At 32.1% G+C, this 72,089-nt stretch overlaps 2 protein-coding genes and 1 long non-coding RNA gene across 3 annotated transcripts; 1 reads left to right on the top strand and 2 right to left on the bottom strand.

Moving 5' to 3' along the window:
• Positions 1-40,225: 40,225 nt before the first annotated feature.
• Positions 40,226-41,713, bottom strand: LOC119601438. The gene is made up of 2 exons (XM_037952375.1): positions 41,405-41,713; positions 40,226-40,405 (listed from the first exon to the last, which is right to left on the bottom strand). Exons 1-2 carry the CDS (start codon positions 41,711-41,713, stop codon positions 40,226-40,228), a joined length of 489 nt encoding a protein of 162 aa, XP_037808303.1.
• A 3,191-nt stretch (positions 41,714-44,904) lies between these two features.
• On the top strand, positions 44,905-47,148 carry LOC119601440. Its single transcript, XR_005231228.1, has 2 exons — positions 44,905-45,228; positions 46,888-47,148. It is a non-coding gene; the product is annotated as an uncharacterized LOC119601440 (long non-coding RNA).
• Positions 47,149-49,373: 2,225 nt separating this feature from the next.
• On the bottom strand, positions 49,374-50,799 carry LOC119601439 (protein catecholamines up). Its single transcript, XM_037952376.1, has 2 exons — positions 50,411-50,799; positions 49,374-50,349 (listed from the first exon to the last, which is right to left on the bottom strand). Exons 1-2 carry the CDS (start codon positions 50,697-50,699, stop codon positions 49,418-49,420), a joined length of 1,221 nt encoding a protein of 406 aa, XP_037808304.1. The 5' UTR covers positions 50,700-50,799; the 3' UTR covers positions 49,374-49,417.
• Positions 50,800-72,089: the final 21,290 nt, after the last annotated feature.

Below are 72,089 nucleotides of genomic sequence, written 5' to 3'. Positions count from 1 at the left end.
TTATAGTTTTCTAAAAGGTATCTTTACGCAGAACGCTTTGGCGTAAAAAACTTGTCCTATTTTTTGAAAATGTTGCCACTGCGTCCTTCCGAATATGACCTATTTTTTATCAAAACTTCAACTTTGGGCGACATGTTCTAAAATCCCAAAGCTGGGATCAGAAAACTGAAAGCAGTTTTGGAAACCTCAATATGTTTTCTATTTCCTCCAAAAGTATTTTCCCAGCCCTGAAAGAAATGTGGACCCAATGGGCAAAAATGTAAAAAATCCCATTTTTGGGATTTTCATTCCTATTTTTGGGAATTGCGGGATGCCCTTTGACCTTTTCAATTTTTTTTGCATTTTCTTATTTGAAATGACAAATTTAACAAGCGTTGAAAATTTCATTGAGTTTTGTTCATAAATAAAGATTTTGTCTTATATTACATATTTGTTAAATTTCTAAAACTATGATTTATATCAAAATTTTAATAGGGTCGCAGATAGCTACAACAATTTAGTGCATATTTATTCCTTAATATCATTTTTTAGTTAGATATGGAAATTCTCGACCCTTTACAGAAAATTTCAAGCCACTATCTCAATTACATTAAAAAATATGTTCATTTAAACCTGTGTCCTTTAATTTCACCTTTTTCATATTTAGTATTAAGTATGACAGAACATACATTTGGTGTTGAATAAAATATTTGGACAATTTTTAAAAATTATTTAGTTAATTATCCAGAAGGTTAACATATCCAGAAGGTAATATAAGTCCTTTAAATCTTCCTTGTTTTGTGATGATAGAGTTTCATAACAAATCCATCTTTTTCGCATAGTTGAAAGAACAGGATCAGAAGATAGAAGTAAACTATTAAAAATATCTTCATTCTGTGATTGCCTGGAGCATTTTCTTGAGCTGAATAGTTGAACATGCTTAAAATCTCGATTCCTCGCTTCCTGGGCTTCTTCTGTTAACTCTCCAAGTGGAAGAATATTCGATTCAATTATTATTTGACCATGACACAATACTTTGTGTACTGTTGGTGTTAGTTCCCTCCATGGATACAGAGATACAAGTAATTTAGAAATTTCAGATGTATATTCCACAAATCGATTTCCATTAATTTTATGTTTACTATTCAGTGCCATTAAAATAGTGTTAACTCTTCGAAGCAACTCCTTGTCGATTCCAGTTATTTTTGAAGTAATTTCAAAATCACGAAAAAACCTTCTCGCCGTATTACCGTCATTTGTACTACCGCAACTTGGAAGTGGTTTGTCGATGTTTCATCCCATCTGAACTTTAAATTCTTCTTGGATTCTGCTTTTTTCCGCAGCTCTCAGTTCTTTCAATTCTTCATTATTTTTTGTTGATTTAGTAAGATTCTCTGGCACACTTCTATATTTGAGGTCGTATGCTATGTGTAAAAAGTAATCCAAAAATCGTATTCTGGCATGAAGTGGTGAAATTCCGAAAGACAGGACTTCTTCATTAATACTTCTGCTTTTGTTTATATTTGAGAATTGCGACTTTTTCTCATTACATATTGAGCATCTCCAGAAGGAAGAAGTTTCTGTTATGGCATTGCTGACCTTTCCATCAATCATTGTTAAGCTTAGCTGATATGATACGTTAATAGAAAATTCCTTTATTTTTATGCAAATGGGCTCCAGTGCATTTATTTCATCTTTTAAATATTCCACTAAATCTTTTGTTGTTTTCTTTGACTCCTTTATATATTCAAATCCAATGGGTCTACAAAAATTTTTTGAACCCGGAGTTGTATTGATCCATATATCTTCAAATGAATTTCCGATGCTTGACGATGATGGATTAAGGGAATATGAAAGAATTCGTAATGACACTAAGGATGACATAAATACACTTTTGTAGTCTGCTAATGTCCGACTTCCACAAGCTTGTTTGTATTCTGGAAGTGCTGATAAACCGTCACATCCCCACTTACACATTAAGACAACATCACAGTTATGAATTTTCCTTAGTTGGTCTTCTGAAAAGTCTGACACAATTCTTGATGCTGTGTTTTCGAGCAAAGATGATATATCAATACAAGCTTCCACATCATTAACAGCAATAGGTGATGGTAGGATAGTTTGTTTTTTTTTTCCTGGATCGCCTTGTATGATGGTAATATATTGTGTCCTTTTTCATGCAGAGCTTTCCTTAATATTTGGTACTTATTTCGACTGAGACCCAGTTCCAACATAAGCGCTATTGCTTCCTCTTCAGAAAAATTTGATTGTGATGTTGGAGTTGGTATACTTTCCACAATTCGCTTAAGTCGTTTTGGTGATGCATTAGGAAGAATAGTTGCAATATGTACGGCATCCATAGGTTGGTTTTCCTTTTTCAGCATTTCGTTAAATGTATCAGCAATTTCCTCATTTGAGATTGAAAAAAGTTTTTGTGTGACCCTCTTTTTTTTGACCTTGAACATAAGTCTTCTTATGACTTGCAAGGCGCTCCTGTTGATGTGTTGTAAGTTGAGATTTCCGTAGTAGTTTCCATCCAACTACAAAATTTTAATCGAAATTTCTTTTGATTTCCATCCACAGACTTACTTTTTACATCAAAAAGTTTTAAAAAGTTTTCAATTTTTGATATGCCTGTTTTGTCTACTTTTCTATACAGAAAAAACTGAAAAACGATTTCAATTACCAAAACCTCGTTTTCAATTATTTTATTTTTTGAAGTTCAACCTATAACAAAAATTGTATATTCAATTACTACTTATAATTGATTTCGTACATAAAATTTTTATTTTTTCTATTTTTGTTGTTGTTAAATACGTATTTGATTATACATTTTTATGAATCAAATACAAAATGAATTGAACCCTTTTAAAATTTTTGATTAATCGTTTAATTGAAAATTTTTTTAAATTAATTTTTTCTGTGTTCTATATGTAGTTTTTATATAATTTGAAATGTCTTCAATTCTTTCTGGCCCTTTTGAAGATACACTCCATAAAACGGAACACAACTCTTCGTACTTTAATGTAATCTTCATTGTAGATTTCTTAAATATGGTACTTAAAATCTGAGAAGTTTACTTATATAAATACAATAAACATTTAGGACTATATTACTATAACCTGTAATTCAGTCATTGATATTTTTTATTAGTGAATGAATCGAAATTATCATTACCTGTATATTTTTACCTACATGATCATAAACGAAACTGAACGAAATGATCTGTCGAAAAAATGTAGGTAAAAAATAGTTATAAATTTCTGAAAATTTAAGCATAATAGGACCTTTCAATTATAAGGATAAGCAAACAAATAGAAAATAGGTAAATATAAGATTTAAATATGTTCTGTCATATTTAATACTAAAATATGAAAAATATGAAATTAAAGGATACAGGTTTAAATGAACATATTTTTGAATGTAATTGAGATATTGGCTTGAAAATTTTTGTAAAGAATCGAGAATTTCCATATCTAACTAAAAAAAGATATTAAGGGATAAATATGGACTAAATTGTTGTAGCTATCTGCGACCCTATTAAAATTTCGATATAAATCATAGTTTTAGAAATTAAACAAATATGTAATATATGACAAAATATTTATTTAAAACTCAATGAAATTTTCAACGCTTGTTAAATTTGTCATTTCAAATAAGAAAATGCAAAAAAAAATTGAAAAGGTCAAAGGGCATCCCGCAATTCCCAAAAATAGGAATGAAAATCCCAAAAATGGGATTTTTTACTTTTTTGCCCATAGGGTCCACATTTCTTTCTGGGAAAATACTTTTGGAGTAAATAGAAAACATATGTGTATGACATAATGGCAAATTTAGCCATGGAAAGAGAACAATTCAAAAAAGCTGAAAAATTATTTGCTGAAGTAATGCGACGACTATTAGGTGACGGTCTATCTGATGAGGATACAAAGGTATATTATATAGATTATATTACCGATATACATTTGAATGTAATTCAACGATTTGTGGTATACCTATATGTATGTATGTATGTCTTTTAGACGACAAGTTTTTCGTTTCGAAGATATAAAGCTTTAAAGCTCAACCGAGCCGTTATTTTAATAAATCTAAGAAATAACGGTACAAAAAATATTACAGTTTGGGGCTTTAATTTAGTGCACACAGAAAAAAGTTTCAACATAAATATTATGAACTGCTTTCATTAACAAAAGTTAATAATATGTAAGAATAAGTTCCTAAATGGTATCAATTTTTTAATTTTTATTTTTTCAAACATAATCTAAAAGCCAAAAAGTAATCCGACTCTTTGACAGCAGTACCTAACTCTAAGCATGTGTTAGTGAAAAAGTACCCTGTAGGAAATGTCAATATTAAAAATGTGCTTAATCGCTATTGACTTTGTCAGTAGTACTAGTGTCGAATTATACCCTATACAAGGCTTAGTGCTATTGACATTTAACATGTGCGTGTCATTGAAAATCCTCTAGTAACATTATGACTATTGACTCGGTATTGACTAGGTACTTCTCATGGATCCATATGGTGACATTAGAACCAGGAATTTACTAGTACATTTCTATATCGCGAGTCCATTCAGTTTTAATACTGCAGGGTACCCTGCAGTCAGACTGGGTCCATATATCTTTTTGTCAACAGTACTAGTTCAAATGTCTCCAATCTTTCATTTCTGTGTCAATATAAAAAATACAGAGACCAAAGATGTGGTGTATATCTAGTGGCATTGTCAACAAACATGTCAATATTCCTTAAGAAAATGTCTGTATTAAAACTGAATGGACTAAAATAATTAACTAAATAATTTTTAAATATTGTCCAAATATTTTATTCAACACCAAATGTATGTTCTGTCATACTTAATACTAAAATATGAAAAAGATAAAATTAAAGGACACAGGTTTAAATGAACATATTTTTGAATGTTATTGAGATATTGGCTTGAATTTTTTTGTAAAGGTGAGAGAATTTCCATATCTAACTAAAAAATGATATTAAGGGATAGGTTAGGTTAGGTTTTGATATAAATCATAGTTTTAGAAATTAAACAAATATGTAATATATGACAAAATCTTTATTTATGAACAAAACTCAATGAAATTTTCAACGCTTGTTAAATTTGTAATTTCAAATAAGAAAATGCAAAAAAAAAAATTGAAAATGTCAAAGGGCATCCCGCAATTCCCAAAAATAGGAATGAAAATCCCAAAAATGGGATTTTTTACTTTTTTGCCCATAGGGTCCACATTTCTTTTAGGGCTGGGAAAATACTTTTGGAGTAAATAGAAAACATATTGAGGTTTCCAAAACTGCTTTCAGTTTTCTGATCCCAGCTTTGGGATTTTAGAACATGTCGCCCAAAATTGAAGTTTTGATAAAAAATAGGTCATATTCGGAAGGACGCAGTGGCAACATTTTCAAAAAATAGGACAAGTTTTTTACGCCAAAGCGTTCTGCGTAAAGATACCTTTTAGAAAACTATAAAATTGTTATATGTTCTTAAAGAAAATTTTATTTTATTAATAAAAGAGTTAAGACACATTTTTGGCAAAAAAACGGCAAAAATCTAAAATTTTTTGAATTTTTAAATTAAAAAACGTATATTTTTGGATCTGTATTGATCTGAAATTTTTTGTATATTATTGTTGTCTAACTAACAAGAAAAAATTGAGTCCATTTGGTCCAAAATTACGCCCGGTATTCAAAAAAAGGCGGACCAAGGTATGGTAAATTTTGTATCACTAAATTTTTAAATGCCTATAACTCGGATATAATAAGAGATAAGTAGTATGTCCAAGCGTGTTTTTTTAAGATCTCGTCGAGCGCTTTCAGAAAATATAAAAATCTTTGTATTTGGAAGAAAAACAAAAAAATGGCACGAGTTAAAAATTTTACATGTCGTAGGTACCCTACTTTGAGCCGCCACAGCGCCGTCCCTGGGGCATCATCTTCAAAACTTAAACTCGAATACTCCTTGGCTACGCTCACGCCAAATTTTATCCCGATCGGATCAGCCGTTTAGAAATGCCAGATTTATTTCCAAAAAATTTCGATTCTGCCCCACTGTGATAGTCGCACACGATCTTCACGCTGTGAGAGCAGAATAGAAATAAAGCAACTAGCAAAATCACGAACATGAAGGAAAAGCAATGTCGAAAAAAACTCTCCAGTTACGATTCGTGCGTGTCTTGCTACATCCCTTTCTTCTTTCCTCCCTTTGCCAACAAACTCGACATGCTTGCGTGCTCACCCCTGAGAAAAAGTCTCAATGTAAAAGTGGAATATGTTTATGAAATTTTTATTAGTTTATTGATGTGTTAGTGTTTCGTAAAGTCAAAATGTGGAACTTATTTGATTTTAATAATTATGAATGGAAAATGTAATATAATTATTACATTAGCACAAAAATTGTAAGGTGACCATATAAAATTTTTTATATTAAGGAAAATGTACGTTAAGCATTTAAGATTATTCAAAAGAAATTTAAGAAGTTTTAATTATTCAAAACAAAATTATTTAAGAATGCAATTAAGAAGTTTAAAGATGAAAATTTAAATAGTAATAACATTTAAATATAGAATAAAATGAGTAAAGTTTAAGAAAGATAGACGAAAAGTTAGATTAAGATGAAAAGTTAATAAACAAATTTAAAATAATGTATAAAATCATGAACAATTATTATAATGCAAATTGTTTCCTTCTGTAAATTATGGAAATGTTCTAGTTGCGATAAGCCCAGGTATAAGAAAGATATTTTAGAACGAAAGTAACCACACTTTATGTTTAAAACTGGTAACGAAATTTAAAATTATGACCAAAATCGTTGGTTAGTTGGATTTCGCTCAATAAAAGTTTCTTAAAAATTGAAATGGCCAATATAAATATAATGTTCGTTGGTCACCAAAAAAAAAAATAACAAAGAATATCATTATCGTGGAACTGGTGTTACCACGATATGTGTTCCCAAATACCAATACAAATTCCCAAAAGTTGATTGATGAGAGATTGATCTTCTTCCATACACAAATATGGATGGATTCGATAAAAAATAACAAAAATGGAGTGTTTTGCAACCAAATCTATATAAATGAATATTCCAAACAAGAGTAACATACAGTGAATCAATTAAGTAATTTGCCTATGTAAAATTTTATAAATTTTAAGAAAAAACTTTACCTGATCAATTATTTTAAGCAAAATTAAGTAATTAGTTTGTTTTATTTTTTAAAGAATATCTTATATTTTAATTTTCTACCATAGGTAAATTCGTGATAATAATTAATTTTTTGTTAATTTTTTTAATATTGCTGTATTATTTTATAAAATTTAACATTTTTATTACTCACTAGCTGGCCCGACAGACGTTGTCCTGTCCAAATTAGAAAAAATGCTTATGTTCGATTTGTGATTTTAGATAAATCGAAAAAAGTGAGCGTAAAAGTGGGCGTGGTCAATTATTCTTTCAGTAAAACTTTAAATTTGATTACTACGAACATGTTTTAAAAAATTTAGCCAAATCGGTGCAGCCGTTTTCCGATTTTAGATAAATCGAAAAAAGTAGGCGTGGTAAATTTTTCTTTCAGTAAAAACTTAAATTAGATTACTACGACCATTTAAATAAAAAATTTAGCCAAATCGGTGCAGCCGTTTTCCGATTTTAGATAAATCGAAAAAAGTGTGCGTTGTCAATTTTTCTTTCCGTAAAAACCTAAGTTGGACTATGACGAACATTTCAGTAAAAAAATTGTCCAAATCGGTCTAGCCGTTCTCAACTGATGCAATTACCAACGAACGACAATTGATTTTTATTTATATAGAAGATAGAAGATAAGAATAAGAAGAATAAATTATATACCAAAACAAATGGCAACTATAATGCAATAAAAAGATATATAAACGACATGAAAACTATAAAAGATATTTGCAACCATATCGGAGCCTTAAACTACCGCATTTCTAACCTGTACCAATAAATATACCGATCTATCCAATTTTTGTAAAAATTCATTTTGCCACAAATTATACACCAAAACAAAGTGCAACTGTAATGCTTTGAAATGATGCATAAACGATTGTCCTGGCATGAAAACTGTCAAAGTTATTTGCAACCATATCGGAACCTCAAATCACAGCGTTTTTAAACATAGAACAACAATTCTACCGATCCATGAAATTTACAATTTTTTAGAAGAACACATTTTACCACAAATGATATACCAAGTTAAAGTACAATCGTAATGCATTAAAATGATGCATAAATGATTGTCATAGCATGAAAACTGTCAAAGTTATTCGCAACCATATCGGAACCTCAAATTACCGCCTTTTTAAACCTGGGAAAATAATTCTACCATTTTCTAAAAATACATTATGCAATAAATTATGTACCAAAACAAATAGCAATTTTAATGCTTTAAAATGGTGCATAAATGACTGTCCTAGCACGAAAACTGCCAAAGTTAACTGCAACCATATCGGAACCTCAGATTACAGCGTTTATTAAACATAGAACAATAATTCTACCGATCTATCAAATTGACCAATTTGTAAAAACACACATTATGCAACAAATTATATACCATATTAAAGTGCAATCATAATGCTTTAAAATGATGCATAAATTACTGTCATAGCATGAAAACTGTCAATGTTATTTGCAACCATATCGGAACCTCAAACTACCGCGTTTTTAAACCTGTGAAAATAATTCTATCGATCTATCCAATTGGCCATTTTCTAAAAATATATTATGGAATAAATTATATACCAAAGCAAGTGGCAACTATAATGCAATAAAAAGATATATAAACGACTGTTATAACATGAAAACTATAAAAGTTATTTGCAACCATATCGGAGCCTTAAATTACCGCATTTTTGAACCTGTACCAATAAATATACCGATCTATCCAATTTTTGTAAAAATTCATTATGCCACAAATTATACACCAAAATAAAGTGCAACTGTAATGCTTTAAAAAAAGTGGGCGTGGTCAATTATTCTTTCAGTAAAACTTTAAATTTGATTACTACGAACATGTTTTAAAAAATTTAGCCAAATCGGTGCAGCCGTTTTCCGATTTTAGATAAATCGAAAAAAGTGTGCGTAAAAGTGGGCGTTGTCAATTTTTCTTTCCGTAAAAACCTAAGTTGGACTATGACGAACATTTCAGTAAAAAAATTGTCCAAATCGGTCTAGCCGTTCTCAACTGATGCAATTACCAACGAACGACAATTGATTTTTATTTATATAGATTGCATAATATTGATTCTTATTCAAAAAAGCTAACATTAAGTACCACCCTAGCCACTCTAAGTATGGGGACATTGACGTATACCATTATGCAACTATTACATTCTAAAATCTTGATTTTCTACCTCATATTTTGAATGCTTTATTTTATGAATAAAATACAGTAGGCGTATTTGGATCTAGATAGTTATTCCTGATTTGAGTTCTAAATATATATAAGTGTATGTATTATCTGAAAAATATTACTTTTGTGGACCTTAGGTGATGATAGTCACCTCTATTTGTAAATATCTAAATTAGGTATTTTTCTTGTACCACACGATAGTTCACTTTATATTGTTTCCAAGCAATCTAAGATCTATTTGGAGGTCTAAATTTAAACATAGTGTCCTTCATAGTTCGTATATGGACTTTGGAGAAGATAAATGAAGAGTTCAATGGGTTTCCTTGGATACTAGCTGCTCCCCTTTGTTAGTTAAAGATTTTGAAAGACCACTCAGTGCTTCTTTTCTAATAATTCATTTGGTCATTTCATCAATTACTCTATTTTATATTTTTTAATGATATTGATTAAACATCTCATATTGTATTTCATTGATTTACACTTGTTCTAAAAACCTAAAAAAATTGTTATATTGGAATTGCCTCATTATTTTCCTTTAAACATTTTTAACGCAAATAACTTCTCAGTTTCACACAATAAGGATATGATTTTTGCAAATTACATTTGAAAAATACTTAACACGTGTCCTTTTAACAATAAAACAATAAATTCCAAAAAGTAATTAAAAAATAATTTGAAAAACCCAACAAAATTAACTGGAATTCTAAAAATGCAAAATACTTTATTGACGTGCAAATTCTGATGATAAATAATAAAATGCAACAACAAATGCACCAAAATTTGTTGTTTAATATTTTTTCACGGTTTTTCCATTTTACGCAATCTCTACTTTTAATTGGAAAACATAAATTTGATTTTTACCTGTGTTTTCGATTTTTATTTATGAACAAAAAACAAAATTCTCTTAAAAAAAGGTAGGCAAAAAACTTAGCTGATTCACCGTACATATAGTAGCATATAGGCGAAAGGGATTGTCAAAGACCTAAGTCCCCTGTCAAAAACCTAACTGCCGGTCCACACTAGGAAACTTTTTTGGGGAAACTTTTGATTTTGCGTGAGAGAGAAAGAATATCATTCATCTCTCTCGCGGTACGGAGTTTCTCGTATTCGGAAACTTGTTTTGTTTTGTTATTCTTCTCATTCGTACAACAACAAATCAATGCAATTAATACGTATTTTCTGAAACAAAAGTTTCTATGTGTGGACATTAAGGAAACTTCAAAAGAGAATTAAGAAAAAGTTTCTCAACAAAAGCTTCCTAGTGTGGACCAGGTCTAACTGGTGAGAATGTATTTGTAGAAGCACAAAAATAAACACAGTTGTTCAAAAGGTACTAAATAATAAATGTATTTTTGATACGTTATTTTTTGTATGTTATTACTAGGATTTCATACACTAGTGAATGAAAATATTAGTTAATTAATTTTTTTCAGAAGATATTTCATCTTAAAACATATTATAAACCCGTCTTTTTGTTATTTTTTTCTGCACTAATTGAAAAAGAAAAAAGGTATGTGACATACTTTTTTCACTTTCAATACGAAAATTTATAACTTTTCTTTTTCAGTTTTATTTAAAATGAAATGTCAAAGAATAAAAAATATTTTTTTTCGTTTGTAAAATATAAATTATTTTCGGGGTTTTAAATACAATAAAAGTGTGGCAAAAAATAATAAATATTAAGTTTAGGTGATAAGAAAAACTATTAAGTGCTAAATATTACTTTTGTGGACCTTAGGTGATGATAGTCACCTCTATTTGTAAATATCTAAATTAGGTATTTTTCTTGTACCACACGATAGTTCACTTTATATTGTTTCCAAGCAATCTAAGATCTATTTGGAGGTCTAAATTTAAACATAGTGTCCTTCATAGTTCGTATATGGACTTTGGAGAAGATAAATGAAGAGTTCAATGGGTTTCCTTGGATACTAGCTGCTCCCCTTTGTTAGTTAAAGATTTTGAAAGACCACTCAGTGCTTCTTTTCTAATAATTCATTTGGTCATTTCATCAATTACTCTATTTTATATTTTTTAATGATATTGATTAAACATCTCATATTGTATTTCATTGATTTACACTTGTTCTAAAAACCTAAAAAAATTGTTATATTGGAATTGCCTCATTATTTTCCTTTAAACATTTTTAACGCAAATAACTTCTCAGTTTCACACAATAAGGATATGATTTTTGCAAATTACATTTGAAAAATACTTAACACGTGTCCTTTTAACAATAAAACAATAAATTCCAAAAAGTAATTAAAAAATAATTTGAAAAACCCAACAAAATTAACTGGAATTCTAAAAATGCAAAATACTTTATTGACGTGCAAATTCTGATGATAAATAATAAAATGCAACAACAAATGCACCAAAATTTGTTGTTTAATATTTTTTCACGGTTTTTCCATTTTACGCAATCTCTACTTTTAATTGGAAAACATAAATTTGATTTTTACCTGTGTTTTCGATTTTTATTTATGAACAAAAAACAAAATTCTCTTAAAAAAAGGTAGGCAAAAAACTTAGCTGATTCACCGTACATATAGTAGCATATAGGCGAAAGGGATTGTCAAAGACCTAAGTCCCCTGTCAAAAACCTAACTGCCGGTCCACACTAGGAAACTTTTTTGGGGAAACTTTTGATTTTGCGTGAGAGAGAAAGAATATCATTCATCTCTCTCGCGGTACGGAGTTTCTCGTATTCGGAAACTTGTTTTGTTTTGTTATTCTTCTCATTCGTACAACAACAAATCAATGCAATTAATACGTATTTTCTGAAACAAAAGTTTCTATGTGTGGACATTAAGGAAACTTCAAAAGAGAATTAAGAAAAAGTTTCTCAACAAAAGCTTCCTAGTGTGGACCAGGTCTAACTGGTGAGAATGTATTTGTAGAAGCACAAAAATAAACACAGTTGTTCAAAAGGTACTAAATAATAAATGTATTTTTGATACGTTATTTTTTGTATGTTATTACTAGGATTTCATACACTAGTGAATGAAAATATTAGTTAATTAATTTTTTTCAGAAGATATTTCATCTTAAAACATATTATAAACCCGTCTTTTTGTTATTTTTTTCTGCACTAATTGAAAAAGAAAAAAGGTATGTGACATACTTTTTTCACTTTCAATACGAAAATTTATAACTTTTCTTTTTCAGTTTTATTTAAAATGAAATGTCAAAGAATAAAAAATATTTTTTTTCGTTTGTAAAATATAAATTATTTTCGGGGTTTTAAATACAATAAAAGTGTGGCAAAAAATAATAAATATTAAGTTTAGGTGATAAGAAAAACTATTAAGTGCTAATATCCTCGCAATTTCGCGAAGAAAATTTGAAGTTTTGTGAATGCGTTTAGTTCTCTCAAGTGTGTTTTATTCTCTCAGAACTCGTCTGTGTGAAGAGAATAACAAATTTAGTTTGACAACCCCTTCAGTTTCGCCTATATCCCTTCTATATGGTAACATACAAAGAATATAAAGAAATTGGGGCTTGTCAGTTGGTACGTAAAGGAGTTGTCATTCGGTACCTAACTCTAAGTATGTATTGGTAGAATTTTTGTATTAGTATTGGAGCTCCAACCACTTTCACCACACTTTCCAAACATACATACTTGCATAAAATCGTACATAAAAATTTTAGGAAAAATAAATAACATTTAAATTTCTACATTCGCAGATTTTTTAATTTATTTTGCCCACATCTAATCATTAAACGTTCAATAAATATATTTTTCGGACTTAAAATCTCTTTTTTTGCAAAAAAAATAAGTTTATTTTAAATATTTTTTTCATTTTCAATACCAAAATATACAACTTTGTTTTGTCAATTTTAATTTCAACACACAAAAATTAATTGTCAAAAAAATTAAAAAAATATTTTTTTAGTTTGTGAAAAATAAAAATATTTCAGATTATTAAATGCGATAAAATTGTGTAAAAAATTAAAAAATAGTTATGTGTTTGTGAAAAAACGTCGTTCAAGTCCTATTATCCCGGTATTTTCGCGAAAAAGTTTTGAAGTATTGTGAGAGAATTGAGTTCTCACAAGTGTGTTGAATTTACACAGAACTCGTCTGTGAAGAGAAGGAAATGTTATTGTTGTAAAACAATGTCATAGTCCAACTTCTTATTATTCTTTGGTAACATATCTTTTCTTACCAATATAAATATATCCTTACCAGTTTATATAACTTGTTTTCCCCCAATATGCAAAAATATCCTCTTCCTTTAGTTTACAAACAGAAATAATATATTGTTACATAACAAATGTTTAAACGAACTTCTCATAAAAGGATGGGGCAGTAAACTGGCTAATGAACGTATACTGGAAATTCTTGGAATAATGAAACAGTGGGTAGAACCACAAAGATCCTATGGGGTGACCCTGATGAGAACCAGACGAGAAATCTCCTCAAAATGAACAAGTCTGAAGTTAGTATGATGGTACGTATGTATTCTGAGTGGACACACAGGATTACGAGCACATCTATACAAAATTGGCCGTGCGGAATCAGACGAATGTAGAGCATGTGGAGAGGACAGTGAAACACTGGAACACTTTCTTTGCCACTGTCAATCATTCGTCGAAGTTAGATCCAAGTATCTTTGAAGTGATGTTATTCCGGAAATAACATTCCTGACTAACTCTGATTGGAAAATTGGAGCGCACAACAGGCCCGATAGTGGCCTAGGTGTATTTCTTCGGATTTGATGTACTATACATCCTCCTATCAGCCTAACCTAAGTTTAAAAAATTTACGATGTAATTATTCTATTATATATTATATAATTTAAAGCACTTTAAAACAACTTTTAATTCACTTTTTAACTTTTCAAAAATTTTAACAAATTGCAAAACACAATTTAAAAATGGCGACATAAACAATGTTTACTATTTTCAAAATAAACTTTGACAACTTAGTATTAATATCTAATTTCAAAAAAATAATCCGCTGCTCTAGCGGTGCAACTTTATTAATACACATTACCTGTATCTAACAAATCTCGGTGTATAAGCTTTAAGAGAATAAAGCCTCCTTAATGTCAGACATATTTTTTTTTTGAAAGCCAATAATTTGAAAATTAAAATTTAGGCTGGAGTTAATCATGTCTGTTCTGTGAATCGATTCGTTTTGAAACCCGATAAGCTTTTATAACCGAATTTGGTGTTTTGCAAATTGAATTTTTATTTGAACGTAAAATTCAGAAAAATATTTACATGAAAAAGAGTTTAAAATGCCCATAGCATTTATATTAAGTTACAATTCGTCACCTAAAACGCAAACGACCCTATCTAACATTTTTAAAATTTTACAGGAAGAGTAAAAAACTATTTAAATTGAAAAGTTGGTTTCTATCAACGCGATTTATTTGTAGTAAATAAACAAATTGTTTAACAGTGAAACCTATCAGTTGTTATGATAATTCACAATGGCGTATATAAACATGGATAAATTGGACTTTTTACCTTTAATATTTAAATATTTTGTAGATAGGGCCTTTTGTTTTTTGTCAATAAAATCGCCAATTTTGATCGGAGTAGTCCAAGTCTGTGGACATTTGTTTTGATGCAATACATTAGAATCAACAAAAAAACCCGATTTTGAATTTTTGGTTAGTTAGTTAGGGCCATTTGCGTTTCAGGAGACGAATTGTATTAAAAACGCAAAAAATAATTATTTAATTTATTTGAATAAAATTAAAATCGATTTACTTTCGACTAGATTTGTGTACTCAGTTTTAAAACGTGAAAAATTATGAGAATTCGTTTTTAAATGAGAAAATATATATCATCAGCAAAACCAAATGATTGACATATGTATATTATTGTCCATTATTTAAATACATTCAAAATAGAATGGGACCCAAAACAGAGCCTTGAGGAACCCCAAAAGTAACAGTTCCAACGCTTGAATTGAAACCATTAACTGAAACAAATTTACTACAAATTAACTATGATCAACTACGCAACATGGCGAGCCGTAGTTTCTCTGGGAACAGGCCACTTACCAATAATCGTTTGTCTTGATCGACCTAACGATTTTATCGTCCCTGAACGCTGTCAATACGTAAACCAAACGAAAGCAGACTGGCACAGCTTCAGAGAATTCACCGAACGCATCTTCAGTGATCTAAATTTTCCCTCCAACGCACTGTGAAATATACAATTTAGTGGCGCGAAATAAAAAAAAAACTTTCAGATTTTTAAAAAATTATAATGCGGTTTAAGTCTCAGGTTGTCAATGAGCTCAAATATATACAACATATTTAAATAGCATCACCCATAATGGGTTGACACTAAGTTGAATGTGGACATTTTGGTATGTTTAAAATTTCAATATTTCGGAGTAGTTTTTATATAATTGAATAATTATGAATAATTATTAGTATATAGTGGATAGTTTATTGTTTTCATATAACTCGTGAACTATTCGAGGCCAATTAGGTAATTTTAGGTTGTACTTGCTGTTCTTAGCAGTGAAATGCAGTTTAGATATGGTGAAAAATTTAGCTGCGAAAAAGTGCGAACTGATTTTTTATTATTTTTTTTTAGAAAATATGTCGACTATGGAATATGAATTATTTCTGGGTTTCAGCCAAATAAATGAAGTTTTTGCAAAATATTGGATCCTTTAGATATATGTAATATTTTATCGTGAAGCTTCATTTTGTTATGAAGTATAATAAATTAAAAAAATTGGACAATGCATCACAGTGGGGCAAAAATATAAATATGGCCGAAATAAATGAAATATCACAAAAATCATAACAAATGCATAGCAAAATAAAAAAAGGTTGTCTTTTCTCAAAACAATAAACATTTATATACCCACTCTGGACAAATCGTTCTCTACAGGACATTATATTAGTCCAATCTTGGCATATGTATTTTATTTTATTTAAACTGTCTACAATTAATTTTTAATTTTATAGAACCTAGGATTATAACAATTTGTTGACTTTTACCCTACAGTCAGTTTATCATAAAGATAGTATTATATTATATATTCGCCAGTTCGCCAGTTTCTATCTATCACCAATTTCTATCTATCTATTAAAAATTTTAATAATATAAGAGTATCCAAGATAAACGAAATTATGTATTTAATTCATATATGTTATGCCAAGCCACCCATTGAAAGTCCGCCCGTTATGCTCTAAATGTTCACATGAATGTGAAAGTTCTTCATATAAAATTTGAAGATATACGATATAAGAATTTTCCTATTTGATTCATGTGGGGACTTCAAGCTCCCCAGATGAAAGTCGGCACTTGTTCAGATGAATATTAAAGTAATTTAATATTATACTATAAATGTTCAGGTGAATGTCAAGATTCTTCGAGTAAAATTTAAGATTATAGATAGTTCTAATATTTTTCAGATATACGAATTTTTCTACTTAATACATATGGGGGCTTTAAGCCCCCACAAATGAAAGTTCGCTTTTTTTTCCTCCAAAATGTTCAGATGGATATTTAAGTTCTTCGTGCAAAATTTGAAGAATTTAGTTTCATTAGTTTCCCAGATAAACGAATTTTTGTATTTAATTAATATGGGAGGTGCGCTCCCCTCATGGGAAGTCCGCCAATTTATTACCAAAAATGTTTAAATGGATGATACAGTTATTCGTGCAAAATTTGAAGATTCTAACTGTAATAATTTCCAAGATAAACGAATTTTTGTATTTAATTTAAATGGGAGGTGCCACGCACTATAATGCTATTCCGCCTACTTTTTGTCCTAAATAATCATATTGACACTAAAGTTGCTCCGACAAAACCTGAGGACTCTAACTGTTATATGATCTCAAATATAGATAGATAGATATATATATAGATAGATAGATAGATAGATAGATAGATAGATAGATAGATAGATAGATAGATAGATAGATAGATAGATAGATAGATAGATAGATAGATAGATAGATAGATAGATAGATAGATAGATAGATAGATAGATAGATAGATAGATAGATAGATAGATAGATAGATAGATAGATAGATAGATAGATAGATAGATAGATAGATAGATAGATAGATAGATAGATAGATAGATAGATAGATAGATAGATAGATAGATAGATAGATAGATAGATAGATAGATAGATAGATAGATAGATAGATAGATAGATAGATAGATAGATAGATAGATAGATAGATAGATAGATAGATAGATAGATAGATAGATAGATAGATAAGTCTTTTGAGGAACTAGGTAGATTAATAACTAAACTAATGGAGTACGTCAGAAATAAGAATAATGTCCACCACGCTATTAAACACCAAATTCGGGTAATTAAAAGAAGGTATAACGATGCCAAAGAGGACATGATACTAGAGGAAAATAAACAAATTAAGGAGAGCAATCACCAGTCGGCGCAGAAAAGCCCAAAGATAGTAGCAGCACCGAGTGATCTTAAAAGGAGCAGAGAGCAGGCTGATAGTCCAACAAAGTGTCAAACGCCCAAGAGAAGAAGGCAGGGCAACCAAAGCCCAAAAAGTAGAGAAAGCACCAAGCAGTCAACGCAGACAAGCCCAAATCTAACGGCAAAACAGACTACCCTGACAAGGAGCGAAGATCACCTCGATAGTTCTGCAAAGACCCAAAGGACCAAGAGAAGTGGAAGAGTCAACCAAACCCCAAAAAAGGCGAGAGAAAGTAGGAAAGAGGCGATTGTAAAATCGGCCAACAACGAAGAAGAAAATGACAATTGGAAAAGGGTAAAACGTAAAAAACGCGGAAAAAACCAATCAAATCGGATGCGATGTTTATTTCTGCAAAAGGTGAAACCACATACGCTGATATTTTAAGAAGGATAAAGTCAGACCCTACACTGCAAGATTTTAGAGAAAACGTATCACGAATCCGAAGGACACAAAAAGGAGATTTACTGCTCGAGATTAAAGCAACAAGTAAAGAAGCTGTTGGAAATTTTCAGGAACAGGTTAAGCGGAGCATTGGATCTCAAGCGGAAATTCGAACCCATGAACGAAAAATCTGTGTTGAATGTAGAGACATCGACGAAGTGACTACATAGGAAGAGATATGTACTGCATTAATAAACCAGTTTGGAGCAGAAGATATAAACGAAGCAGATATTAAGAGCCTAAGAAAAGGCTTTGGAGATACCCAAACTGCTATCATCAATCTACCAATAGATGTAGCTAAAAAAGTGTTAAAGGCGGGCAAGGTACGAATCGGATGGGTTATATGCAGAATTCGGGAACAACTGTTTCCAAAAAAGTGTTACATTTGGCCATATTGCATCAAACTGTACTAACAAACAGGACAGATCAAACATGTGTAGAAGATGTGGAGAAACGGGACACATAGCAAAAAACTGCTCGAAAAAGCCCGAATGCATGTTCTGTAAAGAACTAAAATACGAGGATGTCATCCACGTTGCTGGTAGTGGAAGATGTCCAATATTCAAAGAGGCCTTTAATAAACTACGCAAATGAGGTTTATACAGCTCAACCTCAATCACTGTAAGGCGACTCAGGACCTGCTTTCGCAGATTATCTGCGAAACTTGTGTTGATGTCGCCATTGTATGCGAACAATACAAAAACATCCAAGGTTCGACATGGGTTAGTGACTCATCCGGTAAAGCGGCAATATGGGCCTGTGGAAACAGGGCAATCGAAGAAACATCGCAGCAGCCTGAAAATGGTTTCGTAAGAGCTAAAGTTGGAGGTATATTTGTTTACAGTTGCTATGCCCGCCCAAGTGCAACAAATGACGAATACAAACAAATGCTAGACAATTTAATAAAGGACGCCATGAATCATAATCCTAAAATTATAGCAGGAGACTTTAATGCATGGGCTGTAGAATGGGGAAGTAGAATTACAAACACAAGAGGCCGTATCCTACTCGAAGCGATATCAGCTTGTGACCTAGTACTGACAAATAGCGGCAACAAACCAACGTTTATGGCTAGAGGGCTGTGTTCTATTATAGACCTCACATTCATGAGTACGCCACTGGCAAGACATGTCGAATGGTCAGTCAGTGATCGATACACCCACAGTGATCACATGGCTATAATATTCTCTCTAAAAAACGATGATAGAAAAAGACGAGAAAAGAGCAACAATTGTAAATATGTTGGTTGGGCATCGAAACACCTAGATAAAGAAGTCTTTGCTATGGTTTTTTCATAGGAAACCGAAATACATGGAACTGCCGTCGATAAAGCGAATCAAATAACAGCTAAACTGAAAAGAGCCTGCGATGCTGCAATGCCAAAACGGAGGATAATGGAAAGCCGGCAATCAAACTATTGGTGGAACCAAGAAATAGGCAAATTACGGACTATATGCTTAAGAACCAGAAGACGAGCCCAACGGGCAAGACGCAGTGGTAATTTCGAAGAACTCTCTCGAGAATATAAAAAAGCTAGACTTGATTTTCAGCATGCTATTATACAAAGCAAGAGAAAATGTTTTAAAGAAATATGTAAGGAAGCAGACACAGACCCATGGGGTAAAGCATATAGGGTGGTTACTTCTAGTCTGAAAGGGAAAAAATCCTCACAGCCCACATGCCCGCAACTTCTGGAGAAAATAGTCCGAACATTGTTTCCTCAACATCAACAAAGAGAACACATTGATATCGAAGGTAGAACGGAGAATATACCGCCAATATCAGAAGAAGAAATAATGCAAATAGCTAAAGGAATAGAAGATCAAAAAGCCCCGGGACCGGATAACATCTCAAACAGCGCTCTGAAATTGGCAGTTATGAAAAGTCCAAGTGTATTCATCAACACTTTCGACCAGTGTCTACAAGAAGGTATTTTTCCTGATCAGTGGAAAAAACAAACGCTAGTGCTAATTCCAAAACCTAACAAACCCTCTGTAGAACCCGCATCTTAGAGACCTGTCAAATCGGCAATTTGGTTTTCGTAAAGCGAAATACACAATCGATGCAATTTATATGGTCAAGGAAACAGCACAAAAAGACATTAGAGGTAAAGGAGCATGTAAAAAATATTGCGCTGTGATAACTTTGGATGTTAAAAATGCCATCAATTCAGCTAATTGGGAGCTTATAATCAAATCACTCGGCAGACTCGGCATTCCAAGCTATCTGGTAAAAATTATGGACAATTATTTTTCAAAAAGAATGCTATGTTATCATACAGATGACGGTGCCATGACATATGATGTCAAGGCTGGTGTCCCCCAGGGGTCCATATTAGGACCCTTGCTTTGGAACATTATGTATAACGACGTACTTTTGTTAGATATACCGGAAGAAGCGAATATAGTCGGCTTTGCAGACGATATTGTAATAACAGTGTCGGCAAGATACCTTGATGAAATAGAAATGCTCGCCAATGAAACCACGGGAATTATAAGATCATGGATGAAAAGCGTAGTCCTTGAACTAGCCGAGCATAAAACGGAGGTAGTTCTGATTACAAGTCGAAGAAGACTTGAAAACATCAAAATAAGAGTCGGAAACTGCGAGGTAATGTCCAAACCTTGCCTTAAATACTTGGGGGTCATGATAGACGCTAGACTAAACTTTAAAGCTCATATTGATTACATATGTTAAAAGTCATCAAATGTTAGAGTTGCAATTGAGCGAATGATGCCGAACGTTGGAGGTCCTAGGCAATCTAAGAGAAGAATAGTTTCTACGGTCATCACCTCATTAAAGAATTTGGCGAATAAAATCCAATCAGTGTATAGACTCTGCGCCTTGCGTGTATGTTGTTTGTACCGAACTACATCGGACGATGCTGCGTTCGTCATTGCAGGTATGATCCCAATTGACATATTGGCAGACGAAGCCAAACGTATTTACGAACGGAGACGATCAAATGAACAACACCTAGGTATCATACAGAAAATGGAAAGGGAAACGTCGCTAAGAATATGGCAGATCCGTTGGGAAGAAAGCTTAAAGAAGATATGAATTAAATTCCGCTAAATTGGGGTTTTCTCCCACGTCCACCATGCTTAGAGGAAGTTCCGGGAAACCGTCATCTCCGCAGCTGCTCGCTTTATACTTGCTGGTCGAATATCCGTAGTGCGGCCGCACTTCCCAGCAGAACCAGCCAAGCTTGCAGATGAAAGAGATGACATTCGAAATACCAACCCAGATAATCCAAGGCTCGCCCAGCTGAACCTTGAAAGCAGGTTGGTAAATGAGGACAAGCGAAAAAGATGGCTAGATCACTTGAAGAACTGCAACTTGAGTTCGGGTGTTTGTCGTGATTAAGTTTGCAGACATCCCCATTTCCGACCCTGAAGGGTGCTCGCGCGCATTTTTCCGGCAATTTATTGAGCACCCAGAGAGAGACAAGGCGAAACGAAGCGTTGAGTTGAGTTGAGTACCTGACAACTAACAGCCTCGTAATACCCTAAGCCTGGAAAAAGGGTAGAGTAATTCCCATCTTAAAACCTGTGAAAGACGCGACGGAGGCACAATCATAAATCCCTCCTATCAACAGTCGCGAAGACTCTAGAGGCGCTTCTCCTCCCCCAGCTGTCCGGCCGCCTAACAGCAGCTTGTCACTAGCATGGTTTCCGCAAAATGCACAGCACCACCACAGCATTAACTGCCATTGCCACTCAGATCTCACAAGACTTAAATCAGCACAGGCCCTGTGAAAGGACGGTCCTAGTTGCTCTCGACCTGTCGAAGGCCTTCGACACTGTCAGTAACGTCAAACTCTTCGAGAATATCCTGCAATCCACAATGCCCAATAACACGAAGAGATGGATCGTGAATTATCTGAGTGACCGTCAGTCGTTCGTAGAGTTTAGTGACAGACGCTCCAAACCACTTAAAGTTAAACAAGGCGTACCTCAAGGGTGAGTATTATCGCCACTTTTGTTTAACTACTACCTCTCTAAGCTCCCCGCACCTCCACAAGGCGTGGACGTGATTTCATATGCGGACGACTGTACAATTATGGCGACGGCCCACAATATTGATGAATTATGCGTTCTGGTGAATGGTTATCTCCATGAAATACATCAGTTCTTCACTGCGCGTAACCTGCAATTATCACCAGCGAAGTCCTCAACAACACTTTTTACTACCTGGACGAAGAAAGTAAACCTAACCCTAGATATCGTGGTCGATGGAGTCCAAATTCCAACCGTGCACCACCCAAAAATCTTGGGGGTCACATTTGATATGGATAAAGAAACCTTGTTAGCTACATATAAAACTATTGGTCGGTCAGTGGTTACTTATGCTGCTCACCTTCGCTCAGTGATACCCAGTGGAGAAACATTCAAAGCTGCCAAAACGCCGCCCTAAGGACTGTAACGGGTTGCTTACAAATTACCTCGGAACATCACCTGGAAACGAAGGAAATGAAGGTCCCAGTTAAGGAACACAATGTCATGTTGACTAAACAGTTCCTCCTGGGATGTCATCGGAGGAGTTATCCCAACTTTAACATCACACAGTTGGGTACTCCCCGAGGCATGTCAGGAAGGATCTTCGTATATACGAGGAAAACATATGCAGATATGTGCAGGATCCATTTGATCAGTCCTCGTATATGGCAGTTTTCAACGACATTTATAGAGACGCCATAAATTCCGCGGTCGCAAGATACCGCATGAATGTCGTACTTGGAGCTCCCCACCGCCCATAGCAGACACGGAAGAAAACTTGCCGCGGAAAACAATAGTAGTTCTGGCACAACTACGATCAGGATGAAGCAACAGGCTCAATACCTACTGGTCACGTATAGACCGTGCCGTCCCCAACGAATGTCCTGCATGTGGTCAGGGTCCCCATGTCCAGCCAACCCTACTTCACTCCGTCCAATGGATTTATGGACGCATCCAGTTGAAGTAGCCCAATTTTTAGGCCTGGACATTGATGTAGAACCCTGTTTTGTTTTTGCAAAACTCAAAGCGCTTTTGTTGTCGCAGAATAGAGTTATGTTGTTTTGTGTATCATTCCACAAATCACTGTGGAGTTGACGTAACTTCGAGCGTTGTAAATTAATTTCATTAAAAGCCTGGTCTAGTTTCCGGTTCCACTCACGACTTGCCTGCCTTAATCCATAGATCGCTCTGTTGAGTTTGCAGACTTTACTCATTGTGTTGACTTTAACTCCTTCTGGGGGTTCCATAAAAATCTCCTCAGACAAATCACCTTGCAAAAAGGCAGTTACAGCGTTCATTTGTTCGATGTCGAGATCAAAATGGGCTGCAACAGGTAATAAATACATTATTGAAGTGTAACGAACTACCGGAGAGTACGTTTCTTGGTAATCAATTCCTGGTCTCTGTAAACAACCTTTTATAACCAATCGCGCTTTGTGTCGTACCGTTTCACCATTTTCGTTGCGCTTGGTTTTGAATACCCATTTGCACTTCAAAGGCTTAGCTCCAATGGGCAAGTCTACCAGTGTCCAAGTTTGATTATCAGTTAACGATTTCAGTTCACTCTCCATGGCTTCTCTCCATTGGCTAGCATCACTTCGATTAGGGCGTCCTGTACTGTTATCGGATCATCACTTACATTTGCCTGCACTATATAAGTATGAAAGTCTATCATATTGACTGGTCTACGGAGCCGCTCGGAACGACGGACTTCATTATTTTCTGAGAATTGTGGAATATTTTCTTCAAGAGTATCATCTGGTACGTAATCTGGGGAAACATCATCATCCGGTTGACCATCAGAAAAATCATCATCATCGACATCAAAAAACTAGTAACTAGTCTCCACTAAATCTACGTTTAGTAATTGCTCACTCTTTTGATTTTTACAGTTGTGAAGGAAATCATTTTCAAAAAATGATACATCACGTCTTTTAACCACTCGCCAGCTATTGGGGTTCAATAGTCGATAACCCTTTGTATCTTTACAATAGCCGACAAATATTAAATCTTGCGACTTAGGGTCCCACTTGTTACAATATTCGGTGCCGTTATCTGTACGCAAGCATTTTATCTTCCGACCAATTTCGTTCTCTACTCTGGACTTAAATTGTTCAAAAATGCTGGTACATCCGTTTTGTTCTGTAAAATATAAATAAAAACTTTACGCGAAAAATCGTCAACAAAAGAAAGAAAATACTTAACTCCTCCTATCGAAGTTTCTTCCATAGGACCACAAATGTCAGAGTGGATGAGTTGTAGCAAATCCTTAGAGCGAGTTTCAGAAGCACGATACTGTTTTTTCGCCATTTTACCTTTCAGACATTTTGTGCAACTATCAGTATTTTTTGTTGAAATTGCATTCCATTTACTAAATCTCTTGTCTCACTGTAGTTGAGATGACCCATGCGTGCAAGCCACAACTTAATATCACCCTGCGTTGCCATCATACACATTTGTTTTTCACTAGTTGACTTGAACATGTTCTCTTGAAGGTACGCTGTTGCAACAATTAACCCATCTTTTGCAATTGTGAATTTTTCACCAACAAATTTGACAGACAAACCTCTCTTCATCATTTGACTTACTGATAGAAGATTTACTGTCAAGTCTGGAATCATTGATTGTGATGTTCACTTTATCACCATTTTTATCTTCAATAACCATTGAAATATCGCCAACTCTTTCAACATTGAGCTTTTGTTTATTTGCGACAAGTATTTCCTTTACATCTGAATCTCTTTTGTTGATACAATTCTACTTACATAATCTTCTATGCTATCGGAAGTAGAATAACTAGTTGTGATCAATTGGCGCAACAATCCAACTCTCTCCTTGTGAGCCATGAATCCTGAAAAGCCGCTCTTTTTTTTTCCAAACCTCGTGAGATGTATTGGCGTCGTCTATGTGGACATAATTTATTTTGTCAATGAGCAAAATAATCTTTGTCTTGGCTTTGGTGTCAAGCTTCACATTAATTCCAGTCGTTGGATATATTCCTTCCACTGTATCCCACAGTTCTTCATGCTGAATAATTTTTTAACAGCAAACGACCATGTGGAATAATTTTCGCTACCAATTAATTTCTCGATATTAAAATTAGCTATTGACATATTGTTTAAACAGTGGCTGGCCCATGACCTGTTGGGATGCTGAATTAAAACACTGATTTCGGAACAATATGTTTATAGATATGAAGTACAAGTGGAAACGGAATGTATTAAATGTTACAATAAGAGTTGCACAAAAAGTGCATTATAAAAAGTAGAAACAGTGATGCCAGATTTTCTCACTCCAACAAACCCCCCAACTAGATTATTGTATAGTTTTAACTGTTACAACAACAACAAATTAAACAAACAAATTAAAAACAAGTGTGTTGGTAAACAGTTGTGTAAACATGTTAGACCGCAACGGGTTGCTAAAGAAGGAAAACAAAAACAACAGGCCGTTTGTTATTTAAAATAGGCCAAACTGTCAAAACAGGTGTGTTCGCGTACTTTCCAGTAAATTTATAATAAAGAGTAATTTTTAATTTACTCTCAATCAAAAAAATATTAAAAAAGTACGCGAACGACAATTTGTAAAAAAATTGTCATATTTTGTTTATAAATAAAGATTAGTAATGCTCTTTTGCTGAAATCTGTGTGGACCTCCAGCTTTAATCGCTAAAAAATAAGAGAAAGACACACTAAATGTTTTTGAAAACGCCAATATTTGTTATGCTTTTTCACAACAAACAAACTATTTTAAAAACTAATTTGTGATTAATAAAATTATAATAAATCTAATTATAAATAATTTTTTAATATTCGTGTGTTATTTATTTAAATATTTCTTTCAAAAAATTTAAAATTTACCAAGTTTTCGTTTTCTTTGGTTTGTTTACATATTCATATATAAACCATATGTTGTGAATATATGTATGTTGGACATTTTTACTGGGGAAAAATATCCAGTAAAATAAAAAATTCTTAACGAACTGTCATTTTTATCGCTGTCTTAGTCTCTCGATGCAAGTTATTAAAAGTGCGCGAACGGAATCCAGTAACAATTTTTGCAAATTGTTACAAATTATCGAGTACGCGAACAGACCTTATGTTGAATATAAAAACAATAAATAAACAAAATAAAAATTAAAATATTTTTTGTTGAAAGAAAATTTTTTAAAATATAAAACAAAAATGTGGAATCTTTTATAAAGAAAATGTCGAGAATATGGTCAGAATGTCACGATTAGCTTGAATATATGTAAACACCGAAAGCCACACATTTTGAGAGCATGCCAATAAGAACAGTTTATAGAGCCAAAATTAATAACCAAATAGTCAGGACCTTTAAATGGCTTCGGATTAAACATAGACTATATACTATATATTATATCAATCAAAAGATTGATTCTGCATTTTTTCTCATATAAATAAATACATCTTTTAAATTTTAGATCTTTATCTTTTCTTTTAATATGTAGGACCAGGCCTTAACAGACAAGACTATATTTTATACAAGTAATACCCCATTTACACATACACGAAATCTAGTAGATTTCATTTAAAATCTTTTTAAAAATCTAGACCGTTTACACTTACCATTTTTGGCATTTAGGAAGATTTAATTTTTTCTAATATTTCTTGAAATTTTGTTTGATATGAAAAATAAGAAGGAAAATGGGATATTTTTTAACATTTTATTTATAATAAAAAATTTGATATTTAAATATAACATTACCTTCTATTTTAAATAAACTTTTCATTCATGTTTTCCAATTTATTAAAATTTTGTTGACATTTTAATTTTTTTTTTTTTTTTTTTTTTTTTTTTTCTCGTTTTTCTTGTGTAGTGTCGTATTTTTTAGTATTAATTAGGAAAAAAACAGAGTTGCATCACTAAAAATTATTAGATTTTGATTTTGGGTGGGATCTTGCCTCTCTGGAGCTCACTGTCTGGGTACTGGTTGGTTGGTAGTTCAGGCTGCAATAGATGCACACGTGGGTCCTATTGGTCCCTTTGTGATACCTGTAAGTGTATTAAAAGAAAAGAGGAAGAGGACATAGAAAGTTATGGTAAGATACAATAGTGAAGAGGCATTAAGGGGTATTAATAGTAGTAGAATATATTGAAAGACGGAGATTAAGAAAGATAGAGAGAGACTAAGAACATAACGTAAGAGAGGAAGAGTGTCGGACTCGAAAAAGCTACTAATCAGTGCTCTTTGAGTTTGTCTCGTCAAACCAACCGCAGTGCCTGATAAAGGCGTTCAGGTTATCTATTTTAGTCCCTGATAATCCAGAAATCGATGTCCCAGATACCGAAGTCGGATGTCCTCCAGTGCCGGACATAGAAGATGTTCTATTGATTCCTCTTCTTCCTCATCTTGACAGCTTCTGCAGTAGTCGTTATAAGGTAATCCACGTTACTTTGCACCTAATCCATTGGTCAGGTATATAGGACCAGGTGAGGCAGGCTTGATACATTGTTCGTAGACAAGGTGTGACTAGATCTATGTTGTGTTTTAGATCAGCAGGTATAATACCATCCGGGCCTTGTGCATCTATATGGGTCAAAGGTGTTAATTGCCCACTTAATAACATCCTCGTCAAATTGAAAGCCAGTAGGATGCTGATAAAAGGTGCCTGATCTTGCCGTTGAGTTGTCCAGACGCAAGTTACCAGGAAAATGAGTGTTCATCAATTCTGTTAATGATTCATGTACGCTCGTAGTCCATCTACCGTCAGGCTTTTGAATGAAGCTTTGAACGGTCTGTGATTTTGTTAGGATTTTACGCAGGCGACTGGTCTCAGAGGAGTTTTCAACATTATTGCAGAAATTATTCCAAGACCTGCTTTTGGCGTTCCTAACCTGATTTTTAAACCTATTCAAGGAGGACTTGTATAAAGACCATTCTCCTGATCTTTTGGCCTGATTGAATAACTTGCGGCATTCTTTGCGGGGTTTCGCTATTTCGGGGACCACCAAGGTTTGTTTCCTTTCCTCCTTGGTATGGAGGGTTTACAGGTGACTTTAGTAGCTTCTTGGAAATAGCGGGTAAGTTTATTTACCGCACTTTCTATATCTACTGTGTTATTTATAACCGTGATCTGCTGAAGTAGACAATACAGGATCCGGCTTTGCTCGGTCCAGTTAGTTTTCCTTCTGTTTAGAAAGGGTAGATTCCTTTCCTTAATTAACTCTAATGACAATTCGAGATAACGATAATCTGAAAAAGAACATTCATCCGAAACTTTCCAATTGCGGACTAAATGAGATTGGCTTGCACTTACAAGCGTTATATCCAGTACCTCCTGTCAATTTGCAACTACGAAGGTTGGTTCTGAGCATTTGTTTACTACAACTAAATTATGGTTAAGTATGAAATCTATAATGTACTCACCACGTGTGTTGATGTTGCTGCTACAGATCGTATGGTGGGCATTTGCGTCTTCGCCCAAGATGACAGGAGTGCGGGTTGAGTTTGCTGCACGAATAGCCCGGGTGACCGTATTGCTGGGAGGAGGGTCAGTCTGGTCGTGAGCCATATAGCAGCAGAGGATCCACAGGGTGGATTCCTCTGTCTCCCATGCTGCAGTTACTGTATCTTCATCACTGTAATCAGATAAAATGAAGATATTTATGGGGTTTTTGGCCAATATACAAGATCTAATTTTACCTGTGATTTTTACATACAAAAGTTTGTAGCCTGTTGCATTGAGTCCAAGAATGTTGCCGTTATGGGTCCACGGCTCTTGGATCAATACTAAATCCTCGCCTTGATCTCCAAGGCGGAGGAGTAATGCAGCCGAAGCAGCTTTAGAGTGGTGAAGGTTCACTTGGATCACGGTTACGTCGACGTCCTCTGTTTCAGTATTCAGAGGATCGTCGTCATCATCCACTTGGCACTGGCTAGTGAAGAGATCGCCAAGCAATGCTGAGCTTGTTTGGGAGTTCTTCATTTCGTCAGTGTCGGCGGGATCATCTGGATTTCCTCCGTCCGTGCTTTGCGGGGGTTTAGGGTCGAGTTTGTCGTCACCCCGATAGACGCTCAGCTTTATACTATCAAATCCGTTTGCCTTGCCTATGTCGGAGAAACGGCAACAATTCCTTGTTCAGAACCACGACCGCCTTCCTGTATGCACCTTCAGTCAAAAACTTTGACTACCTTCCAATTTTGGGTTGGTAGGTCTGGGTTTCCGCTCTGAAGGTACGCCAGAATCGCCTAAGGGTCATGAGGCTCCGCCGGAATAACCGCGATTAATCTAGGTCTACGAGGTATCTCCTTGACCGGGATCACATCGAGCTTCGCGCCGGGCCACAATTCCCCAAGAGAGTTTACCGCTAGTTTGAGCAGATGTGCTGAGCGTTCGTTGGTACACGCTAGTAATTTGATGTGGCCCTGATACCAGCCTACATCATCGTTTTGAGGAGATGGACCTGTATTATCCTGTAGGATTTTCAAATAGACCTCCAACATCTTTTGACGGATTGTCACCCATTTGTCCTGGGAGATGGCACCGTCACTAACGCTCTTGTCAACAATGGCCTTAACCAGCGGGTTCTTAGCGACTTCGCTGTAGCGTCTGTTGACAATCCGAGTCTCTGCTTGCTTAGGACGTTTAGTCTTAGGCTGTGAGGTATGCTGGAGAAGATGTTCTTCCTCCGAACTCTGCCGTTTAGGTTCTGCAGATGAAGCTTGGTCCTTGGTTCAATTTGGGTCTGAGTTCGATTGAGGGTTGGAACACTCCGGCTCAGCCAGGAGGGCCTTGGCCCAATCTAGTGACAATTTCTCGTCGTTTGTAAGCGCATCGATCGACTTGGTACAAAGACGAACGATTAATCGCAAGGCGGCCTTTTTACGAAAGCCTTCCTTGAGGGATCTTTGCGACATGGGGGTTTTCGGGAGCCGTGAGGGCGGAAGAGAGAGCAGCGGTTGGACCCGACATCGAGTTCGACGGTTCGCTTGGTCCGCAGTGACCGGAGTAGGGGCGATTGCTGGCGTACCAGCGAAGGCTCGAGCAGCGGTTGATGTGCTAGCCACTACGGGCAAGGCATCCTCGCTGCGCACAGTGGTATAGGAAAAAAAGAGGGAAATAATTCGGTAACTTCTAAACGGTTAATCCGATTTTGATGAAATTTGGTATGCACAAAGAGGAGGTGTTGTCGAGTTTAGGTCTTTGGACCATATAGGCCAACCAGGGGCCCGGCCCTCAAATTAGGATACCTCGGCTATGTTAAATTTTTAAAACGATCCTATTTCTTCATTTGAGTTCCGATTTTAGAAATCCCGGAATTCCCAAAAAAGTTTTAAAAAATCCCAAAAATGGGATTTTTTGGTTTTTTGCCTATTATATCCATACCAGGGGCGGGGTTATCGAAACCCGTTACAAAATGATTAAGAACATATTGGGTCATATAAAACAGGTCACTATAATTTGATATCGACTATGCGATTTGAGAATTTTTGCTCAAAATTGAATTTTCCATAAAAAAATAGGGTTTTTTTGGATGGACCTGGTCCCCTCGGTATCAAAAATTTTTAAGTTTTATTTCATTTGTCGTATTTTATGTAAAGTCAGCTTTCCAAAAAGTATAAATTCTATATACATCTTCTTAGAAACTTTTTAGATAACTTAAAAAGAAAAAGATACTTTTTTCCCAAAAAAATGACAAAAAATCGCCTTTTTTAATTTTTTAAATTAAAATGCCTATAACTTTGGACTCAGTCATGATTTTTACATAATTCTTTAAATTTTTAAAACGATCCTATTTCTTCATTTGAGTTCCGATTTTAGAAATCCCGGAATTCCCAAAAAAGTTTTAAAAAATCCCAAAAATGGGATTTTTTGGTTTTTTGCCTATTATATCCATACCAGGGGCGGGGTTATCGAAACCCGTTACAAAATGATTAAGAACATATTGGGTCATATAAAACAGGTCACTATAATTTGATATCGACTATGCGATTTGAGAATTTTTGCTCAAAATTGAATTTTCCATAAAAAAATAGGGTTTTTTTGGATGGACCTGGTCCCCTCGGTATCAAAAATTTTTAAGTTTTATTTCATTTGTCGTATTTTATGTAAAGTCAGCTTTCCAAAAAGTATAAATTCTATATACATCTTCTTAGAAACTTTTTAGATAACTTAAAAAGAAAAAGATACTTTTTTCCCAAAAAAATGACAAAAAATCGCCTTTTTTAATTTTTTAAATTAAAATGCCTATAACTTTGGACTCAGTCATGATTTTTACATAATTCTTTCACTGCTTGATATATAAACTTGTTGTTAAGCGAATAAAAAAAATGGCGAAAATCGGGAATATTTGGACCCGCTATTATCAAAAAAACTAAAGTAAGGACGGTAAAAATTTTAATTTTCAAATGCGAATATCTCCTAAACTATAAGAGATAATTTACTGCTACGACGACATTTTTTATAATGCTCGATGAGGAGATTCTATATACGAAATTTTTTTTTAAATCGGAACTCAAATGAAGAAATAGGATCGTTTTAAAAATTTAACATAGCCGAGGTATCCTAATTTGAGGACCCCCCGCCGGGCCCCTAGTTGGCCTATAAGGTCCAAATTCAAAACCTGAACTCTTTGTGCATACCAAATTTCATCCAAATAGGATTAACCGTTTAGAAGTTACCGAATTATTTCCCTCTTTTTTTTCCTATACCACTGTGCTGCGTTCAACCGGGCTATCACCAGAAGGTTGGATAGCCGGTTGTTTGCAGTCCACCAGCTTGGGCTTCCCCAGCTGGTTTTCCGCGGGTTGCTTTTGTTGATTGTTGTTGTTTTTTTTTTTTTTTTGGAATTTAGCATTTGATTCCCACGAGTGAGAACGTAAAGGGGATGGACGACCCACGCAGTAACGGCGTACGTGGGCTAGGCTAAGAGTTACAACCGATCCGTGCCCTGGCATCGGAGGGGAGCTGTTAGCGACCAGTCTTCTTTAACCACTGACTACCAACCACCTTATTCTTACAAGTGGGGGATAAGGAAGAGGGGGGGGGAGAGAGGGATAAACTAGGATTGGAAAACGTGGGAAGAGGGAAGACAGTTTTGGGCCGCGGATTGAAGTATGAGACAAGAGAGAAAATTATAGCACAACATGTGACCATTTGCCATGAAATGTATCATTGTTATGCTACTTATTCCTTTACTATTCCAATATCTACGTGACCGTTTTTCAAAAACGTATCATCGTAGAATGGGCTCTCCTGCCACAGTATCAATCTAACTATAACAGGTCCAACAGACCATTTGTAACAAATGTATCGTGTTAGGCCTGCCTTAGCTCGAGCTACCAGCAGTGTCGTGACCATTAGTTCCAATGTATCGCACAACCGATGATAGCTCCCCCTATCCGCCACCTGGGACGCGTCCGATGGGAGAGCTGACAACTCCACAAGGAGTCTGGGTACTATAAAAATAAAAAAATATACTAGCCTACATATATTTTGGTTTAAGGCCCTAACTTGGTTCATTTTCGTTTTCTTGGCTATTACACGGCGGGTGTTTTGCCGTTATACTACCCTCCCACAAAGAACAATTTACTTCTTCATCCATGGTAACTTTGCAGATATAGTTACCCCTAATACTTCCTCTCCTCAATCAAATCTACATCCAATCACTTACCTTTCAGATATTTAGCACCACATTTTAATGTAATTAGACATTTCGTAAATTTGTTTTCCAAAACATTATAAAAATTTGTCGGTTTATTTATGTAAATTAACAATAACAAGTAAGAGTGCTATATTCGGCTGTGCCGAATCTTATATACCCTTCACCACAAGGCAATGAAACATACGAAACGAAAAACTCAAAAAAAGCAAAAACAAAATACTCAACGCAATGAAACCAACAGACGTCCAAACATACGAAACTCAATGCACCAAGAAACAAAAACAATATACATAAGGCAATGAAACACACAGCCATCCAAACATATGAAACGAAATACTCAATGAATAAGCAGTGTTGTTGTTGTTGCTTATATCAAAGCATGAACAAAATTGTATTTTTTATGAAATTTTCAGAGGTTGTCTCGGATTTTTGCTCATATCTCCGGTATTTATGGACCGATTTTGCTGATTTTAAATAGCGATCTTCTCGAAAGCATGTCTAACAGAATTATTGCAGATTCGGATATCGCCGATATCTGAGGCCCACTAAAAACTGATTTCAACAAACACACAGGCGGACAGACAGACAGACGGACATAGCTTAATCAACTCCGCTACCTATAAGGATCCAGAATATATATACTTTATGGGGTCGGAAAATTATATTATAGAAATTACAAACGGAATGACAAACTTATATATTGTTACGTAACCTTGTCTTTCTCTTCGGTGACCAACGATGCCGCCTCTTGCCAGCTCAGACTTCGGCGTGGGAACTCAACCCGCATCTACATCACCTATGGCTCGTCACAACAAAAAAAAATATTTCACTCTAAACATACAAATCCCTAACTATACACATTATTTTACAACACCAACATATTAACAATGGGTTTAGATGTTAATCCCATCCTCGTCGCCCACCCTACCTAGGTCATTTTCATGAATTATGACCCCTTCTCAAATTCGTTAACACATTCAACCGCTCACCATTTAACGCAACTCACACATCTTCGGCCCACTGTACCTGTAACAATTAAACTTTAAGGACACATTTTGTAACAATTAATCTTTTCAAAAATCACATTTATTAACTAATTTAAACAATAAACATAAATAAAAGCTTAATACTAAATTTCGTGTTAAATTATCTATTAGCAAATAAAGGTCTTTATCAATTTCATTAAAATTGGTCAATCCTAAGTAATTTGTTTCTCTTTTAATTTTCGTTTATAATATTATTTTTATAGTGAAGAATAAAAAAAAATCATTTTCTTTTTAATTAATAATAATATAAATTAACCGAACGGTCTTTTCAACCTTATTTCGTTTCGTTTTCTCTTTTTTTTTTTTTTTATAATCTTTCTTGTAAATCAAAAATTAAATAATGTGGAATTTTTTTATATAATAATCTTCTGATTTTTATAAATACCAAAAGACTGAAAAATTCCTACAATATATATTGGTTTTTCATAGGATGAGAAACTATAATATTGTGGCTTTCATTAACATCATTAAGTTGTTAAACAACGATAAAATTGAATGAAACTATTAAAAAGGAAATAAAACTTAATCTCTAAGGAAATGAAACTTAAACTAAACAAATTCACTTAATCTACACTATAATAACAAAAAAATCAAAATTATGACAATAGGCCTACGGAAGGATCACTAAAAGAACGTTATTAAGAGTTTCACTTGTACTCAAATCTTATCCGTTTTAATTTTTGCTAGTACTCTCTTTGATATCCCTAAAGGAGCTCCCTGAAAGATATATATATGTCAAGAATACAATAATCTACTTCTTGATTCTTTTTCCTTTTTTTTTTTTTTATCTTTAACGATCTTTTTCTACACTATTCTTTTAGATAAATCCCTTCACAAACATTAAATGACAACAAATTTATCTATAATAAATCTTAACAATAAAAAAAAACAACATATCTTAATAAAAACATAAATAAATTAACCTACCCTAACTAGTATTGCCCTAATGCCTTTTTGCTATAAACGTCTAATTATGGATTTTAATTGTATGGATCCTATTTAGGTTTAGGTTCTCAACCAAGGTTATTGCCCCTACTTATTTATCTTGTGGATAGAATTTATCCTCGGATTTTCACAACTAGGTGGCGTATTCCATTCAGAAATTACCGGGCTACCAATATATTTTCTACTTAGACATATACGGTATTATCTTTCTGTATTACCTTTCTTTTTCTTTAAAATTTGAATATTCTAATTCCAATTGTGTGTCTGTCCTGTGGGATGATATGGCCGAGTATTCGCAAGCTTCTGGAGAATTATCCTTGCTGCTTGGCTTTCTATTTCAGTGGCACAAATCTATTTGAATAAAATATTCATTTTCTTCAAAACTATTTCTGTTTTTGTTTTAGATTTTTTTTTTTTTTTATACTCACTGGTTTTTCTTTTATTCTATAACTTAGTAATGAAAGATAAACTGTCTTTAAAATTGCACCATATATAATATGTAATTTGAATTTGAATTTTCGCACAAACATACAATTTAAAGTTTGTCTTATTATTTTTTTAGTGATCTAATGTTATCTCGGTAGCAAGTATTTGTTAACTGTCTGTTTATTTAGGCTTATGATTTTCGTAATCTTGATTTTTCCTTAAAAAGTTCACACAAGAAAAGTAACTGAAGTTTTGTAAAAACAAATACTATTAAGAAAAAAAATAACGTATTTTCTACCAAAAAAAATATAATGTACATCAAGAGAGTTTCAGGTCAATGTACTTTCTGTTGTAGCCTTGAAAAGTTGCCTTTTTTCTTAAGAGAATATAATGTTTAATATAATTTTTTTAAATTTCTCTTCCTTGTCTTAATTTCGACATGGTAACTCTAATTGCGTAGTGATTTTGATTAATCTTGAATCACCCTGTTAGGTTTACATTCCACATTTTGACGTTTATGACTGATAAACAAAACCATGCACATTTAGACATCGAAAGACAAAACATAATGCTGGCAAATCAAAACAATGAACAACAAATCACAGACCACAAGAATTAAAAAAAACTACATACAATCAACAAGAAAAACTTAACAAACCTAAGCAAAACAAAAACAAATAAAATAAACTGGAAACAAAAAAATCTATGCAAGCAAAACAAAGCAAGGAACAACAAAAACGAAAGTGCAATACGAGCCACTAATGCTTGGAACATCCAGGAAGAACATGCCAACTCCCCCGCTATCAGACCTACAATCTCAACAAAACTCTATATTTCCCAGACTTGGTGCAGGAAAGATAGTGTGAGATTACAAATTAAGGTAAGTTATTTTGCTTGTCTTTTGATCATGAGTGCCCAACGTAGGCTACACCCACGGATACTCCGCACTAGTTAGCCGGGCAATCAACATTCAGAGCATTAGTTAAGTAACTTCACCCCTTTTTCCTAGCGTTGCTCTTCTGTCCGATATGTATATTCCCTATTTCACTTCTACTCTCATAGATCTAAGTTCACGGAAATATCAAATAGTTTCTATCATATTTTATTGTAAACATTGTACGACAGGACATAGGTGTATAAATTTCAGAATAAATTTCACATTGAAGACAGGACACAAATCTTATACTAATATTGCACATATAATAGAAGATCTGTTAACGTATCCTCAATATTGCATCTATCCCTAATTTATTTTCCTAAAATTCGTAGAACATATCATGGACAACTTTGTGTAAATTCAGACAAACAGTTAACACATATAAGATTACAAGATACATAAACTTAACTTATTATTGCACATTATATTTGTCAAACACAAGTCAAATCTATTAAACTTATCTCTCATATTGTACTGCTTTCCTTTACTACACTGTACAACACTTTATATAGGTATAATTTTGAAATATAATTAAACACTTAGACCAACAAAACACATCTTAACTTATTTTTCTATGTATGTACTCTTATAACTATTCTATTTCGTCAAGATAGTGGTTTTGTTTATCCTAATTATAACTACATATTCAAAATCAAACCATATTGCACTGTTATCATTTTCTATTGTTTTATGTCCTTTGCATGATAAATTCCAAGAGGAGTTCCTGACAGACTTTCCAACTCGTACATATTGTTTCCAATAACACTACGAATTCTACATTTCACGAACTTCCTGCAGAATTTCGCATTTATGTTGTTTTTGAAGTCACTCAAGACAAAGTTTCTTTTATAAACTTCCTGGCCTGGCACAAATCGTACTACACGAGCACCTCTATTAAATCTCAGAGAACTTCGTTCATATGCTTTATGTATGTTTTCCTTTATTCTTTCTCTAATAAGTCTAATCTTATCTGACCTATCCATCATGATTTCGTTGTCTTCTAATGCTCTTAATTGTTTTGCCAATTTGTAGTCAGAGCCACAAGTGAACATATTGTGTCCAAACAAAGCAAAGAATGGAGTAACACCAGTGGTTGTATGGACCGATGTTCTTAAGGCTAGTTCAATTGAAGGTAAATTTATATCCCAATCCCTATGGTCCTTTTCCAAATACGCTCTTATCGCTGATAAGACACTTTGGTTGACCCTTTCGGAAGCGTTCGATTGAGGAGCATATACAGCTGTTCTCATGTGGTTTATTTTATATGTTTCGACCATTTTCCCGAACTCTTTGGACGTAAATTGTTGTCCATTATCGGAGTGTATAGTTTCCGGGACACCAAATTGATGAAAAACTTCTTCCGAGAGAAATTTTATCACATTAGATGCAGTTGCCTCCCTCATCGCTTTTAGAAAAACAAATTTGGTCATATGGTCCACAACTATAAAGATGTAGGCATTACCTTTTTTGACCTGGGATATTTTCCTAAAAAATCTATGTAAAGTTTCTGAAATGGCCTTACTGTGACTACTTCAGATCCTATTTCCGGCATTAGATTTACATTTGCTGATTTAGATTCCTTACAAATTGTGCATTTCTGTATATAATTCCTAATTTGAATAATCATATTCGGCCAGTAATATTTCGTTCGGAGACGGTGTAATGTTTTATGAATTCCGCCATGGGCTTTATCCACTGGATTATGAGCTTCTTCTATAAGTGCATTTGTCACACTACTGGGGACCCACAATTTCCATTGAAATTCGTCCAAATCATCTAACTCTATGCTTGAACTGGTTCTTTTATAAATCATACCGTTTACAACCTTGAGATCCGGTAGTTTCGCCTGGTTTTCTTTTATGGATTCTATCAATTCCAGATATTCTTCGGACTCGAATTCTGTTGTATCAAAACCTAGTATATCATTTCCATCTAACATAACCTCTTCCACTAACCTCGACAAAGTTTCGGCTACTACATTCTCTGAACCTTTTCTATGCTCTATTTGAAAATCGTAAGATTGAAGCTTTAATGCCCATCTCGCCAGTCTTCCACTTAAATCCCTTAAAGACATGAGCCATTTCAAGCTAGCGTGATCTGTGATAACTGTGAAAGGCATCAATTCCACATATTGTCGGAATCTTTTGATCGCCATTACAGCCGCATAGCATTCTTTTTCAGTAACACTGTAGTTAATTTGGGCCCGGTTAAGTTTCTGAGAGAAGAATGAAATCGGTCTTTCATTATTCTCTTCATCTTTTTGAAATAATACCGCGCCTATGCCATAATTCGATGCATCGCATTGAATGTAAAATCGTTTTCTAAAGTTTGGATGTGCTAGGACTGGAGCTGTCGTTAGGGCTTGCTTGAGTTTATTAAAACTTTCTATAGCCTCTTCTGTTAACTCGAATTTCGTCCCTTTCCTAATCAAGTTCGTTAGTGGAGCCGTTAACGTTGAAAAGTTTTGTATGAAACGGCGATACCATCCCGCTGTGCCTAGAAAACTCCTTATTTCTCGGACTGATTTTGGCAACGGTATATTCTTTATGGCTTCGATTTTGACTGGATCTGTTTTCATGCAACCTCCTCCCACAATGAATCCTAAGTATCTAATCTCCTTGAAACAAAACTTAGACTTTTTTAATCCTATCGTAAGGTTAGCATTTCTGAGACATTCAGCTACTTTACTTAATAACTTTAAGTGATCTTCAAAATTTGATGAAATGACTAGTAAATCATCCAGATAGACGAATACATTGGATTTTAATTCCTGAGGAATCACTTTGTCCATGAGTCTACACAGCCTTTGCGCAGCGTTGCACAAGCCAAAAGGCATTACAACATATTGATACAACGGACGCCCTGGTATTGTAAAAGCTGTGTAGGCTCTGGACTTTTGCTCTAATTCAATCTGCCAGAATGCAAATTTTAAATCTACGCTACTAATATAGTGTGTCTCGTCTAACCTGCTCAGTATTCCCTCTATATTCTGTATTGGGTATGCATCTTTGGTTGTCCTTTCATTGAGTTTTCTTGCATCCAAGCAGAGTCTGTTTTTACCGGGTTTTCTTACTAATGTGGAGCGGTTACTCCAAGGACTTTGACTAATTTCGATTACTCCTAATTTCAACATTTCATCCACTTCAGCGTACATGAGTTCCTGTACTGCAGGTGAAACAGGATAATATCTGTCCTTTATTGGTACCGTACCCTCAATTAATTCTATTGTATGGATTTCCATCTGAGTTCGCCCTAATCCATGTTCCTCATAGGTCCGGAATGAAGATTTTACTTCATCCAATTTCTTTTGTTGTTCCAAAGTGAGTTTGTGTTCATCAACATTGTCAACATTCAGGGGAAAATTACTTTCTAACACTTCCGGTTCAATGGCATCTAATTCAAAAATTTCCGGTGCAATTTGAAATTCCCTCCAGAAATTTATCCCTAAATAAACCTTTTGTATCAAATCTGGAACTAAATAAAATTCTACCCTTCCGGATTTGCCTTTGTAGTCAACATTTAAAGAAGTTTTTCCTATTACATTATACTCCTTTCCATCTGCTGTTCTTACTTCAGCCAGAATCGGACTAACATTCAAACCTAATTTATCAACTAATTCTAAACAGTCTTTACCCAGTATGCTAATTGATGCTCCACTATCTAGTAATCCTTCCAATCTACTTTCTCCTATTTGTATTGTAGTGAATGCTCTCGGATCATTATTATTATTATTATTTATAGCACAACATTTTTGGACGGATTGAGTTATATTCTTAAATAAATTCTTCTTGCCTTTAAACCTATTTCTTGTTCTTTTAACTTTTATCAACTTTTCTATATCCGGTTCTGATTCAAATATCCTTTTCCTTATCTTCATATAGTTCTCTAATCTTTCTTCATAGGTGTTACTACTATTATTGTCTTTCAATTTACTATCTGTTCTCACATTCATTCTTTTCAAACTTGTGATTTTATTCTCGTTTGATACCCTATTTTCAGTTTGAGTACCTACACTTTTGAATCTCCGGTTGTTGTCTGAGTCGAGCGTGATTCGACCGGTTTCCTCACGCTCGCCTGAAGGTTTTCCGAGCAATTAGGACATGTGGTAGTCACTACCCCATTTAAACCACATTTGTAACAAAACAAATTTCGCTGCATCGATGGACATTCTTTGAATACGTGACCAGGTAAGTGACAATTCCAGCATATAATGTTATCTACTTTATTAATCTTTGGTTTGTTTCTAGGGTATATTTCTTCTATTATCTCCCCTTGTTCATTCTCTACGATTTCCTCTATCTGTCTCCTCTGTCCATACCTTATCTGCGGTTGCATCGAAGCTCCTAACTCTCTTCTTCCGTAATTTTTTTCTATTTCCTTGCACTCGTCCCTCAAATGTTCTACTGTAAAAACTTGCATAGGATAAACTATTTGGGATATATTCTGCCTAATATTCCTCTTGATAATCCTTATTACTTCATATTCAGGTAATGGTGTTCTCAATCGAGATCTTAGTTTTCTCATTACCAGAAAATAAGCATCTATAGATTCTCCTGTCCTCTGCTTACGCTCTTCAAAATCACGCATGAACTCGTATTCGCTACGATTCGAGCCATACTGTACCCTCAGAGCCTTCTTTAAATCATCCCAAGTTTCAATAGTTTTCTGTTGTACTAACAACCAGTACCAATCCTTAGCATCTCCTTTTAACAACTTATGAAATTCACCACATAATTCCCTCCATGGACAAGCATGATATTTTTGCAAATACTCAATTCTGAAGATGAAATCTTCGATATTGTGTTTATCTGTATCGCCGTCAAAACTTATGTCCCATTTGTCGACTCTGACATACATGTTATGGGAATATCTCTGCGAATCAGGGTTTACATTAGTTGTAATATTGGTAAATGCCTCATTGCGCACGCTATTCTCACTTACATTCATACCATCATCAGACATTTGAGGAAAATCCAATCTTCTTCGAGGAGGATGAACAGTGTCATTTCTCTTCTTCTCCGGAGCTCTTGTGATGCAATCTACTGGTGGTTCAGTGTCTTCACTAATTAGAGAATCTACGCCTTCAGAAGATTTTTCATTCAAACTAATCTTCCTCATTTCTTTTATTATTTCAGCAAAACCTTCCTGTAAGCTATTTTGTATTCTCCTATCTAATTTATTTTCTAGCTCATCCCTATATTCCTTATTTGTTTCAATAATGAGTTCGCGGATTAAACCCGCGTATGCTCTTGGACTATGTCCTATAGAGATACCTCTCTGCAATTGTGGAATTGGTGGCGGTGGCATACTATAATTGGCTGGTGGTTGAGGATTCTGTACTTTTGGAATTGCTCCTGATGATTGCCCTGAAACTACTTTAACAGATTCTGTACGCTTCATCTCGTGAGTATTGGGTTTTTTAATGGTTTCAGACATATCTATAATGTCTCCTACTTCTACGTTTTCAGATCTTGGAGGAGTTCTTTGAATTGGCATAGTGGTAAAATATGATTAAAAAAAATATCAATTTGTTCACATATAACACTAAACAATACTATACTTGCTAGAACTAAGAACAATACAACACAATAAACATATATCACTATACTAATTTTACAAATTTTTTTCTTAAATAAGATTTCACAAAACACAGGTAATATTAAAGTTACAACAATGACACAAAATACATATAACATAAGATTTCACAATACATATATACTATAAAAGTTAAAAAAAAAAATAATTTTACAATGTACGATTACACAACTGACAAATAACATATACAAGATACTGGAACAGTGGTTTTCCAGAAGATAGATGAGCTTTTTTCATGGTGGTTGATATTACGAGGTTGAATATGTTTTTAAGACGATTTCCAACAGAAGATGTGGTGTTATAAAATAATATATATTCCTTTAATTTTCCTAATATAATTTGAAACAGAAAACATAAAAGAAACACGAATCAAATACGCAAACTAAACATATATTTTACTTATTTTAGGACGATATTTGATTCGTAATTTTGTTTCCGGTTTCCTGTTAAAACAAAAGCATCAACTCAAAACATGCTAACTTTATTCATTATTATAATATAGGTCAGGTCTTGATTGATCCTTTATATATTGTCATCAATATAACATGCAAACTGTATCTTACAAAACAGGACATTTATATCAAACAAAAAAAACTAACAAATTCAATACGCAACTTAATTATATTCAATTTAAGGACGATTTTGAATGTTTAATTAATTTCTCCTAAAAAGAATATGAATGTATGATTTTTATTTTATTCCAAAACACGCAAACTAACTTCTTTTCAATGGTTAGGACGGTTTTGAATCAAAACGAAATCATAATATCTCAATAAAACTGTTTTCCTACAACGCGTTTCGATGGTATACGTGTCTTACTTCTGATACTACTTTCATATTGGGCGCCATTTATTGTTACGTAACCTTGTCTTTCTCTTCGGTGACCAACGATGCCGCCTCTTGCCAGCTCAGACTTCGGCGTGGGAACTCAACCCGCATCTACATCACCTATGGCTCGTCACAACAAAAAAAAATATTTCACTCTAAACATACAAATCCCTAACTATACACATTATTTTACAACACCAACATATTAACAATGGGTTTAGATGTTAATCCCATCCTCGTCGCCCACCCTACCTAGGTCATTTTCATGAATTATGACCCCTTCTCAAATTCGTTAACACATTCAACCGCTCACCATTTAACGCAACTCACACATCTTCGGCCCACTGTACCTGTAACAATTAAACTTTAAGGACACATTTTGTAACAATTAATCTTTTCAAAAATCACATTTATTAACTAATTTAAACAATAAACATAAATAAAAGCTTAATACTAAATTTCGTGTTAAATTATCTATTAGCAAATAAAGGTCTTTATCAATTTCATTAAAATTGGTCAATCCTAAGTAATTTGTTTCTCTTTTAATTTTCGTTTATAATATTATTTTTATAGTGAAGAATAAAAAAAAATCATTTTCTTTTTAATTAATAATAATATAAATTAACCGAACGGTCTTTTCAACCTTATTTCGTTTCGTTTTCTCTTTTTTTTTTTATAATCTTTCTTGTAAATCAAAAATTAAATAATGTGGAATTTTTTTATATAATAATCTTCTGATTTTTATAAATACCAAAAGACTGAAAAATTCCTACAATATATATTGGTTTTTCATAGGATGAGAAACTATAATATTGTGGCTTTCATTAACATCATTAAGTTGTTAAACAACGATAAAATTGAATGAAACTATTAAAAAGGAAATAAAACTTAATCTCTAAGGAAATGAAACTTAAACTAAACAAATTCACTTAATCTACACTATAATAACAAAAAAATCAAAATTATGACAATAGGCCTACGGAAGGATCACTAAAAGAACGTTATTAAGAGTTTCACTTGTACTCAAATCTTATCCGTTTTAATTTTTGCTAGTACTCTCTTTGATATCCCTAAAGGAGCTCCCTGAAAGATATATATATGTCAAGAATACAATAATCTACTTCTTGATTCTTTTTCCTTTTTTTTTTTTTTTATCTTTAACGATCTTTTTCTACACTATTCTTTTAGATAAATCCCTTCACAAACATTAAATGACAACAAATTTATCTATAATAAATCTTAACAATAAAAAAAAACAACATATCTTAATAAAAACATAAATAAATTAACCTACCCTAACTAGTATTGCCCTAATGCCTTTTTGCTATAAACGTCTAATTATGGATTTTAATTGTATGGATCCTATTTAGGTTTAGGTTCTCAACCAAGGTTATTGCCCCTACTTATTTATCTTGTGGATAGAATTTATCCTCGGATTTTCACAACTAGGTGGCGTATTCCATTCAGAAATTACCGGGCTACCAATATATTTTCTACTTAGACATATACGGTATTATCTTTCTGTATTACCTTTCTTTTTCTTTAAAATTTGAATATTCTAATTCCAATTGTGTGTCTGTCCTGTGGGATGATATGGCCGAGTATTCGCAAGCTTCTGGAGAATTATCCTTGCTGCTTGGCTTTCTATTTCAGTGGCACAAATCTATTTGAATAAAATATTCATTTTCTTCAAAACTATTTCTGTTTTTGTTTTAGATTTTTTTTTTTTTTTTATACTCACTGGTTTTTCTTTTATTCTATAACTTAGTAATGAAAGATAAACTGTCTTTAAAATTGCACCATATATAATATGTAATTTGAATTTGAATTTTCGCACAAACATACAATTTAAAGTTTGTCTTATTATTTTTTTAGTGATCTAATGTTATCTCGGTAGCAAGTATTTGTTAACTGTCTGTTTATTTAGGCTTATGATTTTCGTAATCTTGATTTTTCCTTAAAAAGTTCACACAAGAAAAGTAACTGAAGTTTTGTAAAAACAAATACTATTAAGAAAAAAAATAACGTATTTTCTACCAAAAAAAATATAATGTACATCAAGAGAGTTTCAGGTCAATGTACTTTCTGTTGTAGCCTTGAAAAGTTGCCTTTTTTCTTAAGAGAATATAATGTTTAATATAATTTTTTTAAATTTCTCTTCCTTGTCTTAATTTCGACATGGTAACTCTAATTGCGTAGTGATTTTGATTAATCTTGAATCACCCTGTTAGGTTTACATTCCACATTTTGACGTTTATGACTGATAAACAAAACCATGCACATTTAGACATCGAAAGACAAAACATAATGCTGGCAAATCAAAACAATGAACAACAAATCACAGACCACAAGAATTAAAAAAAACTACATACAATCAACAAGAAAAACTTAACAAACCTAAGCAAAACAAAAACAAATAAAATAAACTGGAAACAAAAAAATCTATGCAAGCAAAACAAAGCAAGGAACAACAAAAACGAAAGTGCAATACGAGCCACTAATGCTTGGAACATCCAGGAAGAACATGCCAACTCCCCCGCTATCAGACCTACAATCTCAACAATATACCCTTCTCACGAAGGTGAAGGGTATAAAAAGAATTAATTGAAATAATGCAACATAAAATTTATAAATCACTTGCTATACCCAGTGTGCTTTGCTACACTTAAAGCAATATGTATAAATAAAAAACCAACCCACTTAACGATTTTGAAGATTCTAACTACAATAGTTTTCCAGATTTATAATATGTTACATATGAGAGAAGTCAAACAAATTATTGAAAGTTCGCCAGTTTCTATCTATCACCAATTTCTATCTATCTATGAAAAATTTTAATAATATAAGAGTTTCCAAGATAAACGAAATTTTGTATTTAACTCATATATGTTGTGCCAAGCCACCCATTGAAAGTCCGCCCGTTATGCTCTAAATGTTCACATGAATGTGAAAGTTCTTCATGTAAAATTTGAAGATATATGATATAAGAATTTTTCTATTTGATTCATGTGGGGGCTTCTAGCTCCCCAGATGAAAGTCCGCACTTTTTCCTCCAAAATGTTCAGATTTAAATATTATACTATAAGAATTTAATATTATACTATAAATGTTCAGATGAATGTCAAGATTCTTCGAGTAAAATTTTATGATTATAGATAGTTATAATAATTTTTCAGATATACGAATTTTTCTACTTAATTCATATGCCCCCACAAATGAAAGTCCGCTTTTTTCCCTCCAAAATGTTCAGATGAATATTTAAGTTCTTCGTGCAAAATTTGAAGAATTTAGTTTCATTAGTTTCCCAGATAAACGAATTTTTGTATTTATTTAATATGGGAGGTGCCGCTCCCCTCATGGGTAGTCTGCCAATTTATTACCCAAAATGTTTAAATGGATGATACAGTTATTCGTGCAAAAATTTAAGATTCTAACTGTAATAATTTCCAAGATAAACGAATTTTTGTATTTAATTTATATGGGAGGTGCCACGCCCTCTAATGCTATTCCGCCTACTTTTTTTCCTAAATAATAATATTGACACTAAAGTTGCTCCGACAAAATTTGAGGACTCTAACTGTTATATGATCTCAAATATACGGATTTAATATTTTCTTAATATGGGCGTGGCTCCTCGCACACTTCGAATTTCAAAATAAAAAAGTAGCTTTTTACCTATTCCAGACATACAGAGGAATACGCTGTGAAAATTTGAAGAAAATCGGTTCAGCCGTTTAGTAGTCTATAACGTTCAAACATACAAACAAACACACATTCATTTTTATATAGATAGATAGATAGATAGATAGATAGATAGATAGATAGATAGATAGATAGATAGATAGATAGATAGATAGATAGATAGATAGATAGATAGATAGATAGATAGATAGATAGATAGATAGATAGATAGATAGATAGATAGATAGATAGATAGATAGATAGATGATGGATGGATGGATGGATGGATGGATGGATGGATAGATAGATAGATAGATAGATAGATAGATAGATAGATAGATAGATAGATAGATAGTTTTAACTTTTTAACTATTTATTCATTTTAGTTTTAAGTTTTAACTTTTTAACTATTTATTTGTGCTTTTAAACAGTATATTTTAATTTAAATTTGTTAACATTTTAATTATCTTTGCTTAATTTTTAATTATTTTAAACCTAACTTTCGGTGCTTTCAAATTTCATTCTATTAAATGTCTTACTTTCTCTATTTTTTTATGTTATTTTAGTGATTTTTATTTGCCGCTGCTTCAATGTCCACAATACCACATCTTCTCGCCAGCTCTTCAAAACGGAAAAAGGTCAACTATCAAAGTTTGTTTATTTTCAAAAACACACGACAAAGCTATCAAAAACTTTACTATAAAGCTGCTCTAAAACATCAATCTGCCCATTTGGGAGATAGATAACACCGACAACCACTGAGAATTCATTACCAAAATTTTCGACAAATAAAGATTCACATATACCGTGCATATAAACTCGAAAAACAACTTTATAATAATCTCTGTTCTGTAAATCGATTCGGTTTCAAAACCGAGCTCTTAAAACCGAATTTGGTGTTCTGCAAATCGAATTTTTATTTGAACGTAAAATTCAGAAAAATAATGATATTTTAAATGAAAAAGAGTTTAAAATGCCCATAGCAAAGTATAACAAGTAGTCCGACTCTTTGGCAGCAGTACCTAACTCTAAGCATGTGTTAGTGAAAAAGTACCCCTACAAACATTTGGAAGATATCGTCCATAGAAGATATCAAAGCAATATTCAATTTTTATAATTTGGAAGAAAATCATCCAAGCAATATTTTTTTGATATCGCAATGTTAATATTTAAAAGTAAAATCGGCAATAAACAATAAAAAATTTTAAATTAATATTTTTTTGATTTTGTAAAGTATTTTTTGTTGCCAAATTGTTGTATTTATTTCTGTAAGAGGATTTTCATCCTACGCAATACGTTTAGGATATCGTTATGTTATCGCATAGATGATATTATAGCAATAAAAATATTTTTTTCAAACTTCAAAATATTTTCAAAATAAGAAAAAAGCTAATTTTTTTAAATAAATCTTACTACAATAAGTTAATACGCGATAAATCAAGACGACGTCATTACAATGGTAACTTATGCTTGGAAAAATGTAAGTTTATCTTTATTTTCACATAAAAAATGGATAGTCATGATGTTTTGGTTTTCAGAGTACTTAAAAGAAATCAATATTAAAAGAATCTTCCTGTGGGTAAAACAAAATTGTGCCGGGGAAATGTTAATTTGGCATATTTATATTAATATATTTTCCATATTGTAATATTTTATTGCTAACACTAATAAATGTGTCTTCAAATTGCCAATTTTTTAATTTCTTATACTTTTCTTCCTAAAGATAATAGGAGAATATCTCCAATATATCTTCCAGACGATTATCTGAAGATATCTTCTTATTTTCACCATTGCTTATCTAGCAATGTCTCTTTTTTGTCTTCTAGGAGTATTGCTTTCGTATTGCTTAGAAGTATCCCCCTGGCCGCACAATCTCTACCGAAGGAGGTATCTTCCGCAATACGAATATGATTATTGCCGCAATAATTTTTTTCTTCTAAGCAATACGAATTCGTATCGTTTTCGTATCTTCTTGCTTGTAGGGACCTAACTCTAAATATGTGTTAGTAACAAAAATGTATATGTATTGGTGCATTCTAAACACAGAGTTTTATAAAAAAATTACAATTTTAAATTTGTTCGAATTTTCAATACCAAAAATTGAAACTCTGTAAATTAAAATTCAACAACAACAAAAATGAAATGTCAATAATTAGAAAAAAATATTTTTTCTAGTTTAGGAAAATTAAACTAAATTTTGTGTGAAAAGTGTGATAAAATTATTTCAAAAAATTACAGATTTTTTGTGCACAACCGTAATTTCGCGTACAATCCTTAAAAGTGGTCAAAAAAGTAAGTTAAACATTTGAGTGTTTCGACAAGTTTAAATTTCTCACAAGAGAGTCGGATTCACGCGGCACTCGCAGATGAGAGAGAGTAATTTCCTATATATGAGAGTCGGACTACTTGTTATACTTTGGCCCATAGCATTTATATTAAGTTATAATTATATTAAAAAACGAAAAAAATAATTTATTTGAATAAAAATAAAATCGATTTACTTTCGATTAGATTTATGTACTCGGTTTTTAAACGAGAAAAATTATGAGAATTCGTTTTTAAACGAGAAATTTACTCGGATTCGGTTTACAAGACAGGAATGTAATTCTGAAATGTAAAGACAACCACCACCACCACCTTTTTCAATTTATTTGTTAAATTTGCGAATTTGTCAAAGTTTGTTACGATACAGCATTTTAAAGCAAGTACTCAGAAAAAATTAATATGGCACTGTAGGTTCGATCGACTCCCTATCGCTCACATATTTCAGTTTTGCTGCTCAAGGAATATTTAAATTTTTTTTTGTTAAATTTGCGAATAGATATAGGGTATGGGTAGGGTATAATTAAATTTTTGTCGTCAAAATGATATTTATTTAGAAAATTAAACATGTTTTATGTTGTGTATAGCGTTGCCATATAAAATATCAAAATATGGAGAAGTTTATTCTTTTGGGAATAAACAAAATAGAATGGATTTGAAAATATTCCGATCGGAATTTGTGACAAGCCTGGTATATCTCAAATCATAGTATTAAAAACTGATCGGAGAGTTACTTAATTTTATTTTTTATTTACTTTACTCTAAGAATTATATTTATTCAAAATTAGCAATGAATACCATAAGAAGAACGCCAGTCAATAACGCAGCAATTTCTTTTATTGATTGGCCTAGTTTTGTTGATTCTTCCAATAACTCTGGTAATACACTAACAGTCGCAATATATATAAAACCTCCAGCTGTAAAAGGCAACACCCAAGGAGCAGCATCAGCATCCGTTCCGACACCTATTAATGCTAATGCATTTCCACTAAGAGCACCAAGAGCCGTCACTAGCTGTAAAAGCATGGCTTTGCGACGAGAACATCCCGATTTTATTAGTATTGCAAAGTCACCAATTTCATGGGGTACTTCATGCAACAGAATAGTAATTGTAGTTACCAAACCAATACTGTTTCCAGCTAAAAATGAAGCTCCAATTGCAAGACCATCTGTAAAATTGTGAGCAAAATCTGCTGCCAGATTTAAATAACCTGATATTTCAACGGAATCTTCCTTTTTTGTGTTACTTTTGTTTGATTTTTCTTTGGACTTATCTGTATTTTTTCTTACTTCCTGGGATTTATTTTTAACAGGCCCGTGACTATGTCCATGGCTAAAATTCTCGTCTCCTTTCAACAAACGTACCAGCTTTTCCACTGTAAGAAATGCAATAATACCTCCTAAAACCCATAATCCTATTGCAGTATCTTTACTATGGTCATGATCATGGGCTTCACTAATATCATGAGAATGACCATGGGAACTTTCATGAGAATGTCCATGACTGTGGTGTGGATTCGTAGCGTGTGGAATTAAATGCAAGAAAGCGTCACCCAACAGACCTCCAGACGCAAAAGCTAAAAGAACTTTGAGACGTGGTCGCATTTCATTACTGTTATCCAGTGGAATAATAAATAGAAGCAAAAACGGAACTGCACTAATAAATAAAGTCGACCCCATTGAATACAACCAAATTTCAGTCATATCTGAAAAATTTATTATTATTAATAGTATATGCTTTGACAGCAATTGTCCAAAATGCCTTACCCTGTTTGTTCGTATTTCGCTGTTTTGAACCGTGTGAATGAATGTGTTCATCATCATGTCCATTATGATCATGATGAATATGTTTGTGAAGTTCATCATATTCACTTCCTTTCTTTCCAAAGTTCTCATTGGCTTCACGGGAGTACTTAAAACTTGGATTTTCATTGCCGTGGCTGTGACTCGTGCAAAAAGTAGGCAATGAAAATATTACAAGTAGAATTAACAATGCCAAAGCTAATTTCTTTAAAAAAATGCATTGCTTCGCACTTTCATTTCGAATTTTAAACATTATCAGAGATTAGTTTTTAAACTTATGTTACAAATTTACACGTCACATCTACAAAGGCTTACAACATTTTAGCCAGGGTGCACTTATAAGGTGAAGTCAATTCAACAGCTGATTACTCATTTCTTTTATTTGAGGTAGATACAACTGTCAAAGTACACCATTTAGAATTGCCACAATCCGAAAAAATATGCACATCTATTAAGGGATTCATTATATTTTTAGGACAAAAAATTAATAAATAAATTTTATATTCATTTTAATCCATAGTAAATTTGTGCGAAATACTAAAAAATTGCACAAACTATTTGTCTTAAATATGCATCTATTTTATCAATTATAGGGAACTTTTTACTAACAAACATCCCACAATTGTAAATAAAATTATTAAAACTCGATTTTATCATAGATATTTTAATTTTTACAATTTTCCATGGTAGTGGTTTGGTCACAATTCTATAAAGATCATTATATATTTCTTATACGACAATAGTAGAGGCCTACACGATATTATAAGTTCCTAATATTGACTGTTAAAAAATAATATGTATATAATTTGTATTTTTGCTACTTCTTACAACTTTGTAATCTAATACTAATTTTTTGTTATTTTAATTGATAATATATTTACTTTTTTAATAAGTAAATAATAAATAATATTCTAACCCCCTTATTCACAAACAATATTTTTATTTTATAAAAGGTTTATAAAATAAAAATTTTGTTTGTGAATAATTTTTTAATTCATCTATAATTTTTAATAAATTTTATCCTATAATACATATTTACTTGACGTGAAGAGAATTTTGGGCATGTGGGATTGTCTTTTTGTAAGATAAATTAAAAAAACACGGTGGCAACATGTAAATTTTTTGACAGAATTGACTTCACCTTATAAGTGCTCCCTGATTTTATCTTTGTTCCCTACAAGAAACCCTTCAAACATTTAAAAGACAAAACTATTGCACATTACCCCCGACGCCACGTCAGAAACACTTCTGGACGATTGTCAGACGAGAACGCACATTTTATAAAAACAAAATACATTGATTTCGAATTTTCGTCGTCTAGAAATATACTTTTAAGTTACTTCCAGATGATAGTTAGAAGAGTGCATCCATTTTGCTTAAACAAAAAGCCATGACTGTTGAATTTCTTAATCTGGAAGTACACGTTTTAGTGACTTCTAAATGAGAGTTGGGTGAGAACACACATTTTACAATAACAAAATACATTGTTTCCTAATTTGTATCTTCTTGATTTGTATGATTGTCACTTCTGGAAAACAGTTTGAAGAGTGTTCACATTAATGTTGTATTTTATTCAACTGGAAGTGTGGATTGTAGTCACTTCTGTACCATTGTCAGACGAGAGCACACATTTTGCAAAAACAAAATACATTGATTTCTAGTTTTTGCCGTCTGAAAGTATACTTTTAGGTTACTTCCGGATGATAGTAAAAAGAGTACAAAAACAAAAAAATTTAAATACTCCATTTATTAGCGTGAGCGTGAAAAAAAATAAAAATAAATAATGCAGAAATTTTGCTAAGTTCAGTGATGTTTTGTGTTTTGTCCAGTCATGTTCAGTTTTAACTATTCATTGTAAAACTTAAATGAGTTATTGAATTTAATATTCATAGAAAAATAGTGTAATTAATATATTGTGAATCTTAAGTAATAAAAAACAATATGACAGTGTTGTGTTAAAAGTCAACTGTTAATAAACATTTAAGAAGGTTTTGTTAATTGGTGAAGTTTATTAAATATATACCAAAAAGTAATTATCTTCAAGGATTATATAAATAAAATTAAAAAGTAAGTTGTCATATTTTACATTAAAATACTATTTTAGGAATAAGTTAACAACTCTAAACGGCTTCCATTTCCATTATTTTTAAACGAAGTCTAATATGTTTAATTAAAAATGTTTTTTGTAGGAGTTATAAGCATTTAAAGACTTTTTCAAGTTGTACGTTTAGGCTTTCATTTGATGAATATTGCATTTTTAACCTATGTATTTAGATTTATTCTAGTTAAATCTTAACTTTCAATATTTTTTAAACTATTTGAGCTTTTAGGTCCTGTTTCTAGATTACGTATGATCACTTTGAGCTAAAATTTTATTTGTATTTTATTATCGTAACAAAAAAAAAACATTAAAATTTTACTTAAGTATTTAAACGCTAGCTGGAATCATTATATTCAAATTAATAGTACTTTTTTATACATAAATTATTTTTTGACTTTTAATATTAAAATCAAATATTTCTAAAACCAGCTTTTTTAAATAAAATTTTATTAATTTTCATATAGCTTTGGATTTAATTATTCTAATTATGGGCCTTTATATGATACTAATATTCTTAAGTTTTTAAAAGTGTATAACTCCTTAATTAGAAGAGAGCAAACAAAAAATAGTATTGCAGTATTAGTGTCAAAAGCAATATCCCGTTTAGGGTCGTTAAGGTGTTTCTATTGTTAGTGACTGTAAATAATTTTAAAAATAATCCATGACTTAGTAATTTCAGATCTTTATAGACGGTTTAATTCCAAGTTATTTAAAAAATGTTCATAAAAGATTGATTCAAAACAATAAATAAATTAATTAATTAATTTTTAATTATTTTATTTTTTTAGAAAGCAGTAGCTAATATTGTACCCCCTATTAAAATACTTCTAACCGAATTAAAATATAAAAAAGCGATCTGGTAAGTTATATACGTATTTCTTTACAGACAACTTATTTCCACAAATTAAAAGGAGCATCAGCGGATTTAAGTTCCTGCGAGGTATGTAAAATGGTGAAATGATTGTTAATTTATGTATATGCTTATTATATTAATAAAATTAAAAAATATATATCTTAAAATATTAATAAATTGTGTTTTATTATAAATTGGTATAGCCGTCACATTTGACGGATATATTCATCAAATATGATTAGTCAACAATGACCGATAAATACATCATTTTTAATTTGTTAACTGTGATAGATATATCCATCAAGCATGATCAGTCAATCGTGACTAATACTTATGTCACCCTTGGTTAGTAAACAACAAAAGAGTGAGGAGCTCAAATATATGTTTTAAAGTCGATAGAATTCATAAGTGCAAGGGAGAAGAAAAATCACATGTACACAAATGTTTCCATCACTTTTGTTCATTTGTCATAAGAAACTGATAGAAACTTTGTTCTACGCTGTGATAGAAATAATACATCAGTAGTGCCAGTCAAATGACCGAACAAATGACTGTCACTGTTATTGTAGGGTTGTATACAGTGACGAGCAAAATAGCTTTTATCTTGGTCAATTTTCTAAATTTTTAGCTAAGTAAAACTTACTAGTTCCTTCTATATTTATGACATGACAGAAAAATTTGTTTTTTACCCCGTGTCTATATTAGACAAATATTTATCACGGCAATTGACAAAACGTCGGCAGAAAAATTGTCAGTTTTTTGTTTATGTTAATGCATAGGGTAACAAAATGCTGATTTTATCACGACAACTCACAGATAATTTTATTGAAATAATGCTATATTTTATAAAAACAATCGAAATTAAATGCAAATTTTGTAAATAAACACTAATTTCACGAAAACATATGTTAAAAATTAATTTTAATTGCACAAAAACAAAATTCTAAACAAATTTTACAATAAAATGACGTTTGTTATCATGACACTGTCATAACGACGTTATAACGCTAATAAATGCCGTCTGTACCTGCTAATTTTTTATCATGATAACAATTTGACGTTTAGCATAATAAATATTTGTCTAATATAGACATGGGGTTAAGTAAATACTAGTAATTTTATGATTTGTTTTAACGTCCGTCCAGATAGCAACGCAAAATAGTAATGGCAAAAAAATCGAGTTTTTGGGAATTAAGTAACAGCACTACAAGTGCAAAATAAATCATATAGCAAATAAAAAACATCATTGAATACTCAATAGAAAGTGGTGGGAAACACAAAAAAGAAAATTTGATTCCTCTAAAATGGCCAAAAAGATTGTCGCGCTAAAAACTCCTTGGAATATGATAGGAAAATCCTTCCGCGCAAAAAATCGGTAGGCTAGATTCTTGTAAAAATTGATTCCTCCAAAAATGGTCAGAAAAATGGTTTCTGGTAAACGGCATAGGATCTAACACCAAGTTCGCACGAGCAATTGAATTACGTAATTCGGCCTCTGAATGACGATAGCCAATTAACCTGTTTCTACGACACAATCTTAATTCGTTTTGACAGTTCATCGCCATGTTGTTTTTTTCATTCATTATTTTGTAATTTTTTGGAATATTATTATATTTTCTATTTATTTGCATTTTTTGTAAGTTTATTTTTTATTTGTCTCCAACCAATGAAATCAAACAGCTGATTATGATAAATACCCGATAAAAATTAGAGACAACACTCATTCATTCGTAATTCGTACGTAATTCATACTAAAATACGTACAGCTTGTGTAATTCGCAGCTGAAATTTTGTATGGAGAATCATGTCATTCAATATGCAATTGGTAGTTGAATGATGAATGAGAGCGTGAATTACGAATTATTGAACTAGTGAACGGGGTATTATGAGTGTGGCGCCAAAAATTCCTTGGAATATGGTAAGAGACATGATAACAATTGAAAAAGTTCTTCCGTGCAAAGAATCGGTAGGCTAGATCCTTGAAAAATTGAATTCCTCCAAACTGGTCAGTAAAATCGTATAATCCGGGAAAAGTCGACTACTTTTAAATTGTAAAAGTCGACTTTTCTTGCATACATTGCCAAAAGCCGACTTTTCATACATACATCGCCAAAAGTCGACTTTTCACACATGCAGTACCGAAAGTTGACTTTTTATGCCTACAGTGCCGACAGTCGAAATGTTTCTTACTTTTACTGTAGATGTTCATTATCAGTGTTGTCTTTACCACGTCTCTATATTTGAAAAATGTTTATCATAACATTGAATAAAACATCGGCAGAAAAACTGTACATTTTTTGTTTATGTCAATGCATAGGGAAACTAAATGTTGCTTTTATCACGACAAATCACGGATAATTTTACTAATATAATGCAATATTCTGTAAAAACAATCTAAATTAAAATAAAATTTTGTAAATAAACACTCAATAAGTTAAACTTATTTAAACAAACCAATTACAATTTCAAAAAAGAAAATTCTATATAAATTTCACAATTAAATGACGTTCCTTAGCAAGACAACGTTTACAAGGATCTAGCATATCGATTTTTTGGACGGAAGGAATTTTTCAATCCTTACCATGTCTCCTACCATATTCCAAGTTTTTGGCGCGAAACTTTTTAGATTCTATACATTTAGCCATCAATGACTTTTCTGACCATTTTGGAGGTATCCAATTTTCCAAGGATCTAGCCTAACGATTTTCAAATTACCAGTGAAAATTTTTCTGACCATTTTAGAGGAATCAAATTTTCCAAGGAGTCCTTTTTCCTTTTTGTATTATCCACCACAAGAGTTTTCCATGATATTTCTTATCTTGTGGTGTTGCCAATTAATTCTCAAAATATTGAATTTTTTTTCTGACATTACTATTTTTCGTTGCTATGTTATTATTCAGTGTCTATATTAGACAAATATTTATTTAGCTAAACGTCAAATTGTTATCATGATAAAAGATTAGCAGGTACAGACGTTGTTTACACAACGTTGTCATGATAACAAACGTCATTTTATTGTAAAATTTGTTTAGAATTTTGTTTTTGTGCAATTAAAATTGATTTTTAACATAAGTTTTTGTGAAATTAGTGTTTATTTACATAATTTGCATTTAATTTCAATTGTTTTTATAAAATATTGATTATTTCAGTAAAATTATCTGTGAGTTGATGTGATAAAATCAGCATTTTATTACCCCTATGCATTAACATAAACAAAAAACTGACAATTTTTCTTCCGACGATTTGTCAAGTGCCGTGATAAATATTTGTCACGACGTATATTTTACATACAGTGTCTCACATAAGTTTTCGAATTTAACGTATTATGAAAACAAACATCATTTTATAACAGATTTTGTGGCAAAAATAAATAAATAAATTTATAATATTGTCCAGACAGTCCTTAAATTTTATAACACACTTTAAAAAACTTTCAAAAATGTAAAAAAAAAAAATATTTTCTTAAACTAATTTAGCTTTTTTTAAAAAAAGTGCATAAAATAGCTTCGAATTTTTTGTATACATCATATTTAGATTAGCATTATGAAGTAAAAATAAATAATTAAAATAAAATTAATATTTTGTATAGTAGCCTTTGTTTTTAAAAACAACTTCCAGGCGACGTAGGACCGTTTTTCTAATTTATGGAATAATTCTGGCATTATTATGGCCCATTCTTCATGCAAAGCAACCGTAGGGTGATTTTGGAGGATACTGAGTGATTTAAAAGTTGTTCTTGTATAAAAATATAACCACAAATTTTCAATGGAGTTTAAGTCCTGACATTAACTCCATTGAAAATTTGGTGAAAGAAGATACCTGTCCTGAGTTCGTTGTTAATTTTTGGTGCTGATAGATGATGGTTTTTTCGGTATTTCCTCAGTATTTCTCTGTCGTCCTCTATTGACAGCAGTTTTGGACTACCTGTGCCTGTGTTCTGTAACTTTCGAATCGACAAAGAAATTCGAAAAATGTATAATCATCTTGTTTACAATAGGGTGAACACACGTAATTCAAATATAGTTTGGTTAATTGTAATGTGTTCAGTTTAAAAAATATTTGAATCACACAACTAAAAAGTGGAAGACTCTAATATTTACATATTTCCTTTAAAATGTATATTTTTGAATGTATGTATTTCATTCAAGTAATATTGTTTTCCAACTTTAAACTTCTATTATACACCTTATATTTTTACGGCTGTATTTATAAAAACTTATTTTAGGTTTATTAAACAATTTTAGGCAAAATTCAGGAAAATCGTATTTATAAACGTGAAATAGCTTAAAACACCTTCAATAAACCATTGACAATTAGAAGAATTTTATTGTAGGCTCGACCCTTCTTTAAGCCAACAATAAGTTGATTTTTAACAATTTTTTTCTCAGATAAAGGTTTTTCCGGTAATTTTAGGTTGATTGCGAAAACTAATTATGGTTTCTTTTAAAATAAAATCTAAAAATTCTAATTTTAACGTTTACAAATTTGTAAATAAAATCCCAGAAAATTTTTAAACGATTATATTTTGAGGAAAAAACTCAAATCTAGGCATTATTGGATTAATGCATGAATATTTGACAATATTCCAATTGTCCAGCACTATTTTTAGGCAATTTGGAAGTGCCCGTCTGTCAACCAAATGATGGACAAAATCATTTAATTTGGCTTTTTCAAAGTTTGTTGGTTAAATATAATGCCATAAAGTAATTAACCATGTAAATTATATTGATTAGTGTTATACTAATGCAAAATATATTCGCCGGCATTAAAATTAGTCAAATATCAAAGAAATTTATCAATATTTGCAAAAATTTATCAAAAATTACAAGGAAAATAAGTAAAAATAAGAAAATGTGTCATAGTGATGTATATTTTGTCGCAAAATATCCGTTATTCGGATACTTTTAATAATAATTAGAAATTATATGTTATATTTATACATCTGAACTAAATAGACATTTATTAAAGCCATATATATATTTATTTTTCTTAAAAGTTTGTTTTTATTGACAAAAATCTATTATAAACAAAAATATGAAATTAAGAAAACCGAATCAACGAATATTTTATCCTAATTGTACGCAACACTAACACATAAAATGACAGCCATATTGTACAGTGCTGCCAACTTAAACATAAATCAGCACAATAGTTAATATACGTTTATTATTTGTTTATGAATATCACAATTTTATAATTGGTTTTTAAGGCTAAAGTGTGCTTTAACTATTGAGTGCATTAAAAGCAAAATAAGATTTTTTTATAAATACAAGCGTTAATCTCGACATTTACAATGATGTTAATAAGGGTTCATTATCAAATTCTAGCATGCTACAAAACTGTTACACTTAGTTACACTCTCAACTTTTATTACCATATATGGTAATAATTTCGTTTTTTTATGACCCTTATTGCAAATTTTATTTTTTTCGCAGCAGATCATTAAATGATATTGTATTTACTTTATTCTCATCAAAAGTCAAAACCTGTTTTTACTACGCACTTTTTATTACGCAAATAATATGCAAATCAGATCAAGATCAGTATCAAAGATAAAGTGATTGGGTCAACAAGTGACCAAGCAATTAAATTAACAAACGTTTAAAAAGTTCAATTAATATATTGAAACACCAATTAATTAGTATAAATTTTATAAAAAATTGTGCAATTCTTCTTTTGAAAAAATAAAGAAAGTATTAATAAAATTTATTTTCGATATAATACCAATTTCCTATATTTCAACATATTTGTCCATTCTCTTCGAAGGTAAAGTCTCGATTAGGACAAGGTTCTCAAATCAAAATCATCATTTTATATCAATGTTGACCAAAATCGCGATTCCCTATCACGCGAGATAGGCCAAGAAATTTCTGCTGACGTTGCGTTGACTCACCTACACTATATGCTTACTTGTGTATTTTCTTATTTGAGCATGTGTTAGTTGATTATCTCTCAACTTGCAAAACAAAATCAACTCAGTTGCTCACAGATAACCAGATAAGAAACCATTGACAGCTGTCAAAAAAGTAAATTCGAACCGTATGGTTTTGTTTACATTTTTTTTTTAACATTTTTGAGTTCCGCCATTAGGTAAAATTTTAGAGCAAAAGAAAAAATAAAATGTATTAAAAAATCGATGAGTGTGTGAGATGAGCTGTATGATTGTTTTCATCGCTCGTTTGAAAAAAAATAGCAAAAAATGTAAACATCGAAGAAATTGTATGTGAAGAAGAATTGCAAAAAAAATAAGGTTTAAAAAAGAAAACAATTATTTTATTAAATATTTGCTTAGATTCTAATTAAAAGTGTACTGGATTTGTTTTTTAATTATTCCTTAATGTTCTTTCATTATAAAACACTTTTCAATACACTATCAACACCACAAACAAATTTTTTGACTTGCATGTACAGTAAAACCCGTTTATTTGATTTCAACGCATATTTTTTGAAGTTCGATATAAAAAAGGATAAATGCATAAAATATTATTCATGGGACTAAATAGTAATTCGTTTTAACCAAGAATTCTTTATAAAATATGTTTTTGTATCAAAATAGTTATCAAAATTCCGGTAATTAAGATGAGTTCGTAAAGAGCAAGAAAAGGTTATAAATGGGTTTGACTGTAATGCAATTTGTTTTTTATATTTGAAAAAAATTAAGTGTAAGGTGAAGAGAGATGGAAATATATCTTTATATATTTGTCCCTCTTTTAAATCTACCGTGGTTCATTTTACATTTTCTTTTGTTGATTTTTCGTAAAATTTTTTTTGTTTGCCTCCGCCATATTGCTAAAATCAGCTGATTCCAGTCTATGAGTAGTCTATGCAGTTGCTGATCAGCATTTGTCGAAGTAAGATCTGTACGCAACTTTTTTAAAATCCACACAGAAATACAACAACAACATTTTGAGAAAGCCGAATTTATGTAGATGAATGAGAGAGCACAGCTGATAGTTTTTTATATATGAACTTTAATGTACGCTGTCTGTCAAAATCCATAATATCAATTTGACAGTTAGAATATACTTTTTAGTTTGCAGTCATTTTATTAGTACAGTTTTATTTTGGGTTACATTTTGTTCTCTGCTGCTTTACCAATACAAATTAATGTGTAACAGTATGTTTATGGGCAGCACTGTTTTATATAAAGCTAATTTCACCACCACCACAATAATTTTATTCGAAATCCTTGAATATTTGTGGAAAACTCCAGAAGGGCCATTTACGGACTTAAGAAGTATTCCACCTGAACACGTGGGGAAATTTTTTTACGCGTGGAAACCTCACCCAGACTAGAAAAGCAAACCTAAACGTATTTATAATTATCTGATATAAATATAAAAATTTGACTAAAAATTTAACTATATTAAGATATTGTAAAATGCAACTATAACTTTTTTTCTTTAAAGGGAAGGAAAACTAAAGGTAAATTGTAACAAAATGTAATGTAGTTTGTCAGTCTATATTAGGGACAGATATTAAATATAATCTGGGGTAAGTTGTCTGTCAAGGCGTTGACTGTTAGTCATGTGGGTGGGAATTAAATTACCCTTTATGGTATCACACCTCACCATGATTTGGTTCTGCATTTCAGTATTTCTTTTCAGATTCGAATTTGATACTCTTTGGCAATGATAGGCATCAAGAGTATTTATATGTTTATGCGCTTTTATACGGGTTAAGAACCAAACTGCCAAATATAGCTAGTCGGAAAATCTATGTAAATGCCTCTTAAACTCTGTATATGTATCTTCAACCAATGCATTATTTTCGTTCAAGATTGATGTCGTCTTATTATTCATATAAATGAAAACCAAGCGTGTAACCTATATGGCGCCCAACGGTAAGTCTACTGCTAAAATAGCATTAGTATCTTTAGAACTGAAAACAAGTATTGAAAATATTCATCTAAAATATTTGCTTATAGGATTAAAGAATTTTTACATTCCTTTTTATAAAGAGTTAATACCATCAACTACAATTATTTTGCTCAGTATAAGTCCTAGATATTTAGAACATTAGAGTTCTAAATCTAGACGCTATACTCCAAAATATTGAATCATTGCCTTTTTAATCCGTTTCAAATTAATATTTTTTTATAAAGTTCAAGTTCTGAATATAAATTTCGGACTTCGTTGCATATAAGTTTTATTAGTTCCCTTTTGTTTCTATTCGAGTCCTTTTCTGAACCAAAATAAGTGTTCGGAAATGTAGCAGTTTAGAAAACAAATTACAAGTAGTATTTTAGATACAGTATATCAACCAATTATATATATAGACTGACTGATTCATTTGTTACATTTTCTTATGTTTATCCTTCCCTTAAAACAATGATTTTTTTTTGATCAATAGTGAGAATCTTTATATATACATAATTTTTATAATTATTTCTTGTACACATTCGTTCACCCTTTTTTATAAATATATACAGAATTTAAATAAATAAAGAGAAGGCCATTGAATTTACATTTTTCTCCGCTCCCCAACAATTTTTAAAAAAACCCTTGTTATTTTCCTATAATGGGAATAGAAACCCGAAATAGTTCTTGATCGGCTACCCCTAAGTCTGACTATCGTGGTCGCGGAAGAGGTAATACTTCCTCAAATAATATTTCAATACACCTTCAAAGTCCCACTAGGAAACCTAGTCGCGTCGTACATTCACCAATAGGTAAAACTATAACCCATTCAATAACAAGTTGTAAGCCACAAGATAATTCAGGCGAAAATTCTGATAGCTTTAGGAACACAATGGATAACCAAGCTATTAATACGGCTAAGACCGCTATTCCAAATATTATCATCATTAGATAATAATGTAAGACTAGAAAAATGGAAAATAACGTATGATGGTAATAGTTCCGTTTCCGACTTTATTTTCAAAGTAGAAACTCTAACTGCTCGTTCTCGTTGTTCAGAAAACCATCTTCTTTATAACTTTCATGTTCTGCTTGAAGGAAAAGCAGAGAAGTGGTACTGGCTATACACAAAACAAAACAGTAATGTTATCTATGCTTCCCTACGCCAGGCGATTATTAAGGAATTCGGTCACTTAGAGTCAGACCATGACATTTTGTTAAAAATTACGACTCGTAAGCAACAAATGGAGGAATCCTATGATGACTTTCATACGAATATCATATCTTTGAATGCCCGCCTAAGGAATCCTATGTCAGAGTTGACTCTAATAGATATTATGAAGAAAAATTTGTCTCCAAATTTGAAATTCCTTTTGTTCAATTCTTCTCCTAAATCATTAGACGATTTAAGAGAAATTGCTCGTAACGCTGAAATTATTCTTCGCGATAATACATTTTATAGCCCATATTTTGTTAGTACCAGAAACATTAGTGAAATAGAACCAAATCCTTATGATAGTGATGAAGTTCTGACCCTCAAATTGAGGCGATTCAATTCTTCAAACGCATTTCTAAGCCAGACTATTCTGGAATTAAATGCTGGAATTGCCTCAAACTAGGACATTCCTACATATATTGTTCAGAGGAGATTCGATCTCCATTCTGCTTCAAATGCGGTCAAAAGGGTGTATTAACACCAAAATGTCCTAACAATAATTTTCAGGGAAACCGCAAAACAGGCGAGTTGGCTGCCGGGGACACTTGTCTACCCTATCAAACCCCGAGCTCCAGAACAAATTAAGAGTTGATTATGAATCTTCCTCCAATAAAAAATCTACCCATGAAATCTCCACACAAACTGACTTATACAAATACTATTCAAACGAATATACACAATTACAATCAAACAAAATCCCAAAATATATTGCCCCATATAAATGCAGTCGAATCAGTTGTCCATCTAAGAGTATAGTTAAATGTAGAAAACGCTTCCAAAGACGAAGACAAGCTCGAAAAATCTTAGAGTCTACAATTTTATCCGGTTCTGATTCGCGTCCTTTTGCAAAAGTTTACATTTTAGACCAAACTTTAGTTGGATTATTAGATTCAGGAGCTAGTATATCGGTATTAGGGAAAAATTCTTTGTCGTTTTTAAACCGTCTAAATATTTCTTATAAGCCCTTATTGTCATCCGTATCCACCGCAGATGGGTCCAAGCAAAATGTAATAGGCTTTTGTACCCTACCTGTAAAGTTTAAAGAAGTTATCCAGAATATAGAGTTTTATATTGTCCTTTCTCTGAATCAGGAAGCGTATTTTGGTATAAATTTTTGGAAAGAATTTGGCTTGGCTCCTGATGTTCTTAATGTATCTGCTTTAGATACGGATACATGTAGTGATGTTGGCGAATCTTTTCACTTTCATACTCTTAATCCAGAGCAAAAACTAATTCTTGAAAAAACCATTTTACTTTTTCCGTCATTTGAAAAACTGGGTCTAGGTTGCACGGACCTTTTAGAACACCACATAGATACAGGTAACTCCGCCCCTATAAAACTCAAGCATTATCCACTTTCACCTCCTAGACAGGAAGAGGCATACAGAGAAATAGACAGACTCTTAGCCATGGGAGTTATAGAGGAGTTCGTAAGGCCGGTAAAGTAAGATTGTGCATTGACTCGCGAAAGTTAAATGAAATTACAAAAAAAAGATTCGTACCCTTTACCACATATTGGTGGTCTACTTAGCCGTCTTAAGGATACATTTTTCATAAGTGGCATCGATTTGAAGGATGCTTTCCTTCAAATTAAATTGACCGAATCATCGAAAGAGAAAACGGCCTTCGTGGTCCCCGGGAAACCCCTATACCAATACAAAGTGATGCCATTCGGCCTTTGTAATGGTCCACAGACCATGAGTAGACTCATGGCTCGTGTTATTCCATCTCGTCTACGAGAAAACGTTTTCGTTTATCTCGATGATCTTTTGGTCTGTAGTTCTACTTTTGATTCTCATATAAGTCTCCTTAAAGAAGTCGCTGAATGTCTTAAGGCGGCAAAACTTACAATAAATGTCTCCAAAAGTAAGTTTTGTCAGAGCGAGATAAAGTACTTAGGATATCGTGTAGGAAATGGATGTCTCAAGGTAGACCCCGAAAAGGTTGAATCGATAACCAATTTCCCCCTCCCCAAAACACCAAAACAGCTTCGCCGCTTTATAGGAATGACAAATTGGTACCGAGCGTTTATTAGCAATTTTGCTGATCTTGCCGGCCCTCTTTCTTTAACGGACCTTGCGATTCAATCTTTTGAAAAATTGAAATATGCGCTCTCTTCTGCCCCAGTTTTAATCCAACCAGACTTCACTAAGGAGTTTATTATCCAGTGTGATGCCTCCACTACTGGCGTTGGCGGTGTTTTATGTCAACTAGATAGTGAAGGTAGAGAAAGACCCATCGCCTACGTTTCCCAAAAGCTCAACCGCTGCCAGAAAAACTATTCTGTAACGGAGTTAGAGTGTATGGCTGCAGTTGTCTGTGTACAAAAATTTCGTCCGTACATAGAGGGTTTACCGTTTCGCATAATAACTGACCACTCCAGCCTAAAATGGCTTATGTCTCAGAGGGACCTTAGTGGCAGATTAGCACGGTGGAGTCTTAAACTCTAAGTATTCGATTTTAAAATAGAGCATAGAAAGGGTTCTATGCATATAGTTCCTGACGCACTATCAAGACAAGACATAAATGAGTTACAATTGAAAGATATTCCTATTGAAATTAGTCTCTCTGCTCCTGAGTTCAAAGATTATGAATATCAGAAACTTCGGAAAATCGTAGTTGAGAACAAAAATTCACTGCCTGACGTGTCCATTGAGAATAATTTAATTTATAAAAGGGTTAATTTTAGACAAGGTATCCCTGAGGAAGAGGATAACTTATGGAAACTTTGGGTTCCAAAATCTTTGGCACAAAAAGTTATCCAATCTGCCCATGACTCAGTGGTGTCCTGTCATGGTGGATATAGTAAAACGCTAGCTCGTATTAGGCAGAAATATTATTGGCCATCAATGACTAAGGATGTAAAAGCTTATTTAGATAATTGCGATTTGTGTAAAATGGTAAAGTCTAGCAATAAAATATTGAGGCCACCCATGGGAAATCAATTTGTAACAAGCCGACCATTCGAGTGCTTATATTGCGACTTTCTCGGACCATGTCCCATGACCAAAGCTAAAAACACATATACCTTCTTTTGCCTAGATCATCTTACGAAATTTGTATTTCTGAAAGCTTTAAAAAATGCTACATCCGCAAACGTTATTCTTTTTTATCAGGAGGAGGTATTTCCTACCTTTGGCGTTCCGAAATTTATACACAGTGATAACGGCAAACAATTTGTATCTAAAGAAATGTCCGATTTTTTCTCTTTGTATGGGATTAAACACATAAAGACTGGGTTTTATGCACCTCAATCAAACGCCTCTGAAAGGGTAAATAGAGAGATTATTACAAAATTAAGAATTTCTATGGAAAATAATGACACTCATTCCGACTGGGACAGATATATTCCGCAAATTCATTACATTTTAAGGAGTGATTTTCATTCAGTAATTGCTTTGTTTGGGCAAAACATGATGCAACATGGTACTTCCTACGATATTTTGGAGAAAATAAGTAATTTAAACGAAGAGGATACAGTCATTTTGGAACGTGTAGATAGGATAAACAGAATACGTGAGCAAATTCGTCAAAATCTTAAGACAGCTCACGAGAAAGCCAGCAAAAGTTACAATTTAAGAACTAGACCTTCAAAATTTCAAAAGGGACAAATTGTTTTCCGACGTAACTTTGGTCTCAGTAATATGGCAAAGGGTATTAATGCCAAATTTATGAAAAAATTTCTTAAATGTCGCGTTTTTTTATTACCATATATGGTAATAATTTCGTTTTTTATGACCCTTATTGCAAAAATTTTTGTCTTTTTTTCGCAGCAGATCATTAAATGATATTGCATTTACTTTATTCTCATCAAAAGTCAAAACATGTTTTTACTACGTACTTTTTATTACGCAAATAATATGCAAATCAGATCAAGACCAGTATCAAAGATAAAGTGATTGGGTCAACAAGTGACCAAGCAATTAAATTAACAAACGTTTAAAAAGTTCAATTAATATATTGAAACACCAATTAATTAGTATAAATTTTATAAAAAATTGTGCAATTCTTCTTTTGAAAAAATAAAGAAAGTATTAATAAAATCTATTTTCGATATAATACCAATTTCCTATATTTCAACATATTTGTCCATGGTAAGCATTTTCTTTTGGAATCACAAACATCCACGTGTGTTATAGTTTTGTGAATTCTCTTTGAAGGTAAAGTCTCGACAAGGACAAGGTTCTCAAATCAAAATCATCATTTTATATGAAGCTAATTTCACCACCACCACAATAATTTTATTCGAAATCCTTGAATATTTGTGGAAAACTCCAGAAGGGCCATTTACGGACTTAAGAAGTATTCCACCTGAACACGTGGGGAAATTTTTTTACGCGTGGAAACCTCACCCAGACTTGAAAAGCAAACCTAAACGTATTTATAATTATCTGATATAAATATAAAAATTTGACTAAAAATTTAACTAAATTAATTAAAATTTTAAATTAGAAATGCTAATATACTAAATTTATTACATACTTATTATAGACCTAACCTAAGCCTAAACTACTTTAAACTATTAAATATTTTAAAATGTTCTAAAAACTAAACTTAAATCTAATAATTTACCTAAATATTTCTAAAAATCAAGAATTTACTATGCTAAAACTTGTTCAAAGTAAATAATCTACTTAGAACATTAAATATTTTTGAATTTTGAATTAAGACGAAAAACCTACAATGTGAAGACTAATTATGAATTATAAAATCTATTTAAAATTCTAATCAATGTAAATATTTACCCCCTTATTCACAAACAAAATTTTTATTTTATAAACAGTTTATAAAGTAGACTTTGTATGGAAATTTTGTTTTATAAACCTTTTATAAAATAAAAATGTTGTTTGTGAATAAGGGGGTTAATCTATTTAATATCATAAGTATTTGATCAAATTATTCAGATATACAAATGCTTCTAATATACATATAGCTAAAAGAAAACTTTTCATTTTAAAAAAATTGCAAATCATTTTTGAAGACATTACTACTGAATTTATTTAATTTTCCTAATTGAAGTTTTAAAATGAAAATGTCATAAATATCAATACAAAACATAATTTTGTGTAATTAATTCTTCTTAAGAAATTAAAAGCATTTGTATGAATAATTTCTGCTAACACTGTAATTTAAACCCAGACTATCTTTTAGTACTTTTTTTCTGTACTATCCAAAACAAATTAGGTATGTTCGTATGTAAATAATTATAAATTACAAAAAAATATGTAAGAATTTCTTTTTAAAGCAAACAACAACAACAAAATCACCATTATCGTCTTCTTTTGCTGGGCCCTTCAATCGAGAGAACGTTAAAATGGAACATCAGAAAATTGAGTTGTGAGTAATGAAATATTGATCTTTATTGTTTTTTTGTAATTACATATATTATTACATACTATTATTGTAAAATGCAACTATAACTTTTTTTCTTTAAAGGAAAGGAAAACTAAAGGTAAATTGTAACAAAATGTAATGTAGTTTGTCGGTCTATATTAGGGACAGATATTAAATATAATCTAGGGTAAGTTGTCTGTCAAGGCGTTGACTGTTAGTCATTTGGGTGGGAATTAAATTACCCTTTATGGTATCACACCTCACCATAATTTGGTTCTGCATTTCAGTATTTCTTTTCAGATTCGAATTTGATACTCTTTGGCAATGATAGGCATCAAGAGTATTTATATGTTTATGCGCTTTTATACGGGTTAAGAACCAAACTGCCAAATATAGCTAGTCGGAAAATCTATGTAAATGCCTCTTAAACTCTGTATATGTATCTTCAACCAATGCATTATTTTCTTTCAAGATTGATGTCGTCTTATTATTCATATAAATGAAAACCAAGCGTGTAACAATATATTTGTCTCTTTCGCACGATACCATTTCAACTTGTTTTGTTTTGGTCTTATTTTTTGGGTTTCTTTTCAATTTTCTTATTGGAGGTAAGTAAATTATGAGTTAATTGCTATAAAAAATATAAAATAAAACACATAATTTATATGCAATTAAAACTTTTTAAAATTTTGCACAAAATTTATTTTAATTTTGTTTATTTTCTTTTGCTTTGTTGTTCTGTTTACAAAATAGCCTTATATAGTGTTGTTTGTTTTAACGCACTGTGTGTATTAAACCCAAAAATTAGTTTTCTCTGTCTACCGAGACCATAAAAAGCTGATTTTAGTGTTTTTGAACTGTCAAAAATGACACCTCTGTATACTTTGTGCTAATATTTCAATGTATTTTTCTCGACTCGAAAGATACAGAACACGGGCACTGATAATGGTAAATACTCGATGGAATTCTTTGTTTCATGCGTGTAATGACAAAATATATTTTCGATTAGACCAAGGAGAATTCAGATAAGGTGGTGGCAGTTCGGTAACAACAACATTTTCCATGTAATTTGTTTTTACATTTGGTACGCACTGATGTCAAAAACAATAATTGCGGCGAATTCATTAATTGAAAGTATTTTGTGAAATTTTTATATTTTATAAAAAATACACATAAAAATACTTAAATTTGTGAAGATAATATACTCTGAGTAGAATAATGTTTGTTTCAAATGAAAAATTCTACTCTGGCAGATTAATTTTACAAAACTTAAGTTTTTGCCCAAAATTATGTAAAATTAATATTTTTGTGAAAAATAAACATAAAAATGTAAAACTTTATGGAAAAAGTATATACCGAATGAAAGAATCTTTGTTGTGAATGTAAAATTCTACTCCGGCTTAATAATTTTTAAGATTTACACGTTGTAGTCAGCTGCCGCCAGATAAATACCTCATATCGGTTTTGTTATAAAATGCGTTCCGGAACAGAATTTTTTAAGTTAATCACATTATATACACAGTGTAATTATAAAACAATTTATTATTTTTTCTTTTAGATCTCAAAATTTGACCATAATGTAGAAGACAGCTGCCGCCGGTCGGGTAAATACCTCATATGGGTTTTTTTTATAAAGTGTTCCGGAACAGAATTTTTTTAGTTAATCGCGTTATCTACAAAGTGTAAATATAAAATATAAGACAGTATTGTTTAATTTGCTAACATTTAATAGAAAAAATATTACTAATATATTAAGTTGGTACATGCGTACCAATTATACATTAATTATATATGAAAAATATTCGTTTACAAAATTTTCAGATTTTTTTCATAATTTATTCAAAATACTAATTAACGGAAATTTTTAAATATAAAAATGTAAACAATAACAAACTCTGACATCAGTACGTACCAGTCAAGTGAAGAAAAAAATAATAAGCTGATTGAATAACACCACCTTATCTGAATTCGCCTTGGATTAGACCGTACTGTATTTTCGTGTGACAAACATAAACAAAACAACTGTTTTGTTTTGAAATAAAACTTTTTGAAAAAAATAAATTAAAGAAAATGAATAAAGAACATAAAAAAAGTAAATATCTTTCAATTTTCAATAAACTAAATTACAATTTTAACTATGTACTTTTAAAACTATTAACAACTTTTTAAAATAAAAAGACAGCATTGATTACATTTATAGGTTATGTCATACGGATAAAACATATGCAGTTGTGATAACAAAAATTATAAATCGTATGTAAAATGACAATTTTGACATACATTCGAAATTACATATGGATAAAAAAGTGATAGTACATATCGTAAGTCCTATTTTGCAAATTTTATAGAAGCAAAAAAACCATAACTTAGCACATTTTCTTAGAACTTTTTCCTTACATACAGTACCTCGTTTCTGTAATTTTTTCGAATCGAGAAAAAACTTAAAATATAATAGTCTTCCAGTTTTAAGATGATCATGAATTTTTCGATAGATTTTCTCGAGAATTACAGAAACGGGGTACAGGTTTTTTTGAAGATAATTTAAGATAATTCGACACAAATGTTTTGCTGTGTCTTTCGGACGAAGTGTATACAATTTAGTAATTGTAGACACAGGGTATACAGAGGCGCCACGAACAAAAAACTATATCTATCTCTTTCAACACAAGTCTCACACTATATTTTTTAGCTGTAGTTTATATATCATATTCATGCACAAGTTTCACAAAAGCTAGACAACATCTGATTTTGGACTTTTTTAAACGTCAAAGGCGACACCTCTGTATGCTTTGTGCTAGGGTTCTATAGTTGAAACGAAAAGTCGACTTTTCGACTTTTTTCATTTAGTTAAAAGTCGACTTTTCGACTTATTGCATTTTATGAAAAGTTGATTTTTTGACTTTTCGACTTTTTTCATTTAAATAAAAGTCGACTTTTAGACTTTTCGACTATAAGTATTTTATAAATAGTCGACTTTTCGACTTTTTCCAACTTTTTTCGACTTTTCGACTTTTATCGACTTTTCGACTTTTTCGACTTTTTCGACTTTTTTCGACTTTTTCCGACTTTTCGATTTTTTCGACTTTTTGACTATTTTCGACTTCTTTCTACTTTTTTCCGACTATTTTTTGACTTTTTTCGAGTTTTTCCGACTATTTTAGAGTTTTTGACTTTTTTTCCATTTTTTTAAAATTTTTGACTATTTTTGACTTGTTTCTACAATTTTCGATTTTTCGACTTTTTCCGACTTTTCGATTTTTTCCGACTTTTTTCGACTTTTTCGACTTTTTACGACTTTTTTCGACTTTCTTCGACTTTTTTCGACTTTATTCGACTTATCGACTTTTTTCGACTTATCGACTTTTTTCAACTTTTCGACTTTCAGACTTTTCGACTTTTTTCGACTTTTATTCACAGAGTCGACTTTTCGACTTTTTTCACAGACGATAGTCGAGTTATCGACTTTTTTGGAACAAAATAGTCGACTTCGACTTTTTTCGACAAAAAGTCGATTGTTCGATTATTCGAAAGTTGATTTATAGAACCCTACTTTGTGGTGTAGATTCACGATTTCTCATGATCCCCATACAAGTGGTTCCTCAGAAAAGAAATTAAACAGATATAAATATGATGAGTAGCTAGTAATCGTGACTAAATTTGGACCAAGTTATTTTTATGAATTTAAAAGTTATATAGTAAATAATGGCGGACATCGGGCTTTATTGGATCCTAGCCCCCATATAAGATCCACTTCAGAAAATTATTTTAACGCTCATAAATGCATTAAACATATCATTAAAGCTTTGAAATTCTATATAGACAAAACTTTAATGAACGTAAATCGCTACACTAATTTTTATGAGTATCGGTCCATATTTGACCATAGCTCCCATATGAAGTACCGATGAAAAAATATTTGACCCAAAAACTATTTACAACATTTTATGAGGATATGGCAATGTTTGACTCTGCCCCCAACGATTTTAAAGCGCACAACTGGCAGTATAGCGATGCAATTCAACGTTTACAAGTTTTATATGAACCAAAATTTCCTTATACCCCATTTACACATACACGAAATCTAGTAGATTTCATTTAAAATCTTTTTAAAAATCTAGACCGTTTACACTTACCATTTTTTGGCATTAAGAAGATTTAATTTTTTTTCTAATATTTCTTAAAATTGTGTTTGATATGAAAAATAAGAAGGAACAAATGGGATATTTATTAACATTTTATTTACAATAAAAAATTAGATATTTAAATATAACATTACCTTC

The sequence above is a fragment of the Lucilia sericata genome, unplaced genomic scaffold, assembly GCF_015586225.1.
Source record: "Lucilia sericata isolate MDLA Ls3-8-SP2 unplaced genomic scaffold, ASM1558622v1 Contig000164F_arrow, whole genome shotgun sequence".
Lineage (NCBI taxonomy): Eukaryota > Metazoa > Arthropoda > Insecta > Diptera > Calliphoridae > Lucilia > Lucilia sericata.
Note: the sequence above shows the minus strand (reverse complement) of the source record. Positions and strands in the feature narration are given on the sequence as shown.

Coding starts and splice junctions, on each gene's coding strand:
- LOC119601438 (XM_037952375.1), bottom strand. CDS start 41,713: ATGCCAATTCAAAGAACTCCTCCAAGATCTGAAAACGTAGAAGTAGGA. Junction 40,406..41,404: donor ATAAGGAATATAGGGATGAG/CTAGAAAATAAA, acceptor AATTGTCACTTA/CCTGGTCACGTATTCAAAGA.
- LOC119601439 (XM_037952376.1), bottom strand. CDS start 50,699: ATGTTTAAAATTCGAAATGAAAGTGCGAAGCAATGCATTTTTTTAAAG. Junction 50,350..50,410: donor GCGAAATACGAACAAACAGG/GTAAGGCATTTT, acceptor TAAATTTTTCAG/ATATGACTGAAATTTGGTTG.